We start from the raw sequence: 72,089 nt of genomic DNA on the forward strand, positions 1-72,089 counted from the left end.
AAACAACACTCAAAGAAGTCAGAATAACTCAGAAAAGGGAAAGAATTAACTTTTCTGATTTGGGTCAACTTTGGACTATGTTTAGTTTGCTTATTCTGTGGTTCTTCTGTCAAACTAAAAATTGTCATTATTTTCAATGGCATTAATTCTGTACTCCAGTCTGAACTGAAACCAGTTGGCATAAAATCCTGGGACCGTGTGCTTTTCAAAGATTGGTGTTAAAATGCAAACTAGAATGGGAGAAGAGAAATTATGAAATGCTAAGGTGTCCTAACAAGGGTATTGTAATTCTGTCCTCCAAACATATCACCTCCAGATCAGTGTGACCAGCAATTCTCTGCACACAGACTGCAGATGCATTCAGCCCAGAGAGTGTTTAAAAAAAAAGAAAAAATGGGCACTGGGTGGTTGACAGATTGCAATGCACATTTCTGTCAAGGGAGATGAGGCCATGGAGAATGACTTTGCTGACATGTTCATGGCCTCTTATTTTTCTCCTCTCCATTTCACCACTCCCTTATAGTGCTTACTGTGAGCCAGGGGATGAGATTTAAAATTAATTTAATACTTAATACCTAATGGCAAACATTATTATTTTTTTTTAAATTATATGATTCTACATTACTGGCACAAGATTTGGAGCTGTAACATAAAACACCTCTATCTTTGGTTTTTCTGTCATTACCTCTTTTATATATGGATGACTGATGATCTTTATAGCATCTGTGCTCACTGTCACAGGAATGCTAGAGATCATGGCACTGAATGCCATAGCCAGCCAGGATGAAAAGAGACTGAAAAATTAGGGAAGGTGAGCCAGTGCCATTTTGTATCTTCAGGATTTAAAGGTGCTGCAGTCTTGGCTGTGGCCTCATTAAGATGTGTTTTCTGTACAGCACTGTTCCTTTCCACCTTTACCAGGCTTCTCCCAGTGGGGTCCTATAACTGAGGGTGGAGGGGCTCCCACAGTGATGCATACACAGTATCAGCACTGTTACACAGTATCAACACAGTAACACAATTAAACCAATAACGGTCATATTTTATATATACGTTATCATACAAACTTGATAATATCCCCACCCATTCAGGAAGGGGGGAACATTTTACTCTGTAAAGATCACATTAAAACTCACAAAAATCACAAGGATTTATTACAGAGAATTAAAAGAGACAAGCTAAACACTGTCAGCAAACATAGAGATTACTTGCGTAACTCTTGGGGGTTGACCAGGCGGTGGATTTCCTCCTGACACACATCAAAGATAAAGATAGAGCTGATGTTTTATGGAGTGAGACAAAAGCCATGGCGCATTGCTTGTGTGCTCTGCAAAGAGGTACATACCCTTCCTTCCCAGTCACATAACCTTTAAGACCTGATTTTTTTTCCCTTGTGCCTTGTATAGCATCTACCAAGGTACTCTAAACCCTTGCTAAGAAAACTCCAGAGCAAGATATTGGAAAGAATGACTGTCATTTTTTCCATCTTGTTTGGGGTAATTTTTTGTTTGTTTGTTTTCCTGTTTGACTAAAAGTAGCAACTAAAGCTATGAAGAACTTCCATTTCATTAACAAAAAGAATATTTTGGAAAAAAAAAGAGGGGGGGGGGCATTAAAAAAGTAAGCAGGCTTTATATGTGTCAGAAATGTCAGGCAATCAGCTCATATTAACCTGAATGATCTCAGTCATTACTGGGAGTACTGAAGTGGTACGTATTGTCTTTCACCTTTTTGCAATCATCCCTTTCGGTGTTTTTTTAACTTCATTGACCGATTTAAAATGAAATCAATCAATAAAGTCCACAGGAGGGAAAAGCTAGCAAAAAGCTGTATTAGTATCGGTGAACACAGAGGCTTATTAAGGAGATTAAGGAGGAAACAGTCTCAGTAGCAACTTGAGAGGAAAAAAGAAATGTAGAAGGAACAGAGATAGAACAGCATCATACGTTGTTCTTTGTTATTCCTTTTCACCTAGTTATAATATTTGCTGTGATCATCATTTCTCATACTTAGGTACTTCTTATATGGGAAAGTTATTACATTTGTCTGACTAGAGATTAATTTCTTGAAGAAAAAAGTTGAAACCCGCACTTATTTTTGTGGTTTTCTGGCCTGCAAATACTTCTGCTCTGGTATATGAGAGAGAGGTATTGCTTACTTTGGGTGACCTACACAGAATAAGACCAAGTCCTGTTGATTTCTTGAAAAGAGAAGTGTTCAGATGAACTATCCTCTCACTAAAACTGGCAGGAACATATTGATATACAGGCTTCCAGCAAGTATTGTTGGAGCAATGTAGTATTGGCAAACACTGCCCAGATGCCTTACATAGAGGATGCTGCTCTTACTAGTTCCAGAAAGCTTTTTTAACACCTTTTCTTGTAGTGGGTGGCTTTGGCAATATAAGATCTGGGCAGGAACAGGTGTTTATCTGTAGTGATAAATGCTATATATTAAAAATAATAATAATAATAATATATTAACAAGTCTTCTCCAACCAGTCATTTGCCTGTAACTGCACCTGAATGATAACTCATCATTTATACAGATCCCCTGGTGGGAACCTAGGGAAAGGTGTAGCATTAGGCAATGTTATGTGTATTTCCACTTACACATGCACTCTGTGTGTGGAGCAGCTCACTGTGCCCACTGTCTTTCCACATATATTGAGCACATCTGTGAAGCTATCCCTTTTGCAGAACCCTCTGACTCTCCAAATGTAGATGATACTGAGTTGTTACAATTGACTTATGTTTATTATGTGGATATTGCAGAAAAGCTCTAAATATAAATGTGATAGGTGGCTGCTGTTCAGGATTCAGTTAGGATTTTCTGTATTTCCCCCATACTTCAGGATTCCCATTCAAGGTGTATCTGATTGTTCCTGTGAACATCCTTTGAAGGGTGTTTTCATGTAAGTCTAATAAATTAATAAACATAAATATGTTTATTAAGAGTGTGCAGATTTACACTTCCCTTCATATCCTGTAGAATATCTCTCTGTCACTAAAATAAATCATCTTCTGGGTAGAAGGAAATAAACTCTATTTTACATCTGTATTCTTTAAAAAACACCAGAGACTCTCAAAACTTTTCAGCAACAGTCTTTTGTGACAAATGTGGAGGCTTGCAGTGGAGGACAGAGACATGTAGAGCTGTTCTTGGGACTTTTCCTCTCCTTTTTAATTGGACCCAGAGGTCTGTTTGTGCCGGATCTGTGAGGTTTTGCATAGGATCTAATCCAAATTGTATTACAAGATTGATGTCCTGGAAAATGGCTGTATATCTGATATCTGATTGCTGCCTGTGTCTGGTGGTGTGAATAAGAGGAGTTTGATCAGGAGAAAGGAGTCTTCAAATCTGACCAAGATGCTGCTGCTGACCCCAAGGACGTGCACATCCCCACACACTTGGCAAATAAAACAGATGTAGAAGAAGCACGTCAATGCCTGACAATCCTTGCAGTGTGGAGTCTGGCTAGCACACTTACACTCGCCATAACCACGTGCCTGATATTTCTGTGCACCCAAAACACAAGATATGTCGAGGAGCATTCTGAGAGATCACAGCATATAACACATGAGTAAATCAGAGCCTGGAGGAAAGGATTTGAACCTTTTTCAGGACATTATGAAACTTGCTAAGAATTTCACAGTTAAATTGAAACCACCTAAAAAAGTTTCTCAGCTTGTCAGGGTTTATTTATACCCTCTTCAGGCATCTCTTCTGTCCCCTTACTAATAGACTTTGTTTAACTGGAAAATGAAAAGTCTAGGCATATTCTGCATTTTGATCCAAAACTCCTCTGATGATGACACATTTTTGGATCCTGTCTGATTCTTTTGTCATACTTTTGGCAATAAACTGTGTTTACTCTTGTTGTGCCTAATCATATATGCTAGTAATATCTGGGAAGATATTGGCAATGTAAGTGAGACAGATCTGAAGGGCAGATGATCAAAAATTTTAAATAGCTCCCCAAGAGGGGGAGTGCCTGGCAAAGAGTTTTGCCATATTAAAAAATGTTTAAGTGCTAAAAGTAGTTATTCCAGACAGAGATGTATGTAATATGACCACCCAGAGCCAGAGAAGAGAATTACATCCACGGACAGAGTACAAGAGATAGGCACAAAGTGAGAGAGAGGCCACTAGTGAAGAGGGATGCATTTTTAATAGCTGACTATTAAAATGAAAGCCTATGAAACTCACTTTTTGTCCCCATCTGCACTGGGAATAAGTCCACTGGTATTGGCAATGGTGCATAAAGGGAGAATTGGGCTAAGAAGTAACTTTGTTCCTTCTCTTCTCCACTAAAGAATAATGACAAAAAAACCTCATCAAGATCCAGGATGGTGTAAATGTAACAGTGCCTATGGATTAGTCACCAATAACATTTATTACCCCCTGCCACAGCAAGGAGGGCACCACTGGGCCTCCCCTCCCATGGAAAGCAGCTTCCCCTCAGCAGTCACCTTGCTCCTCACAGTCACCTTGGACCCTCTTGGGAGCACTGTGCAGGGGGCTGTGCTGGTGGCCACCCACAGAGCCATGCCCCAGGCCCCAGTGAGCTATATCCACTGCTCTGGAGGGGGTTTCAGAGACAATCACTGTGCCAAGTCTGGAGCCTGGATATAATAAATATTTTTTTTAAAAAAAGAAGAATATTAATAATAAATAACAATAAAGAATAAAGAATAATAAAGAATTTTGATTAAATTATTCTAGCCCATGTTTCGTAGACTTCACAGTTGTTGTCTTTTTATAAGCTAGCAGTAATTCACCAGCCTATCTTAATAAACTCTTTCACTAATAATTAAAAGGTAGCAGAAGGAGCCACCAATGACACTGCCACAGAAAGCATTTCCAAAAGATAACTGTTGGCAATGGTAATCATGAGAATTGCAAGTTATATTAGCTTCAAAGACAAGATAGTCAGCAGATGTACAAGAAGCTGGCCCAATTTCAGTTTCTCTCTATAAGTTGACTTGTATTGCGCCACATTATTTTCTAATGTAGATGTAACCAGCAGAGCTACCAGGTAACATGATCTGGAGTGGCTGCTTCAAGAGAAATCTGCATGCTATAAGTGAAGTAGGTTTCAGCTTGATTAACAGTAGCATATTATAACCAAAGCCTCCACACTATGTGCCAGGACAGTGTCACATAAAAATTCAAGCATGGGATTCAATGGTGAGGCACACTGCAGTTACAAAAGCAGTAAGTGTGCCTATCTTGAGCTTCCAAAATTCTGACACAAAATCTTCTTTTCCATGAGAGAAGGCACTGTTTTCCACAACAGCAGTTAGATTAAACTTATACCTGGAAAATGGAAAAAGATGCATTAAGAGCGTTCTAAAGTGTAAATCTGACTACTGTATACTGACTTGTAAGTTATACATTCAAATAGCATTACTTATAATGTTCTCAAACAGCACAGTACGCTGTGGTTGCTGGAAAGCTGGAGTTAAGGCAATAGGTTGATTTAGTACATCTCCTGAATGAGCCTCATATAACTCAGGGCATACATGAAGAAGGGCTACATGGTATTGTTGCTTTCTTCTGACTGCTGTAGGAGGACAGCCACATACACAATATCTCCAATGACTTTAGTCTATTTAAGCCTACACACTGCCAGTTTCCATACTGGCTGGCAGTAAGGCAAAATTAGCCGTTTGTTTGATAGGTGAAGTTGTCTTTCTGAATGATGTTTGAAAAAGCAAAATAATGCTTTTGCCTCCTAAACCTTCAAAAACACAAGCAAGACAAAGAAAGAAAATTTTAAAATATCTGCTTTCTGAATTCTCTTTGAAGGCATGTTTTAGCAATATCCTTTCATGCTTCCTTTTTAGAACTGTAGCAGTGTTTTTTGCTAAAATATGTTTTTCTGTCAAAAAGTGTCAGTTTCCATTAAACTTTTATCAGAATCTGAAAGGAATTGGTGACACTTTAGCAGGAAAATAAGGAAACTGCTTAGATTGTAGAAGACTTTTAATCCCTGCTTTGCTAGATTTAAAAATGGCAGAGAATAAAAAAAAGCACTTGGTTCTTTTTTGTTTGTTTGTTTGTTTGTTAGTTTTCCAGTCCTATCTGCTCAGTATTCTTGTGGAACAGGCTCATTTTGTGTTTTACACAGTCTAAAAATTAGGTTTGTTCTGAAACTTCACTCTCTGTCACAAAAAAACAGCTGTTCTGCCAGCCCACTTTAGGGCCCAGTGTCTCAGAGACTGGACTCGATACTTTCTTCTAGCTTCATAAGAGGAGCAGGCTCTCGTTGTTTGTCACTGACAAGAGGCAGAATCTGCAGAGAAGTTGTTTGAGAGAAAAAATATTTGATACACAGAAACCACACAAGGGAGCTTCTGTTATGGCAGCCTGTGCAGTACCTTGCTTACTTCTCTCTTCCTGTCTCTCTCTCTTTTTTCTTTTTTTTTTTATTAAATTCCCCCCAAAGTACTACACATTTTACTGTGTTTGTCTCCTCTTATTGAAATTTTTTGTTTTTCACGTCAATTCTTTAACTATAGAAAATCGGAGGAGATAAGGACTAATCCAAGATCTACTATCAGGAAGGAATAAAATATCCAGCTTTTTAGGGATGTCATGAACTTTCCTATTATATTAACAGTCTGGTGGAGAAAATAGTGGTTTTCAAGTTTAGTTTTTATCACGATGTAAAATGTTCTCTCTGTTGTTGAAATTATCAACTGACAGATCTACAGAGATCTAGAAACAGAATACGTCTTCATGGCACCATGCAAGATACCCCTGCAGGACACTTGACTATGCTCTGTAGGTACAAACCTGTGTTTGTGGTACCCTTAATTTAAAAGACTCCCAGCTGAAGCCCTGCAGGTCTAGTTACATTTCTACTGCACTCAGGCAACATGTGGGGAAAGTAAAGAGCTCCTCCAATACCTTTTGTATTACCCAAAAATGTATTAGACCAACCAAAATATGTGTAGGGCATCTGCATATGTTGCAGTCTTGAAAAAGAGTAAGGAATTTCACCAAAGCCCAATGCAATTCTTTAAAATCCTTGTTATATCTAAAGAACATAAACTGCTTGTTCTCTTACAATGAATGTTAGGAAAGGTGTCTTAGTTTAATTCTTAAATGTATGTTGCATATCACATCTTTTCAGGCACAAGGGGTTGTAGTAGAAGCAGTATTTCTATTGAGATTAACTAGGAATTACTATACTTGGAGTGTTTTCTTACCTGGTGAGTTTTTATTTCAATTACCAACAGCATTGTAGCACTTTAAGTGATATTGGCCTTTGTGCCTGGGTATGGCAGAGCCAAATCTGGTATTCCTCTTTGGTCTGTTTGAAATTGTACTGGGAGCTGACAACAGCAAGAAGTTAACCAGTGATCATACCTCTGATTCTAAATAAAATGTGCATGTCCTTATTTCTAACTTTTACCTCCCCTTGTTGAAGACTTCCCTTACAATGAAGGAAATGGAGGCCTGGAAGAGAGTTTTCCATGATGTGGGATATGGGGCCATTCGTCACACAGTATAAGGCTGCAATTGCTTCCTTTACCACTGGGCTCAGAGCATGCTGACACCTAGTAACAGGAGCTGCACAAGTCATTCTATTAGTGGGTGATTATAACCTCTTAGCAAACATGTGTGACAATTCCTGATCCTGCACTTTTTATTTTTGTGTTCCGGTGCTGTGTTCCCCTTTCACCTGCTCTGTGTCCTCCCATTAGGCTCCAGTCCATACATTTTTTCCACGGAGGAGGAGCCTCAGCCTAGTGGCCCTACCAAGCAAAGAACTATTTGTGCAGAATAAACTACAGAATTAGAGCTCCAAGAGAGTGAACTTTTATGGCAAGGAAAATATTTTCACTATAGAACAGCCTAGCATAAAGAAAAAAAAAAAAAAGGAAAGGAAAGGAAAAAAAAACACACATCTGTATCCCATTATGGCCTTTGATAACCATAAAACATGATCTTTTCACAGTAAGTTCACAACCTATGAAAACAAAGTTCAGAACAAGCATGACTGAACTGAAGTGGAGGCTTTAATTATACACTAAACACCACCCTCCCTCATTCTGCAGTTTTACTGGTGACTAGAAGATAACAAATCTTATAAAGAGATAACAGTGTCACCATGTCTTTGTATGATTTTCAAGAGATCGCAGAGGATGGGCACTCAGACCACAAGTGAGTCATGTGGTATTTAAATTTTAAGAGTTTCAGAGCCCAACGGCTGATGTAATTATATAATTGTATTCTATCTGAGTGTTTTAAAATTGTTCGGCTCCAGAAGGACATCTCACATTCCCCTGCATGGAAGCATATGAAGTCAACTTTAGCCATTATTTTCCATGCAAACATTGAGCAAATTCTTTTCCTGGAAGTGTTGAGAATGTAGATTCAGAACTAAAATTAAAGACTGATTATAGTAGAATAAAACTGGAGAACAGCTAATAAGGGTTATTCAGAACAGTTAGTCACCATTACACCCACACCAGCATTTCAAGGACTTCAGGGCATCTGAGCATAACAGAACTATGCAGGTGTGCAGTAGATTCTTAATCTGACATAAGAATTTTAAGGTGAATGTCTAAATGGATTTGCTAGGTTTTAGAACCTATGCAGCATGTAAGCATTGTTGATCACATCACATTTGATGAGAGTTTACAGCTCTATGACATTTCTTTTGTGCATCCATCTCACTCAAATGTCTCCATCCTACAAGGCTTGTCCCTTAAAAACAAAATTGGACAACTTAGCGTTTGTCAACAGCTGTGGACGAGGGAAACACAGTTCTCCTTAGTCACCCTGTGGAAGAGCAAGACTATAATGAGCTGCACTGGAGATTTCATTATGATTTACAGGGAAGTACTGTGAAATCTTGAGGGGTTTACGGTGATTCTGCCCCTACATGCCAACTACAGACGGAGTTAATAAACAGCAGAAAAGTTCCCTATCAACAATTTCCATGTTACTTGTAGCAGCACTTCTCGAGGTGACTCTGAAACACCACATGTAATTTTCACAATTGATTCACTGTGATTACTAGTGGTACTTATTACTAACCTACTGAAGTTGAACGCTGCTGATCTGTTGTGGTGGTTTTACTCAGGTGGTTAGCCAATCTTCATCACAACTGCTCTCTCACTCCCCCTCCTCATAGGGAAAGGAGGAGAATATACAATGAAAAGGGCTCAAGGGTTGAGATAAGGGCAGGGAGATCACTCAACAATTATCATGATGGGCAAAACAAACTGTAGGGAGATTAGTAAACTGTAGGGAGATTAGTAAAATTTATTGCGTATTATTAACAAGCTAGAGAAGTGAGAAACACAGGAAAGAAACTAAAAACACCTTCCCCCATCCACCCTCTTCCACCTCCTGCCCCCGAATGGTGCAGGGGAATGCAGAAATAGGGGCTGCGGTCGGCCCCTAACACTTCGTCTCCGCCGCTCCTTCACAGTCACTCTCTGCCCCTGCTCCATGTGGGGTCCCTCCCACGGGATGCCGTCTTTCCCACAGGCAGCAGCTCTTCAAGAACAGCTCCCACATGGCTCCGTACCATGGGGTCCATCCCCCAGGAGCAAACTGCTCCAGCACGGGTCCCCCACGGGCAGCAGCTCCCCCCAGAGCCCCTGCTCCTGCGTGGGCTCCTCTCCACGGGCTGCAGCTCCGGCCCGGGGCCTGCTCCTGCGGGGGCTCTCCATGGGCCGCAGCCTCCTCCAGGCCACATCCACCTGCTCCACTGGGGGCTCCTCCACGGGCTGCAGCATGGAGATCTGCTCCGTGTGGGACCCATGGGCTGCAGGGGGACAGCCTGCTCCACCAGGGGCCTCTCCACAGGCCGCAGGGGAACTTCTGCTGCATGCTTGGAGCACCTCCTGTCCTCCTGCTGCACTGACCTTGGTGTCTGCAGGGCTGGTTCTCCTCCTTGCTCTGCCAGCTGCTGTGGTGCAGCAATTTCTTTTCCCTTTCTTAAATCTGCTCTCACAGAGGTACAAATAACATCACTTAATGGCTCGGCTCTGGCCAGTGGTGGGTCCCTTTGGAGCTGGCTGAAACTGGCTTTTATCTAACAAGGGATAGCTTTTGGATTCATCTCACAGAGGCCACCCCTGCAGCCCCCCACTTCCAAAACCTTGCCACAGAAACCCACTACATCTGTAATAAAACAAGATGCAGTTTTCCTTGTTCAGCTTAAAAACGATCATGAACAAGTTGCAGACCAAGAGCAGGAAAGCTGTTATTTTGCTTTTCTTCAGCATGAATCCATTGAGACCCATAAACTTCTACCAGTTTACAGCAGATAAGACACATAAACTATCATCAGCTCATGCCAGGCCAATTTTACCGGCAAATAATTCCAGTTGATTTAAGTAGAATGAAATGCTAATTTCAGCCTCTGTATCAAGGAGTTGGAGACAGTAAAGGGTGGTTCAACTTCAGCAACTGACAGAGTTTAGGGTTTTAGAAACCTTCTTTAACCCCATGGTTTGGTCACGTCCCTTCGGCCAGTGTCACCTTCTGTCCTTGTCACTGTCCTCTTCACTGGGGGATGTACCAGGACTGTGATGGTGTTAACTATTGCTGCTACCCAGCAAGGTAAATCAATTATCATACTAGGTCCATGTGGCAACCACAGAGACAGCTGCCGTTCAATATCCACCTTTCCCTGTCTTCTTCAAGGAAAGGAGCACCTGTGATATTTTGTTGCAAAACCCTCAGAAAAGATAAAGCTTGTACAAAAATGCAGAGCTCCTTAGTGATGTACAAGGAAACAGGGAGAAAATAGGACCAAAGGGAATGATTTGATCCAGTGTGGATACTCCAAGTGGAACCACAAACTTGTGTCCTTGCCCCAATGAAAATGTAAAATGGGTAACAACTGGTCAAGTTTCTTATGTTATTCCACTATGCACTGCTAGATTGGGTTATTACCTTGGCTACTTGCACAGAAAAATGTTAATCTAATAATCTGTAGGGCAAATGTAGGAAAGTGGGGCAAGTTCTATGCTTATTTCAGTTTAAAAATAGTCTTCTGAATTTATTTGTACTTCCCTTCCAGTTTTTACATGTTCAGGTTTCAAAATTCTGAACTTTGTTATAATCCTTAGTTCCTTTATTTCTATTTTGTGTGGTTAACTTTGCTAAGCACCTTTTTTGTCTAATACAGCTACGAAAATTTTCCCAAACTGATAATTTTTTACAGTCTTTTCACCCCTCTACCAATTTCCTTAAATGAAGATAAATTGCAGCCATCCTCATAAAAAAAAAAAAAAAAAAGCCCAAGATGTTGTTAAGATCTGATGAAACTAAGTGTTCAGGAATTTTTTGAAGCCACTGTAGACTTTGTTGAAGCCTGCTAACTGCCATTTTAATGCAAGCAGCTATTTCTCTACCTTCTTTCACCGTAGCATTTTTTGACTTATTAGAGTTTTTCAGGACGCATCCACTATGCACTGGCATTGCAATTGTTCAAATAAGTACTCTGTACAAATCAAATTGTACAAGCTTGTTTTTCAGAATGTGTGGCAGGGAAACTTGGGATTTTGGAGGCTTTGGGGGTATTTTGGTTTTATATGTTTGAATGAAATTAGATATTAAAATCTTAAAAGCATAGTTAGACTGGTGCATGCCAAAAGCCTTTACAGTTCAGCAAAAAACAGTATAACTGACACAAGGGGATGGATGGTCATCACTTTCCTTAGCACCAGGGAAGACCTAGAAAGTGATTTCAGAACTTAACACCTTGACAGCCAGATAAAGCCTTCAATTGCTGGCATCTGGACAAGGATTTATGATCTTCATATGAGCAGTTGAATCAGAGCAAGGTATGCATTAGTGTGTGACCCTAGTGTGATATTTGAAAGACTATTCCTGTGTGGACTGCACTGTTCTAGTCAAGATACTGATTACCTAAGACCACATTGAGTAGCATTTTATTCATAGTTTCAGATGACATATAGGACCATGTGTACTTTGTATACCTAGTTGTATTTTAAAAGAGAGTCTAATTTAAAAGTTCCTGTGGACTTCAATGAGATCATAAATCGCCCCTGAGAGTATGCTGAAACATAAGGGCGGTATAGAAAGTAATTTTAATATATCTTCTACTGTTAGTCTAATGTTACCCTTTCAGTACTTTTTTAGTATAAAAGAAAACCAAACCAAACCAACCAAACAACCAACCAAACAAAAAACAAACAAACAAACAAACAAAAACTATTTCTTCAATGCCCATCTAAGCTACAAAAACAGCAGCATGGGATCACCACCACCAAACTCTAATCTTACTCCTCAGAAGAGGCAAAATATCTCTCAATAGTTAACTATTGATATTTTTACCCTGCATTTTTGACAACGTTGCTGTAATTTTCCCAAGATAGACTTTGGTTTTCTGGGAGCAAAAAGAACTGTAGCCATTCCTCTACTGGATTTTCACCTCACAAAATTGGGCCCAGGGTCACAGACAGCCAAGATGCTCAAAGCTGGGCTATGATTTACAGGATGAATGAGATTTGACAGTATATGGCAGGAAAAAATAGTTTAAAAAGCACCCTTGTAACATAATGGCAGGTAGCTGTGTTTTAAACTTGTTTGTTGTGGGTGTTGGTATGACCGAAAACTGAAGTATGTGTCTATACTGCTCCCTTAGGAGAAGTATTTAATTTAGCAGTGTTTCTTGAAATGTCTGGGCTTGTCTGAATAGGAAAATTTACCAGCTCAACTGTACCACTGTAATTCCCTATGGGGATGGAAGGAGTAAGTGTGTCCAGAAAGACAGTTATAATTCTGGCAGAAAATTCCCGCAGATAGACAAACCCTTCAGTTTTTGCCTGGAACAGGAAAATTCAGACCTGATATTCATAACACATAATTGATGAAGTTGCAGGACAGTGATGACACAACTGCTTTACCTAAGGGGAAAGACTGAGGGAGTTTGTTCATTAATTTACATTAAGTCCTAACATATGCAGGACTATAACCACCTATTTTTGTATTGTTTTGTGCCCTCTCGATGCTCCGTGTACCTCAGTTTTGTTTGGATTGGACTGATAGTCCAATCAGTCAAACTGATAGTTTGAACCAAACTCATAACTAATTTATCTCATTAGAATCAACTTCAGAAAGAAACCTGTGCCAGTGTGTACTGTCGACAAAGTACTACCAAAGACTTACCATGTGCAAGAGGCCTTGTACTAAGATCCCCAGTGGATGCAACCCATCTTGGTGAAGCAGACCTACAAAAGCACATTATCATTATCTAGTCAATGGTAGAGGCGTCACCTATAGATGCCTTGCAGACTTGCAGAAATAGATCCTATCAACCTAATTTGCCAACATTTGCATATATAGTGTTGCCTTTTAGAGACTTTCATTTATTTTCTTGGCTGAATGAGTAGACACATTATAACTTTTCTTACTTTTCTTCAGGTGCTAGGACAAGTTCTTGTGAGTGCCCAGAACGGAAGGACCTATGTTACGATCACTTGCTGACCATTGCCAGCACAGTTATTCTTATATTTAGCAATGGAAAAATAATAGAAATTCACCAGCAGTGAAGGCAAACTATGAAGCATATTTTAATTTAGTAAATGCATAAACACTGCCATAAAACATCAGTAGCTTGAGGTCTTCTCTAGAAATAGCTGTCAGGAAGAAGAAAATAAAAATACATATATATAAAAAAAAATTAAAGGGCAGTTGTTATCAAAATGGTGATGTCTGACCTGGTGGTTTTACAGTTGATCAGCATTCTTGCCTTCAGAGAATAAATCCACACTTCTTATATTGAGCTGAATATGAATGTGGGCTGCAGATAATTTTTCAGCTTTTCACTCAAGTGCTTTCCTCCTTTTCTCCTACTCCATAAAATATTCAACTGAGCAGACTCCCTTGGAGCTAACAATGACAGATATAATTAATTAGCTGTATAATCTTAAACTGTTGTTCTAGTTTTTATGTTAATTTTTGTAAGAGGTAGTTTAAATCATTAAACCAAGCTCTTGGTGCGACTTACTATAGTGATGGACCTGGTCTGGAAGCTCAGATTAAGCAAATTGAAATTTGCAAAATATTTTGTTCTGGTTTCAGAATAAAATTTGCTCAGCTCAAATTTAATTTAATATTCAGTCTTTTAACCATTTCCAATTCCAACTTAACTTGCTACAGATCCCTTATAAAGATTTGTATTGTATTCCTAAATATTTTCTTCCCATGCTTCTCTTTCCCTTTGTGTAAATATGAATTACTGTTAGTTGCCTGTATCTGTAAAGTACCTTAAGTCCAACTGATAGAAAAGTGCTGATTAGCACTTTTAAAATATGATAAAATACGATGAGAAATATTTCTCACAAGGCTTACACTTTGCAGAGAAACTTCAGCTTTATGACTAATTAAATATATTTTTCCTTTCACATTTGTGTGTAACTGGCAATATGGTTGGCACAGTTTGTGGTAACATGATTCCATGTAGGTGCGCAACCTCAAGGCTAAACTGGGCTTCTTTAAAAGAGAATTGAAAAAGAAAAATGGGAATTTTTAAATTGTTTTTATCAGTCATTCCTTAGGGTGCAACAACATCAGAGTTTCATGCTTTTAAAAAAAGATTTTCCTTTGGTTTCTTTCTAGAAGAAATCTCAGTTCACTTCCAGTGAAGTACCCTGCACTGAACTGGAAATCTCAACCCATAGTAGAAGACTACTGACTCCCTCACAGATGTATATTGTCCCACAGTGCCAGCTGTATACCAAGAAAATGAGAAATGTTAATAAAGCACATATTCTTGACAAACTGGATGAAGTGTCTGAAAAAAATGGACTGCATAAGTGCTTAGTTTTCAATCTTTTTTAATGTTGAACTCGAGTGCACTAAGAGATTCATCACCATTTCTATAAAAATCATGACTTTACCAATGGTTTGGAAAATGGTAGGACTTTTGTTTTTCATTTATTGTCTGACCCACAGTATTATTGAAGTTACTTCTGAGTATATATACATATATATATTAGTAAATGCCTGACTACTAATCAGGCTACTTATGACTATATTAGAGGTTTAGGAAATTAGAACTCATTTAAAAATAAATAAATAAATTTGGCAAAGCATTTGAAATTCGTATGGCTAAACAATCTGTGCATCTTTTTAAATAAAGAATAAACTTGGCTGAAATACATAGGTAATGGTACGTGAGATGCTTCTAAACAGCATATGTCAAACATGACCACTTGTGAGTTTAGGGCAGATAGATCTAAAAGCGTTTACTGAAGCTTAACTAATTCACACTATGGTATGCAAAGATGAGAATAAACACAGGCCCATCTTATTTGAAAGATTTATTAAACCTGCAGGTGGACAGCCTAAAGCAGACCTTCAGCTTTCTCACGTAGGGATAGATTTACAGTATATCAAAATATAATGCATGCAATAGAATGAAGAGCTCTTGATCCATATTGGTTTAAAATAGAATAGTGAAGATATTCACATGATATTAAGATCTGAAATTAATAAAGAATACAGAAACTTTTCAAGATGATTTTCCGTATGCCAGAAATTGTTCAGGCAGCCTAAGCCAAACACATTATATCAAAATCTTATATATTTTTTCTTAGATACAAAGAAAAGCTACTGAATAATATTTTCCTGAATTTATCCTGAAATACATAAGAATTTGAGACAGCCTCTGACAGTGTTTCTCAAGACTAACGTTTATCTCAATCTTCAAAAATAATCTGAAAAAGAATTGCTGAACATAATGAGCTTGCTTTTTTCCATTACAGTCATGAAACTGCAGCACTGAGCAGGGACTTTACTTTCATCCAGTACACACTGTTTTATGCAGAGCTCTTCTCCATTAAGACAATTCAATATATTATTATTAATATCATATTATTGCAATTTAAATATGTTCTGTAGTTATATATTATTATAAATATTATAATGTTATGCAAATGTATTATGTGTATAGTATGAAATGAAATAATATTAAATAATATTTAAATATTATATATATATTATAATATACAGAGATTTGCACAGTTATTATATAAACATTTTTATGTCCTACTTTTTTACTGTAAAGTTACCCAAGATAATGGGAATGTAAACAAATAAGCTAATGCCATTTTGCACAAAGAGGGAGTTCACTGCAATTTTAACTTTCATTTACTCTTTATATACTGTATGATACCAGATCAAAAGAAATCAACTCTTAAGCTCAAAACAGGGCACCTACTGCAGTCATGGACTGAGTGAAACCTGCAAATATGTATAAAGGTTGCAAATATGTGTAACTCTGACCAGTGGAGTTGCAGTGTTCTTAAATTAATAATAATAATAATAAACTGCAACAATTTTTGAGAAGTGTGAAGCCTTCCAGAAAGTGGCAACAAAGCAAGCACTAAAGGCTGGCTTTTAAGGCAAGCACTTAAAGCAGGCCAACCCTTACACTGGGGGAAGAACACAGCAGGCAGGCTTTCTGCATAAAAACAAGTCCATGGATTCAAGTTGTGAAATGTCCTCATTTTGAAGTGAGCTCAGACGAATCTAAAACCATTCACTAACTCAAAGTTGTAAGGTGACTTCTTCCAGAGCCAGTCACCCAGCCTAAGCATTCCTGAACCAGAAGGCTGGAAGACACCTAAGGAGGTCACCCGGATTGCCTTCAGCCCCAAGATGAGGTCAGCCACACCAGTATCATTCATGAAAGACATCAGTTCAAATAGTTCTTTAAGATTTCCAGTGCTGAAAATGCCTAACCATCAGCAATCTTGTCTTCACTCTCCTTGAAGTTGAAAGGTTTTTTTTTTTTTTCCTTTTACCTAGCCTGAATAATCTTTCTGATCATTGTCACCATTTTCTGCAGTGGACTTTCCAGCTAGCACAGCACACATCCTTCTGGAAATCTGTTCTCCAAAGCCAGGTAGCAGACTCTAGCTAAGGCACTATCAGTGCTGAGTAGAGCAGAAGGGTTATTTGTCACATCTTGTATCCTATACTCCTACTTAGTGTACCTCAGGAGGGTGTTTTGCAACAGCATGGTATTGTTGATTTGTGTCAAGATTTCATTCAACTGTAAACTCATATCTTTTTTCCCATAAAAATGTCACCTAGTCAGTTATCACAGTTATCCCCCAACCTGTGCTTGTGCAACTGGTTATTCCCTGCTGAGGTTAGTTCCTCTTGAATAGGAACCTCCTATTTTTTTCAGACAATTTATCATGTTGGTCAAGATCATTTTGAACTAGAAACCTGTTCTCCAGCATCCAGTCTTTCTCAAAACTGAATGATGTTGTCTGCAAATTTAATAGGTGTATTTTGTTTTCCCCTCAAGGTCATTAATGAATATATTGAATGTTACCACAACCAGGATAAACTTGCAAAATTCCATGTGTATCTGCTAGCAGGAGAGATTCATAGAGAAGCAATTAATAAAAGTTAGGAGGTAGATGCATTTAATTGTTACAATTACCTCTTATAAGTCATCACACTTTCACATGAATGTAAACAATTCAAATTCAAGCTCTGGTTTTAAAAATCCAAAGATGATTGCATCTGCTCTCATCTGAACAGTCCATTTCACAAGGGACCCATTCCAAAGCCCGTTATAGTTAATGAATGGCTCCTATAAATTTCAGTGAGCAATGAATCAGGTTTAGAAAGAAGGCTAAATGTGATCCTTCACCAACAGTAAAACAAAGTTCTGCAGAAGTCAGCATTTTATTTTATTTTTAAGATTTTCATTAATTAAATTAATTAATTAGCAAAATTGTCCTAAACAATTTTTTTTCTCAAACCATAGTTTTTCACCTAATAATCAAGGAATAAGTTAAACAAATGTTGATTTTATTATGCAAACATGGAAGGGTAAATGAATAACCCACTCAACCCTAAATATTCAACTAGTATCTCAGCCTGTTCTGATGGTGGGACTTACCAGGACAGAACCAAGAGTTCAGGATCAGATTAGTCCATCTCTCACAGAATGTGAAACGGTGCATATACAGTAGATATCCTACAGCCTCCAGCAGTCACATAATTTTGCAGTTATGAGGCTAATCACTTGACAGCATATCTCCATAGTTTCAGAGATAGTAAACTCCTTGTAGAGGACTGCTGTTATTATCTCTATAATACTTACCAGGGACTTCCCTAAACTATTTCCTGCATGCACTTTATCTTATTTCTTTCAGGGAAAAAAAAAATCAAACAAAAAGTGTTTAAAGAATTACTATTAACAAAAGTTTTACTGTAGCCTTTGATGGTGATTACAATAATTAATTACTTTAATTCCAATGGCCATTTGTCATCACAGTTAAAAATTTGCAACCTGGAGTTTAAAGAACGTACAAAAGTTTTTCGTACAAATACTTCAGGTGTAACTACTTATTCTTGCCTTTCACAAATTAGAAATAAGTGTTCTTTCAGGCTTTTTTATGTTGTATCCAGTTGTTCAGTTGTTCCTGTGGATTTTCACTGCTTATTTTTTTCTGCATCTTCCTTCAGTTACACCCCCACTAAATAGCAAACTAAGAGGAACAATCTGTGTCTTTTCACAAGGCAGTTTGGTTTTTTGTTTGGTTGTTTTTTCTGTTTTATTTTGTTTTTGTTTTTTTCCAAATATGATCATTTAAATTACCACTTGATATCTGCAACATTCATGACTGTCTTTACATACTGGAGGCAAACATCACCAAAATTTCTTGTTCTGACTCATTTCTACTGTTTGGACCATCTTTACAGATTCTTCTTCTTTTCTCCTTCTTTTCTCCTTCTTTTCCTCTTCTTCCTTGCTGCATTCCAACACCTAATTCTGCATCCAACTTTCTGAGTTTAATGACAAGTACCTGTTACTTTCTTTTTGTGTAAACTCATTCACACTAGGATATGAACAAGAGAGCAGTCACTGCTGGGAGTAGGGCATCCCAGCAGTAATGCTGGGCAGGAGACTGTGTCCTAAAAGCTTTAGGTGACAATACACACAAGTGCAAACATGACTGGTCTTTTGAGAGGGAAATGGCAGAGAGGATGGAAGGAAGGAAGAGGAAGACCGTTGAGAGGCAGGCTGGAGTCCCATCTCTGAATTTTTGCATTTCTTAAAGATAAGCTTCTCTTTCACCATTGTTTTTCTTAGCGCTAAGCTCATAAATATTTTACCATATTTTTTTTGACAATAAGATTTGTCATTTTCTGAATTTCAGTTGCCATGTTTGTCTCCTTTGGGATGCCTTACAAGTTAGGTCTTCTTTTCATCTGTCACTTTGCTCTGGGAAGCATTCTTTCTCTCCAGGGTGCAAGATGAGATTTTCAGAAGAGTTTGGCTGCCTGATTGCATAGTGTTGAATACTTGTTCTTATGTATGACAGCCCAGTGAATTGGAGGTCTACCTGGAAATATCTGATTTACATTATAAAATCTGGAAAAGAAAAAAACAAACCAGGCAGCAGTTGGGAACCTTTGTCTGAGACAGTGACTTACCCTGCTCGTTTGGGCCCTCTGCCCTCTTCTCCTACTCGCTCGTTTCAACTTGTTTCAGATACTTCAGGAAACAAACTGTGGCTATGCCTGTATGGAAAGCGTTTGTTTTTTTACAGAACCTCAAGTAGACAGTTTGTGTGATAGTGGTAGTTTCACCTGAGCTTTGCCAGAGGGAGGTAGTCTAGCCTATGGTCCTATAAAAATAAACTTTTTATCTTACAGTAGGCAGGACAAGTATTGACCTGAGCACCCAGCACAAGACCTTCAATGTTGACTGAAGTCTTCAGGCACTCTCCCCATGCTAATAATAGTATATCTATTGTTGTTAAAAAGGGTCTTATTGTGTGAAAAACGTGGGAAAGAGACAGAGAAATTCAGCACAGGAAAGAGACAGAGAAAGTTGGTATATTATTACAGAGATCACTTGTGATTTTACCTAGCTGCACCAGCATCTTTGATTTAATTATACTCCCATAACGTAAGTTTTGAAACTTCTGACTGGAAATTACTGTAAAAGTGTGAAAATATTCTCAGAAAAGTTTACAAATAAAGCAAATTAAGACTTCTCATTTCATAGAAATTACCAGGCTATTTAATAAATTAATATTTATTGTGATGGTCACATCTCCCGTGTAGATAGGAAAAATGATCTATTTATATATACTACTTCCCTGTTAAATTTTGAAAGTACTCCAGGTATTGTATTTCTTTGAACTGCAGCATAACTCAGGCACATTTCCACTATTCTTCCCCTTTAATGTGTGCTTAACTATTACAGCTGCTGCAGTTTGGCTTTGTGTTTCTTGGAAGGAAGATCAGAGCCTCACCTTACTCACTGGGAAGAAGCTACTTTTAAACAGCCCTGAATCCATCCTAAATATGCTGCTTTCCACATTGCTATTGCCTTGTCATACAGAATATCCCCATGGTACGAGTTTTATACTACAAGCTTCCCAACGGAAGGAATGCAACTGGTACTGGGAGTAAAACTTGCAGAATGTAAGGTGCCCTCCCATCTGACAGAAGTGAAATCTAGGGTTCTGTCTGCTCAGGGAAATCTGCTGACTTAACTTGATCAAACAAAAACTATTCCAGAAGAAATCCCCTTGTGGAACTAGGTTGTAATGCAATACTTTCTAGTACAACTGATGTGCAGTTTAGTGACTGCAATTTGCAAGCCTTTTGTATGAGGTTCTGTGTTGAACACTCTTTTGTTAATAAACTAGTTTATGTTTCTGGGATAAGTGTACTACAATTCTTTTCTGAATATCTTTTCTTAGAATACTGCACCCATTACCTCAGTTCCATATACCAGCTTTGTGTAACAGGAAAGTGAGTTGCGGTCAATGACACTTGACACTTGTAAATGCAACCTCAAGCAATCAAGCAGTGTCTAGTCATAGCAGGACAAATTCCTGTACTAACCGAAAAGTGTACAGATTACTGTGAGATCATGAGATTCTGGTTGCCTCTGTTGCATATGCCTGGTTAAGTTTGTCTTTGTTTTGAAGCCATGTCTTATGGGGGAAAAAAAATAAAAAAAAAAATCTCACCTGATCAAACTGCCAGTCTGCCTATGTACATCTCCTCACGGGATCTCTTGTATCCGTTGGCTGGTTCAAGGGGCAATCAGCTTTCTAAAACTTAAATTGGCAGCTCACAAGTGGAGATTATTACTGTACCCCAATTAAAGAGAAGGCCAAGTTGACATCTCTTTACACATCAGATTATCTGTACAGCATGGCAGTTTTTGTAAATGTTCCCATTGCAGAAGGTTTCATCACAGTTCACATCTCTCCAGAGATACAGATCTCTTTGTGGATTAGCATGAATCCAGGAGAAATGAAACATCATTTGATCTCTGGAGTAAACACTTAGCTCTACCCATGTACATTTACCATTTAGATAAAGCTTGGGTGCAACATAACTGAAATTCTGCTCTCTTCTTGACTTGGGCACCTCTTCTCCAACTGCTCTTAAGTCCTACCCTGCACATATCCTCCAAGTAGGGTCTCAGACAAGTGGTGATCTCACAGGAAATAGATACACAGCTGATACCTATAACGTCTTCCCTGCATGTTATGTGGGGACTTAAACGGGGAATCCTCAAAGCATATCATCAGGATAAAGCCCATAAGAGACCTGGCAGGATAAGACACCAGACTGGTCAGCTCTACTGAGCCCAAGGGCGCGTGAGGAGATGCACGTCTAGGCATACAGGGGCCTGTCAAGTAAGGGGTCTATCAGTGCTTGCTGGCAGCAGCCAAGCGCCCATGTTGCTTTTCCTGTTTCTTTTCTCTTTACTGGGTCTTATCTTGCATCTTTTGGCAGCAGCGGGAAGGGGAAAGAAAAAAAAAACAACAACAAAAAAAAACTTGTCAACATTCTCTACCGGTATTATGCTCTCTGGAAATACAGGTTATGCCTCACAAAGCATTGAAATGCCAACCTAGAGAAACCCCTGCTGACAGGGGAAGCAGCATAGCAAAAACAGCCTGGAGATCTAGCTGTAATCAAGATCCCTGCTTCTCCCACCTGTCTTAAGTACCTTACCATGGAGGCACAGCATGAATTTTCAGATCAGTCTTCACCCTGGCAAGGTCTCCATAAAATCTGTGTTTCAGTGGGAATGAAAAAATATCCAGTAAAGACTACACATAAGCTATGTCAGAGAAGTTATTACAGTCAGTTTAGGGGTGGCAGCTAACAACAACAACAAAAACAAAAAGCAAGGGAAGGATACCAGCTTCAGACAGACCATGATTCCTACTAATAGAGGAGGTGTGGCTAAATTATGTGCCAAAAATGTATATAGTAGATGCAGCTATTGCCTTCCGACCCCTTCTGTGCCTGTAGAAACACGATAAATTATATGAAAGTATTTGTAACATAACTTTCTTGAATTAAGCCTGATTTCACAAATGCATTTTTCTCGTCTACCAAATGAAAAAAGTAATAATAATAAAAATAAATAAATCACATATCTTATTATAAATATATTTCAGAAAGTAAAATGTGTGCTCAGCCCAAAATCAGGAAGTGCAATTCACTGAGATTTTTACAAAAGACTGAACATAATTTTCTTTCATACTTGGTTCCTTGGTCATTCTCTCGTACTATTTCATCACCATGTACATGATGGGAAGTGCCAACGAGAATATTGTTTTGAGCTTCTGTATTTTTTGAACTCCTGTTAATTCTGCTATTAGCATCTTGGTAGCAAGCCAACAATCACATTATGAAACAAACTTGAATTTTTGCTTCCAAATTGCAAAATCAAAACGAAACTGAGAAATACTACCTTAAAAAAGTCTTATTAACTAAGACAATTAGTCATATTTTAGTCTTGATTTTTATCTTTTATTGAAGTTTAAAGATATTGAAAGCAATTTGTCTGTCCTGTACAGACAATTTTGTCAGTTTCTCCTGCTGTCTATAACTGTGTAATATGTAATATGTTACTGGAAATAGGAATTATCTTTGCCTACTCTACAGTTAAAAACAGAAAATATTGAAGCAAAAGGAGGAAGATCTTTTGTTCTGCTTATCTTTATTTCAGCTTGGACATATTTGTAATGGATGTTGTACATCCACTCTCTGACATGTCATGATGCTGTATAAAATGTACTCTGGAATATTTAACTGCCAAGAGGCTAGAAGGAAGAGATGTGGAAACTTAGCACCTTGGCTAATAATTAGAAGTCCATCATCCTTCTTGCCTGACTCATACAGCCAGAAAAATACTGATGTCTGCCACAGTGAGTGAAAATTAGCAGGGCCTGACATGAATATAAATGCTAGCCAGGTTGTGATTTAATGTCTATAAAATATTATAAATCCTCACATACCATGTGTTTTGTAACTGGGTACACAGTAGTTATTCAGAACAGAGGCCAGATTCACATCGTGGTTTTGAAGTCAAGTGCATTTTTTCATTTATGAGTAGAAACAGGTAAGACTGAATTTTTTCTTTTCTGTGTCATTAAGGGAGAAGACAGAAAGGATTAGGCAGAACTACAAACAAATACATTGCACCTACTTTTTCAAGGATCTCCTCGGCAAGTGCAAACTTTTCAGGATCCAATTCTTTCAGAATTCACAGAGCTTTGAGAACTTTTTTCCTAGTAAAGATAGGCTGTTTGCTGTGTTTTCAACTCATTCATTCTTCTAAAAATTCTGTGCTTGGCAAAATGGTAGGTAAATTTACCCTGCAGCTGTTTCCACAGGTGTGGCTCTGTTGACCACATAGAGTAGATGTGTAGTAGATGTGACCTAGTGTCAAAGTGGGCATTAGGGCAGAAGACTGTTTGTTGGAAACCCTAGGCTTGATGCATGAGACTGGCAAGCCATGCTGGGTGCTGAGCAAGGGATGCATCACTGCACATGAGTGACACCTGTGCTCTGCAGAGAAGTCCTGCTGTGGAGACCTCTATAAGATGAGACCTGTGTTTGTCCTAACACAGAAAAAGTCTGTAAAGAGTTAGCAGTGTGTTTCTGTATTCGGCACAAGAAACAATTTAAAACTGCATTTGGCAAGTGTTTTCCCTGTTCAGCTTTGTTCTTTCATGTGTGTATGGCTAAGTAAATCTCCATTCTTACAGCGGTAGTTGTTGGACTATTCAAACCAAAGCAAACACATAGACAGCGATACCAGTTCTTTCTGACATTTTAGGTACAAATTTCTTACCCGTTAGGGATTTCCTTCTTGAGATAGCCTGTTGCCCATATAAATTCCTAATCCAGCCTCAGCACTCCCAGTTTTTCATCGATTTCATTTTGTAAGTCCTTTATCTATTTGGAGAAACACAACAATGACTATGGGCAAAGAGCAGAGGCTCGCCTGCTTTCCTCTGCGGGAGCACAGGACTCACCAGGATTTTGTGCAATTGGCAAGGTGTGCAGGCAACACCTTCACACCAGTTGGATTACTTTAGTGGAGAAGAAAATCCTCATACCTGTTTCCAGACATTCATATCTGATCTTAAATTATGAAGATTAAAAATGAAAATAAAAAATCTGAAGGCTAGAAGGGAGGAGGCGACTGAGGGGTTAAAAGCTTGCAAGGACTGTGTGAGAAGGGACAGCAGCGCAGAGGGGAAGTTCCCTGCACTTCTGAGCGTTAAAACTTCCTCCCAGAGGTAGTTCAAAATCTGACCATCGGTTCCTTGAGACTGGAGGCAGCAAAGGAAGCGCTGTAAGCACTTTGACACCTCGCTTAGCATTCCTGGCGGCATTTTCTTCGGCGGCCACCTTTCCTTTGAAAGCACACCTTTGCTCAGCGTGCCCATTCCGCTGCACTCTTCCCCCCTGGGGAAAACCTCAGGAGCATCTGGGGGAAAATCTGCCGTCTCCTGGGGAAATCTCAGGGGCAGGCACCGCCGGGAGCCCCGGCGGGGTGCGGGGGGAGCCCGCCCGGCTCCCGCTCAGCCCTTTCCCCATCAGCTGCCAGCGGATCTGGAGGAATATCGCACAGCGCGAAGTGTTCAAACAAAACAAAACAAAAGGAAAAAAAAAAAAAACTTCGAAGAAGATTGCGGAGCTCGGGAGCAGCGTTAATTAAGTGTTAATTCGGGTCCCACGACGCGAAGGAGCTCAGGGACAGGGCGAGAAGGGCCGGACCCCCGGGAACCCCGACGAGTGCCGTCGAGGGCGCGGGGCAAGGACGGGAGGGGAGGAGTGCTCCTCGTCGGGGGGAGGGAGGGAAGGAGGGAGGAAAGGATGGAAGGAGGGAAGGAAGGAGCTGGCCGTGATCTAGAGAGAAACACGACTTCTAAAGACACTAGTGGCTGGTCGCTTTGCCTGCCGGGTTGCAGGGGTGCCGCTTTTCGGGGCTGGGGGTGACGGCCCGTCGGCAGTCCCCAGGGCAGCCCAGCCCACACGCACAGCCCGAAGGTGTCGGCGAGGAAAAAGGTTCGGTGCCAGCTCCGGTGACGCCGAGGCACAGCGGGGTCGCTCCTCTCCTTCTTCTCTTCCTCCCTCCTGCGCTCCCCCGCCAAATCTGCGGTGGCTTTGGCGATCCCACGGTATTTGCCGGCTCGACGGCAGCCCCGAGGCCGTGTCCTCGCGTCCCGGGGAGCCGCTGCTCCCGCCGACCGGAGCGGGAGGTGCTCGGCCTCCCCGCGGGCAGCCCTGGGGGCAGCGGGGCCGGCACACACCGGGGGGCGCTGCGAGCCCACGGCAGGGCGCGTGTCCGTGCGTGTGTCCCGGACAGGCGGGCAGCCGGGGAAGAGGGGCAGGAAAAGGGGAGGGGAGGGATGGGGGGCAGCTCCCTCTCGAAAGAAGGAGACGCGGAGAAAGCCCAGGCAAGGTGCAACGCCTGCCGCCTGCCCCACAGTTTTGCTGGGAAAAAAAAAAAAAAGTAAAGAAAAAATAAAATCGAAAGGCTTCTCACCCCTCTCCCTAACAGAGGAGGAAGTTTCTCTCTCACTCTTGCTCCGGGAGGAGTTACAGCATGACAAGCCCACAACACCCCCTTCTCCTGCCCCGACCTGAAGAGAAGCTTGACTCTTCACCTGCAAATGTTCCGTGGCTGCTTTTTGCACTTTGTAGACTGAAAACCAGAAATCTCCCAATGCCAAGCCCGAGATCGGTCCCCACGAGAGGTGTCCATCAGCCACCCTCTCACGGGGACCTACAGCAGTACAAGTACACCTTTGCCACTGCAGGAGTAAGGCAGAATCCTAGTTTGTTTCAAATCCAAAAGTGTAAAATGGAGTTACTCTATTTAGAGTGCCCCAGTAAAGCTCCTAGGTGGTATTCCTTACGTTATCCTCTAGTTCCCTAATCCCTTTCTGAAAAATTCCAAGCAGCACTTAGAAAGCCATAGAACTGGAAACGCAGTAATTGTCCTAAATGGCACGGTTTTTCTCAAGGTACACTTTCCAGAGGCATAACAATTTCCCCATACGCTTCCACACATGATGGCCAGCTAGCTTGAAAAGATGTCGCATAAGCGATAGTTGAAAACTTGGGGTTCTGCGTTTTAAAGCAGATATGTGATTTCCTCTGCAGAAACGTTGAGGATTTAAAAAAATACCTTTAGTACCATAAGGTGCAATGGGGCAAGCTCAAAAAGCAGACCTTGATCTATGCTGAGAAACACAAGGCTATTCTGATACAGCAAAAGTTCTGTCCTTTTATCCTATCTGCTGAAAGCATGAGCAAGCACACACCTCATTTGTTCACACCTTTTCCTGGCTCTTTCTTCCCAAAGCTAAAGCAGAGGTCCCTTCACAGAACATAACTGAAGCGTGTCAGGTTTGGGTTAGTGCATATTTATAACCATTTGTACTGAAAGATTTGTTGTACTGCATCGCCTACTCCACCGCCCCTATAGCTGTGAAGGTGTTGACGGCCGGATTAGCCATCACATCCACAAATAAACCATTTGGGATTTCACTTCTTACTTTCTACTTCTGCATTCCTAGACTGGAAGCAGGCGAGAAGCCAACGCCCCTGGGTCATAGTTTAGCCTCGGTAGGCACAGGCCGCGGGTGGTGGGAAAGGCACAAAAGCAGGCAGAAGCGAAGTGGTAGTTTGAATAATTTCAGCTGCACACATCTCCCATCACCAGTCTATTGAAAATTTAAACTGGAAAATGACAATGAAAAGCTGGAATAATGGGAAAAACAGGACACAAAATTCGATAGACATTGCTACGAGCTTGAAGGGGAGAGACTTAAAAGGTCAGAGAGCAAATGGGAATGGCCACAATCATCTGAAGGCAGTTGGAAGGTAAGTTGATGGACACTGGTTTGACCTGTGGGTCAGCAAACTAGTTTAACTCTACCTTGATCTGCACAACGCGAGACAAGTTCCCGGCTCCTATCAAACAACTCAATGCCCTTATCTGGAAGGGTTTAGTAAAAGTAAATCAACTACTAAAAGGAGCTATTCAGCCTTCAAGTGCTGGGTTTTGCTGCTAAAAGAAACAAAAAATACGTGTGTCCTTGCACGGCCCGGAACCAAAAAGGCAGCTCTTCCCTGGGAGAAGGAAGAGTTTTGTCACCAGCTCTGTCCCACTGTCAGACAGCCCTAAGACAGAGCAAACAGCGCCCTACACACACCTGCAGGCACCTGGCTGGTGGTTATTTGGTAGCCTTCTCTTTTCAAGGGCATGTTGGAGAAACAGTACTAGATATTACCTACGACTACATTTCCCTTTCCTTGTCACTTGGTGCTCATCCCATTCCATCAGGACTAAAACCCCCAGGTAACACAAACACTGTCTCTCGCTCCCACTGTGGAAATCTGGTGCTGCTACATGGCTCCACTTCCATGGTATTAAAATAAGAATAATTATTATTATTATTAAGGAAGAAAAAAAAATAAAAGCGGAGCAAACTGTTGCTTTGTTTCTGCAGAAAACTTTGCAAGCCTCCGATGACTGCAATTGTAAAGCCACAAATTCAGAACACAGCTCAGAGAAACTCAACAGGAGCAACTCCTGTTCCCGGTGCTCTTTTAAATCCACTTCTAACCCTATACCATGCACAGAACCGAAACCCTGAACACATCTGGAGTAACTCCTCTGCACTTTTTCACTCCGCATTTTAACGCCTGCTCCTCAGGCTGTCGCCAGGAATGTGCTTTCCGTGTCTGCACGGAAAATCAAATCCCTCTCCTATGCAAATCCCATACTTCAGTCCCGATTTCTCGGTGCTCCGACAGCGTGCTTCGCCTCCCCGTGTAATGCAGGAGGCCGCGGTTCCCAACAGGAGCAACACCTCCCCCCAAAAAGGTGTCCACGGAGTGGTCCCGGTACTTCTTGCCCAAACGCCAAGCAACCTCCCTAGCCGCTTTTCTACCGAGCAAAAGGCTCTAGGATTTTTTTATAACCCCCCTGCGATTGCTACAGGGCCAGCGGCTAAACGGGAGCGCTGGCCCGGCCGGTGGGCAACCCGCTGCGACCCTGGGGAGCCCTCGGCCCCCTGGTCCTGGGGGGGGAAGCGCCCCCAGCCCAAGCTGGGACTTTTCGCACACACCCGCCAAGTTTCCCACCCCCCGAGACCTGCAGAAGTCCCCGCTCGCCACGGCAATTGCCATCGCCCAGCCGCAAATCGGTTGTCTCAAAATAAAAAGCCGCAGTCCGCTTTTTATTTTGTCCTCTGAAGAAATAATTATCGTCAGGATTTCCACCTTCAGTCGCCTTTCGCAAGGGAGCCGTGGCTCGCTGGGAAAAATAAAGGCAAACGAGGAGGTACGCGCAGAGCTGTCCTTCACAGTCATCTCAGCGAGAGGCACCGCATCGTTAGTTTGATTTAAAAAATAAAATAAACCGAACATAAAGAGTGTTAACGCCTTTCCTTTAGTTTCCTCTACCAGTACATCACGAAAACATCCCGCAGGGTGCCAGCAAGTTGGTTGGAATACCTCAAAGCCGCTCGCATTGGGTGCTACGGTTTACAAACGGGGTTGAATTCGTTGCATTTTCCCTCTTAGGTGAAACTCTAGAGAACTCCTCGAGTCACAGGAGTTCAAAGTAAATCATTGCCTGCAGTGGTGGAATTAAAAAGAAGAAGAAAAACAATTAGCTGACCGAAGGTAGAATGTTTTATCTGGAGTTTATTAATACCATTTAAAATATTACAGATAAAAATCAATTACATTTCATGCATTTAAAATGCAAATCTAAAATGTTCCAGCGAAGGGCTTTCCATTTCAATGTGAAATATCCAAATTATTTCAACATTACAATGAGACAATTAGTTTGCAGCAGTGCAAACCGCTAATGTAGTGTCAAGAGTGTTTATTACCATTTATCAATATTATTTTCAGGAAATACACATAGGCCAACGTTAGTTCAGTTTCACTTGGACAGTTTATTTAATACATGGGTCGTGGCAAACCCACTTTATGAAATATAGGAGAACTCTCACTGTAACTATACCTGAACTGCCAGCAAATGCAAATAAGTACATGCTCCATTAAATTAAATGTCATTCAACATTTATCAAATATTGTTTGCTTAATTACAGTTGTATGCCTACCTAAATTAATATTCAAGCAAAACCTATATCCTGAAGTGCGATTTGATGTACACTTCAGGAAATGAGTCCAGAAAAAAAAAAATGCAGTTAACTAGGACTGCAACAATAACGCTTTCTCGTGACAGGAAAAGAAATAAAAATTTTAAAATTAAAAATTAAAAAAAAAAAGCTCAAGTGTACTTCAATATATTTTCAAATATTTACTGGAAGTAATTTACAAGAAAAATACTATACAAAATCGTCTCCTGGACAACTGCTGCTCACACCGATACATTGGTGGAGTTATAATTAATTGTTAGCTAATCTAGAACGATTCCCCAGTTGTACAAACCTATAGGTTCGGATGTAATTTACAAATATTTTATTTTCCTATCCCCCTCCCCCGGCCTCCCTCTTTTTGGCATTCGGACCACAGCTTCGCTTGAAACCAACGGTGCTTCTTCATTTGTTTGGAGTTTAAAAATATATGCCTTTCAACGTAATTAATCTCAGCGTATTTCGCGATTCCTACTCAAACGGGAATTAGAACAAATGCGCTGGCAAACGGAATAAAAGTTTGGACTCGGGGAGGTAAAAGACGTGTTTAAAAAAATAAAAATAAAGCGAGGGTGGGGGTGGCGGGGAGAGGAAGGGGGACGAATACGCTCCGGTGTCCGGGAGCAGGAGGGATTTCGTGGGTAAGGAGATGGGGGAGCCCCGACGGCGCTGCGGGCGATGCCGTCGGAGCCCGTCGGGGGCAGCCCGGGCTCCGGGGCGCCTCTGGAGGGAGGGATGGAGGGACGGAGGGACGGAGGGATGGAGGGACGGAGGGACAGACGGATGGACGGACAGATGGAGGGATGGATGGACGGATGGAAGGAGGGGGGCTGCGGGCCGCTTTCTAGCAGGAAAATGAGAGAGAACGTGGGGGTTTTTGTTGGGTTGGGGTCTTTGTTGGTGGTGGCGGTGTTTTTTTTTTTTTCTTTTTCGACGCAGCCCGAGCTGGGTCGCTCGGGTCTCTGCCGTCCCCGGAGCCCACCCGGCTGCGGGGGCTGAGGCTACTTACGTGTCCGCGTCCCCGCCGCGGGGCTGCGCGCCCGGGGGGGCGCCGGGCCGGGCCGAGCCGTGCCTGACCGAGCTGTGCCGGACCGTGCCGGGCCGCGGCGGCTCCGCGCCTCCCCCAGTCACTCGAGGCCGTTGCGGTGGCCGGGCTCGGGGGGCGGCAGCAGCTCCGGGGAGTGGCAGGGCGGGCTGCCGGCCGCGCTGTGCTCGCTGTCGGTGTCGCTGCCCTTCTTGCCTCCGGGGCCGGGGCCGGGGCCGCCGGGGCCGGGGCCGCCGGCGCCGCCAGGGCCGCTGTGGGTCTTGACGTGCTTGCTGAGGTGGTCGCTGCGCATGAAGCGCTTGTTGCAGACGGGGCAGGCGAAGCGCTTCTCGCCCGTGTGGGTCCGCAGGTGCCGCTGCAGCTCGTCGGAGCGGGTGAAGCGCTTGCCGCAGAAGAGCCAGTTGCAGACGAAGGGCCGCTCGCCCGTGTGCCAGCGCAGGTGCGCCTTCAGGTGCGACGTCTTGCCGTACACCTTGCCGCAGCCGGGGATGTGGCAGCTGTGCAGCCCCTTGCGGCGCAGGCTGGCCCCCGCCGGCCCCAGCCGCTCGGCCTCCTGGCAGTTGGGGCAGTCGCAGGTGGCCCGGCCCGAGTAGCGGCGGGCAGAGGAGCGCGGCGAGGCGGCCAGCGGCGCGGCGGGGCCGCCGGCCAGCATGGAGCCCCCGGCGCCGGCCAGCGGCGAGGGGGCCGAGTCCGGGTAGGAGCCGGGCAGCACCGGCTTAAATCCGTCCATGAGGTGCTGCCCGGCGGGGCTGAGGAGGTGCGAGGAGGCGCCGCTGCTGAAGGCCGAGTGGCCCAGGCCCGAGTAATCCGAGTTGTAGCCGCCCAGCGGCGAGTGGAGCGACGTCTGCAGCCCGCCGGCCGCCGGGTGCAGCGAGCCGGGCAGCGCGGCCGCCCCGTTGGGGCTCTGCACGTCGAGCCAGCCGGCGCCCACGTCCCACCAGCTGGAGGCGCCCGCCGAGCCCACCTCGCCGGCGCCCAGCCCCGGGTGCGAGGGCTTGAACCACGACTCGTAGGGGTGCGCCATGCCCACCCGCGGGTAGATGCCCTGCAGCCCCTCCACCGACGTGTGCACCTTGGAGATGAAGACGGGCTGGTGCGCCTCCTGCCCCGCCGCCCCGCCGCCGCCGCCGCCGCCTCCGCCGCCTCCCCCGCCGCCGCCGCCGCCGCCGGGCGCCTGGAAGACGGCGTAGTCGTTGGCGAAGGGCGAGCCGGCGGCCGCCGCGCCGCTGGAGGTGAGCGAGAAGGCGCTGGAGCCCGGCGAGCCGCCGCAGCTGAACGAGTCCGAGACGAGCGCGGCCGCCGCCGCCGCCGCCGCTGCCGCCGCCGCCGCCGCCGAGGAGCCGTTCCGCGCCGCGCCCGGCACGCCGAAGCCCGGCAGGCCGGAGCCCACGGCGCCGCAGCTGCCCGCCGCCGCCGCCGAGGAGGAGGAGGAGGCCGAGGAAGAGGAGGAGCGTTTCCACGGGTGGAAGCCTTTGCCGAAGGACGCCGCGCTGTCCGAGAGGGCGGACGGCGACGGGCTGGGGCTGCCGATCTTGTTGCAGGTCGCGGCGAGCATGGCCAGCGGCGTGGAGCCTACCCGCGGTTCCTCCTGCGGGCACAGAGGGGAGAGGGGCGCCCCGACGCCGTCAGGGACGGAGCGGCCCCGCCGCCGCCCGCCGCCCCCCGCCGCCCCGCTCCGCCGCCCGGCCCCGGGCACGGAGCTGCCGGCACCGCGCCTCTGCCTCCGGGCACCCTCCCGGCCTCTCCTCGCCTCCCCCGAAAGAGGGGAAGGGCCGAAGGGGAGGGAGAAGAGAGGGGGAAAAAAGTTGCTCCTGTTACCGCGGCTTAAAAGACGCCCCCGGCACGGCGGCAGCCGCGTCTCTGGCCGGTCCCTTTTGCCGGGACCCGGCCGGTCCCCGCTCCGCGGGCAATTGTTAAACAGAGAATTGCAGGCTTAGCAAAGTGCTCCCTTCCAAAAACGGAAAGAAAAAAAAACAAATGAAAAGGCTTCCTCAAAGAGCCTCGCTCGCGTACCGAAGGTAATTAAATACAGACATCAATTTCGCGTATGCACACATGGATGGATGCACGAGTTCAACGTACCTGCTGCACACGGCGGGCTGTGCTATTTTAAAGGGAAATAAAAAGCCACAAATCTGTTGCAAATTAGAAATTGCACAGAAAAAAAAAAAAAAGGACTGCTTTTTTTTTTTTTTTCCCTTCCAGCAGTCACATGGAAAGAAGAAAGGCCACTTCTCCGGGGGCACAGGAGCAGCACAGCCCAGGCGCTGTAGGTTGTCTCTACAAATGCCCTTCAAAACCTTTTCCTGCTCGCTGAAAAGTGACTCTGCCCCCTTTTCCCCCGCTCGCTCTTTCTTTTCTCCTAAACTCGCTTGTACTTAAGTTAAAAAAAAAAAAAAAAAGGAAAAAAGAAAAAAGGCTCAATAGAGGAGACTGATAGCCCCGGTCAAGACAGGGGTTATTTTAACCCCCTCCAATCGCCACTAAAAAGAAACTAATTAAACCAGCAAGAGAAAAAAAAACCTTAGACTCACCCCTAGAAGTGAAGTTGCCATCACACAAAAGTGCCCTCCTCTCAGAGGATCTTTTTTATATTGATAAATCGGAGGCAGTGTTTTTTTTAGAGGTGTGCAATACAATGATCAGTTCCGCCCATTCCACCACAATTGTAGCTCCCTCGCCGCCTTTGAAGTGCCGCTGAGCCGCCGCCAGCCAATCCCCGGCCCCGCCGCGCCGCTCGCCGACGTGACCGCGTGAGGTCAGCGGCGCCGTCGAGCACGGCACGGCACGGCTCGGCACGGCACGGCTCGGCACGGCACGGCACGGCACGGCACGGCACGGCACGGCACGGCACGGCTCGGCACGGCACGGCATGGCACGGCTTGGACCCGGCACGGCTCGGCACGGCTCGTTCCCGGCACGGCTCGGCACGGCTCAGCCCCGGCACGGCTCGGTCGCGGCACGGCGCAGCCCCCTCGCGGGGTGGGGGCCGGCCGCTTCCCGTGCCGTGCCTCCCGGTCCTTCCCGTCCCGGTGCCGTTCTCACCCGGTCCCGGCCGCCCCTCCGCACACAACCGGGCTGGCCGGGTCCTGTTGCCTTTCCCCGTCATCTTCTCAGCGACGTTGTCACCGTTTCGCCCCGTCCTCCCTCCCCGTTCCCGGTGCCTCCCCGAGCAATTTATTCCCCGAGGCCGGCCCCGGGGAATAACCCCCGCCTCGCTGCCCACCGGTCCCCATAACTCAGGTGCTCTCACCCCTCGGATTTGGGCTGCCAAGGGCCGTTCTCCCTTCCCCTCGCCCCGTTTCCGTGCGGTGGGGATATTGACTGTACATCATATCTATTGATCAAGGGGGTAAGGGACATTATCATACTTCGAAGCAAGAGGGGAGTAAATTAATGAACTGCTTTCTTTCTCTGAAGGCTGACGGTTACCATAAATGTCGCGTTTCTCTCCGCGAGCTGCTCTGAATGATTTTAGCCTGTTGAGAAGGCGTGACAGGCCAGCCCAGAAGGAGGAAGGGGTGGGGGAAGGAGGGAACTCCGTTTAACAAATAAAAAAGAATTAACTTCATTGCTTTGGTCTCCTTCTATAATGATATTCATTTTACAGACCTAATGCACACTTGTTTAAATTTCGGGTTTAATTTAATCAATACTATCACCCGCAAAGAGGGGAAGAACATTTCCCAGAGATACTCCCTTGTATGAATGCTTATTAACTTTTTATCTCCACTTCCTTTATCTGCTGGAGGTGGGGAGTAACTATTAAGACATAGATCAGAAAGCGTAAGAGCAAAACAGGCGTCGGGAGCCTTCTATTTTAGAGGAACAGAAAATCGCATTTTGTGGTGTGCCAGGTTGCGTAAAAAGATCGACACGCATTCCTTTCAGCCCCAGAAAGTCCCAGAGACCTTGCCATCCACCAGGCAAGGGGAAGGCGGCAGTGATATATCTTTTTAGAAGAGCCTCGCCGGGTGGGTCTTCCTTTCGGATCCGTATTTTGTCTGCACACGTCTGGCCAGAGGAAACGTGTCCTTTCTTGATCCTTTTTTTCGCGTTTGCTTGTTTCGGTGCTCGCCCTGGCTCTTTTCATTTGGGGCTAAAGGTTTCTAATTTTCAGCGCGCTTTTCCTTTAAAAGCACGGTGTTGGAAATGGTGAAAAACTCGTTGTAAAAATAGTCGTAGGAGTCCTTACAAGGGAGCTCGAAAGAGAGGGGGAAAAAGAGCAAATACATCAGAACTGAACAGAAAGCACAAAAGTACTGTCAGTGGCATCCTCCTGCTACTCTGATAGTTTCACTGAAACTGGAAAAACAGCAGCTCCTGAACTTTGAGAGCGGTGAGCTGATCTTTTCAGAATTCACCACGGAAGCATCTGTAACCTTCCCCCTTTGTATACATTGCCTGCTGGGCAAAGGATTTAAGGAAGCTTACAATTTTGTTTGCATTTGCGTTATTGACCACTGCACTTAAGGGTGCAGTACATCAACATAATATGCAGGTTTGGGGGGGGGGGGGGGAGCCAACAAGGAGAGGTTTTCCCGAAATTAATTAAAACTTTTTTTTTTCCCCCATTTGAAGTTTAATGTACGGGAGTAGATAAATGTTCGTGCTGTTTCTTGAAAACCTGTGGGATCCACTCTCAATAAAGCTAAAATCTATTAGCATTCTGTATGCATCTGCAGCATAAATTTCATTTGAATTTCAAATTTAATAAACCAGGAGGTTTTTAATCATCCCTGGTTTTATTTGTTTGATATTAACATGCTTATTGACCGGGTCTGTTGACCAGTTTGATCATTACAGGACAGCAAAAAGTTAATTAAAACGACCACAGCTCCTTAATCATATCATCTGTCTCATCCATGTCGCTCCCTTTATTACAGGCTATGATGGATAGTCTCCCAGATTAATTTCTCTGTTTCTTCGATTTGGACAACAGCTTTTGGGACCTAATTTACATCCTGGGAACAACTTGCTCAAGTCTACCTAACATCTTGTGTCTACAATATACATTAGCAATCTCAGAACTTGAGCCACGACGACAGCTTTCGCTAACCTTTATGGGGTGGGTGGTTGGGTAGGTGGGGGGGACTTTCCTCGGAGAAATCCCCGGCCCTCCACGCCGCGGCCGGCAAGCAGACAGAGAGATGGATAGAGCCCTCTTCCAGGGGTCGTCGTCTGCCTGCACACAGCTCTCGAGGGCTGGGAGAGAGGTTGCTCTTGGGGGAAACCGAGGTCTCGCTGGCTGTTTGAAAAGGCACAGCCGGAAAGATTAAACCGACCGCTGCCCACGCCGTATGTTGAATGTCAACAGGGGCGAGGGAGCGCATTTGGTGCCCTGGCTTTGCGGTGTGCTCTCTGCAGGTCTGTGCCACCCTTGCGCCGGTTTAGGCGCACTCCCGTTACAGCCGGGAGTACCTAAAGCCTTCCCCCTTCCACCGCCGCCCTCCAAGCGCCCAGCCGGGACGAAACCTTGGCTGGTGCATGCCGAGCGGCCCCCAGCCCCGCTCCCGTGGGAAAAGCCCCCTGGGCGAGGGTCTTCCCCCGCCCTCCCCCGGCTCCGTGCCCTGGAAGCCGCCCGCTCCCCCCGGGAGCCCCGCTGCGCTGCGCCCGCCGCCCCCCGGGGACGTGGGGGCCGGCGGGGTCCCCTGCACCTGCAAGGTGTCACCTGGGGGATTCGCCCAGGGGTGACAACAAACTCTCCAGGAGCAGCAGGGCTCGGCTTGGACGGAGAGAGGAAAAAGGGGAACACCCCGTAAATGAAAGAAACCAGCCACCAGGCAGCCCGTGCGCTGCCGGGCGGCCAGCGAGCAATGGTGATGCTGAGCTTCGCGATTTAGCGTCCATTCCCACCGCCGCGTTGCTGTGCTTTACCTGGGACGTTCGTCCCACTGCCTGACAGGGGCATTTCTTTCATTGCGACGGGCGACCGGGCACCCGGTGCAGAGGGGTGTGAGCGGGTGCCGCATCCATCGCCCCGTCGCTTTCCGACGTGAATTTCTCCAGCCATGCAACAGTGCCGGGGGCAGGTACCCGCAAACCCCTCCCGGCTCCCCATCCCTCGTGTCCCAATTCTGCCACGGAGCAGAGATGCGAGGCCTGGCTGCTCCCCCCGGCAGAACCCGGGGCTCCTCGCCGAGCCCCCTTTTGGCGAGGGCACACGCCGACCTGCCCGCTGGCAGCCGCCGGAGGGGATTCACCTCGCGAGGCGTTCGGGCGCTTGTTTATTTATTCGTCTGGGCCTGTGTCAACACGAGTAAATAAATAAATAAACGCGAGGCAAGCTGGCCGTGCTTCTGAAACGTCCCCGTAATTAGATTAAGCCCGGGGAGCCGCCGTGCACATGTCGGTGTGTGCGCTCCCGGGGAGGAAGAAGCACCTTCGCACCCGCCCTATTTACACTGCCGGGGTGCGCCTAGATGCGATCCGCATCTCCTCCTTCTTCCCCCCGGTATTATTATTTTTTTTTTCTTCATCTCCCACCCCCCCTCCCCACCCCTCCACCCGCCCCCAGCCCCTCTATTTTCTCGCCGTGCTCGGTTCCTAGGCGGTCATGTAAGTACCGGGAGGCGCCGGGGGGATGAGCGAGCCCCCCGGGCTGGGCGCAGGGCGCAGCGCGGGTGCGGAGCCCCGCTTCGGTCCTTCGGTCCTTCCTCGAATAGATTTGTTTAAGCTGCCTTTTTTTTTTTTTTTTTTTTCCTCTTATACATCACTTTCTCCCGGGCACCGCTTCCAGTTAAAAACTACTAAATTCTTCTCCTCGGCGATATTGATTTCTTTTCATTCTGCTCCGTTAGGAGAGGAGGTAATGCTTCCAGATTACCCCGCGTCTCCTCCAGACGGTTGACAATTGCAATCGCAGTTTCGGGAAGATAAATGTTACTTTGGGAATTGTGTTTAATTACAAATAATCTAGGAGCTGCTCTGGGTCCGATGGTTTAACCACACGTGTTCAAATCACTGTAGAAGCTTTACAAACGGGTGACAAGATACAGTAAACGTTTGAAAAATCGGTGTGCAAGGCAGGACGTTCCCAGCTGACAGGCTGCCTGAAGCCGGGTCATGCCCCGAAATACATGCTGCTTATATATAAACGTATATATCTACCTAAATATACATGCTTTCCTGTGTATGTGTGTGTATACATATGTGTGGTTTGTCCAGACACTTGTATATACAAATCCTACAGCACCCAAAATCACAGCCTGCAGAGAACACAGAGGAAAAGGAAAGCTTTCCACGTATGTACTTATTTATTTATTTACGTGTTCTGCCAAGTGCAGAGAAGTGACAACCTGGGAAAAATTACAAAGAGAAAATAAACAACACATCTTTTCTTGCTGCCGTTTACGAAGTGCAAGAATCCCTGGCGCTCCGAGCAAGACGTACCTTCGGAGTAAGCAGCCAGGAAGGTTTTGTCCGTGCCGGTTCACGCACTCAGTGTGCATCGCAGCCTTCTCTTGTTGTGCAGCTCTCCTGCGATTTGACTCGAGAGACCCTAATATTGATATATTTACTGTTCCTTTTACAATGTAGCTGCCACCTTTCCCTGTCGTTATTTGCCTATATGGCAGAGCAATTAGGTCGCCCCCCCGCTCCCCCCACCCCCTTTCCCCACCCCAGCAGCCTTATTAACTTGATGGGAGAGGGAGGGGAGGCAGGAGAGCAGCGGGAAGGAGGCAAGGTGGCGAGCAGGTTATTCCCTTAACCTGACCTGGCTGTAGGAGCGAGATGAGCAACACTGAACAGATGTCCCCATTTAAGCCATTCTTTTCCCACATGCCTGCTGGATGCTGCCACGGCGCAGGAAGCTTGCTGCAGACCTGGCCCATTCCCGGCCATTATGGCCAAGTTATTCTGGACCAGTGAGCACGAACAAAATGGGCTTCAGATCGCGTGCTTTAGAATAATTCGACTCCGAGCCCTGGCAAAGCCCCCTCCCCCCATTTTTTTAAGTGCTGGGGGGGGACGGGGACGTGTTTCGGCTCTGATCGCAGGAGAAGAACTTCTCAAAAGATCGTTAGCCCCTTCCCCCTCCCTCTCTTCGGCAAATATGGTATAATTTACAGAGCAACTTAATAATCCGAGGGGCACCGCAAAAGCCCTTTGCGTTGTAAACCGCTTCTAATTACCTGCCAGAGCAATTAGCTGACTATCACGAAGAAATTAGATCGCTCAATGTAGCATAAATAATGCGAATAATTTTGTAAGGAGAATGGAAAGCGAGACCTGGTGTTTCTTTATAAGGAAATAACACCTCGTACTGTACGAACCCTACATGAACACATATTAATGTCTAGGCATGCACGGAAATGAATCCGAACATGAACCCTCTGGCTTAGATTCAGCACTTTCTTCATTTACATATGCGGGGTGAAAGTCGGCTTCCAGGCGTTTAGATACAGAGCTCTTCCAGATCACAGTAATTAACACATAGCGACTTCAATAGGAAAACCTGTTTTCCAGATGATTTTTACAATGCGGCTTTATGTCTCATTTGGCAGTTTAAATAGCTGGAGTTGTTTTCTGGCTGCATCTCCACTATCATCTGTTGAGCATATTTTGCCTAGAATACTGACCAAAACTTACAAGCAGATTTGTTTTTTAAAAAAATATGGCTATGCCTAGAGGTTTCGGGCGTTGTCTCTTCTCATATGGGCTAGTTCTTCGAGAAGATTTTAGGGGATTACCTTAAAAGTTGATGCTATCTAACAACCACATTTATTTTTTCTTCCTGCATTTCGCCTCGAAGGACAGAAAGCCTTCGTACGATTCTCGTTGGTTGAATATTTTATCTCGGGAGGAAAAATGTTGTTTTCCAAATTACAATGTATAGGTAATAGACAGTCTGCAGGGATTGCAATGAACGTTTTTAAGCACCTAAGAATTAGGGTTTTAAGTTACAATCTTTGCGAGGTGTTTCTGCGCGGTGCTGGATCTACAGCTACGGATTTCGGGAAGGAAAGTGTGTCCACAAGCGGCAGGCGCGTCGTGCCATGAAAGTGCACGAATTCAGCGCCAGCGGATTGCGATTTTCTGCCGCGGTTCCCCTTCCACCCCCTGGACTGAGGCAGCTGCTGGGCAGAAATCTAGACGTGAATGAAGGTGCCAGACCGCAGTGCAAGTCAGCCCATCCCAAACTACAGCTCGGAAGCACTGTGGGATTCGGCATAACTCGTGAGGAGTGAGCCGGGTTATGGATAAACAAAACTAATTAGGCTGATCTTTGATAAATAGAAGAAGCTGCAGAACCCACGAGTCGTTTTCAAGCATCTTCCAAGGGGGAAAAATCTCAGCGTGTGATCAACTCTTCCATAACTTTTCAGTGCTTTCTTTGCTCCTGCTCCTGCGCTAGCACAGCAGAAATGAAACCAGAAAGGGCTCGTCTAACACCCCGTCCCCGAGCAGACTCCGCAAAAGTTGCAGTGACATCCCAATAGGGTTTCTGAGCCTCTCCAGGTCTGAACGGGACCGCTCAGCTCTTCCGCAGCCCCGCGTAGCTCACAAGGAATTGTACAGCGTGTTTAACGATTCTTGCTCACCGGCTAATTAGAGACGGCTTTGAAGCTCCATTACCGGCAGCAAAATTATTGCGGTCAGTTTAGGCCAAATTCTGCAGTCCTTAATGGAGCGAAACTCCCATTGAAGTCAATGAGATAGAAGTCAACGGGCGTCGTGCTCTATTAAGGAACACAGAATGCGTCCCTTTGTGATTTAGAGATTAAAAATCGCTATCGAGAAGAGGGACGTTTAAGACGGGCACGCTCTCCGGGCGGGATCTGACCCGCGACACCTGAAGGGCCCGATCCGGCTCCATCCACCCCGCGGGCTGAGCCCCGGGGCTCCCCGGCAGGATGAGTGCCGCAGTGGCATCGCTCACCAGCCCGACAAAGGGGCTTTAGGGGGGGCTGAACGAGGCAAAACTTCAGCCTCCGGAGGGCTTCTGGCCCCCCTGGGGTCAGGGGACTGTCATCACCGTGGGTCCCCAGCCTCGGGAACCACATCCCTCTCGCTCCCTGCGCGGCGATGTCTCTGGTCCCTAATCCCACAGTATCGAGGGTATCGAGGTGGGCGTGAGGATGCAGTAGCTGAGCCCCTCGCAGCCTGCATGCAAGCACATGATTTGGCTACTGGTGCCGGGGCTGGGAAGTCTTGTTTGTAACCGTGACCACCCACTGCTCTCAACGTGATTCGGCAGTCAAATCGGGAGCGCGGGCTTAAGCTGCTGGTTTTGCCTGACTCTTGAACTCCGAAATGGGTTTTGATTGAGCATTATCAAATATTTCCTTACTACAGGTGCGAAATAGCACTGAAAGTGCGAGAGGAAAAGTCCGTTTTACTTAACTGAAGGAAACGTTGCAGGTTGCTTAGATAGGACTTTAGTTCAATATTCTTTCACTTGGAAAAAGAATGGGGGAGAACTGGGGGGTGGGAAGGGGAGGGGAAGAGAATAACCTGAAATATGGAGATCTTCCTTTCTTCTTTTTCCTGCTCTAGTGGAAAGTAAAAGCCCTTGGGAAAACTTCGCAGCCTTTTACCCTGAGCGCGGAGGGGCATCCACAGCTGATTCTCTAGGAGAATGTGCACAATTACCACTCGTTTTCTTTCTCCTGGAACAACTAATTGTACAAATGAAAGGTCAGACATGTGCTTTTCCTATGTTTATCAGCCACAACAACGAGCCCCTTCTATTTTTTCCCCTAGTGCATTATATTGCAATAAAGTGCTGCCGTAGTGCCGTCTCTTTGGGTAAACATCTTCAAAGGCGATTTTGCAAAGCCGAGCGGTGCGTATATATTCTCAAAGCTCTCAGTGGCCGGGGAGAAGCCGGAAGAGAGGTGCGGGTGGTGGGGCAGTCCGCAGCCCCCCCGCAGCCGCAGAGGCACACATTTTCCCCGCTGCCCCCGGCCGGCTCTGCCCCGGCGGAGGGCCCGATCCTGCCGCCCGCAGCCCGGCGTTTCTTTGTCCCTCGTGGCTTGTGTCGCTTTGTACGGGGCGGGACGGATCGTGCCCCTCTCCCCCGGGGATCCAGACCACCTTGGCATGTTCTCCCCGCTTGCCTCCGCAGCGTAAACCCGGTAGTCCCGAAGGAAAGCCTGCCAACGCCTCCTAATCCGTGGCAGGTTTTTCTTTCCATCTAACGAGGAGACCTCTGATCACATCTTCAGGAACAAACCATGAGCCCGCCAAGTCCTAAAAAGGTTTCAAATACGGGACACAACTTCTCTGTGCCAGCTCGGTGCGGAGAGTTCATTGGATCTAGTCCCTGTGGTGTAGACGTATAATATTCAATATTTCCATCAACAGGTTCACTTCCCTTCACCTGTTACGTGGGGAACAGGTATCCACTGGGACTGTGCCTGGGGGGAACATACCTGGTGCTGATAAAGCAGTTTTATCCCATCCCGTTAACTACTCTGAGGGCATCTTTCCGGGATATTTACCGACGTGTGCTGTTCTCCTTAACCAAAATTTGCTCACTGCTCACAGTCCTAGTGGATGTATTTTTCCACTAATTTGTCCTTGCTGAACAGAAACATCTCTGCACTCCTTACACCTGTGAACTGAAGGAGCAGAATAGCTCTATAGACCTGTTGGGAGCTGGAAGGAAATTTCAGGAGCCATGAAGCGAGCAGGAGAAGATCTTGATTTCTCGTGTGAAACTGTCTATTATGTTGTGCCTGTTCAGGTAAAAGTTCATTTTTATTTATTTTTTTAATTGTGCTGGCTTGTGATGCCCAGAAAATTTCTCAGAGGAGTCTGTCTCCACCGAGATCCAAAACATGGGGCTGTTTCTCTCCTTTTGGATAGGGATCACTGCCCTATTCCTTGCAGTATCTGTCAAGAGGGTGTCAGGGTATACCCGACAACCGTGGAAAAACAGGTGTCGTTTAAACCAGCACTAAGCTCCGAATGACTTTGGATCCAGCATTTCTGTCATAACTAAGTGGAAAAAAAACAACACACACACACAAAAAAAAAAAACATAATCGGTCCAGCAGTGAAGGGGAAGAGGTCTCTGATGGACACCAGGCGCAGTGCGGCCTCTGGAAATGGCAGAAGCGGTCAGAGCGGTGCAAAGCCCGGGCGCTCAGCTCCCAAACGAACACATGGGCTGACATCTTAGATCCGGCAGGCTCCGAGCACTTAGGCCTGAACAAGGAGAGGCCAATGCCATTGCTCCCGGTATGTTTAGCTAATTGTCTAACAACTGCGCCGCACAAGAGCTACAAGATAAAAGGCCGCAGCGACCCTCAGCAAGGCGGATGCGGCTGGCAGTAAAACTTGTCGCTCCTCTGAAAGGCCGCTCATTGTGCTGATGGAAAATCGTTCTTCAGACACGGAGCAAAGTCTCAGCCCGGCTTCACTGAAGTTGCCTGTTTTACAGAAAGGGCACATAAACAGGTGAAATAACTTTTTTTTCCACAGTGGGAGACGGGGTTGTCACTGGGTGGGGAAAAAATAACAGTTAGATAGACACTCAGGCCAAGGTGGAGGTGGCGCAGCGTGTGCAGAAGCAGCAACCTCACACCTGCCCGGCCCGGGCCGTCTGCGGGGCGGCAGCCGTGATGCTGATGCTGCCACTCCTCAGGGTGGCTGAGCCCCTCAGCCGCCCCTCGGCGCCCTGCCCGCTCCCGGAGCTCCCTCACACGCCCTCCCCACCGGCCGGCCGCGACCCTCCCTCTCAATCACGCTCGCCCCCCGCGCTGACAGGCGGGGAGGGCGCAGCACAAAAGGCCGAGGCGAGCGCGGCCCTCCCCGGCCGGCCCCCCTCCGCCCCCCGCCGCCCGCTCCCGCCCCGCTCCGCCCTCTCGGCGGGAGCGGCGCCCTCACAGGCGGCCGCGGAGCGGGGAGTGGGGCGGGGGAGGCCGGGCCTCCGCCGCAAGCCCCGGCCGAGTCTGGTCCCGATGACGGGGGGCGGTTGGGGCGGGCGGGGTGAGGGTCCCGGCCCGCCCCGCGCACACGCGGCCCTCCCCGGGTCCCCCCGCGGGGCCGAGGCCTCCTCCGGGAGGCGCGGAAAGCCCAAAAGGCTGGAAAAGGCCGCTCGCCCTGCGTGGGGCTGGGGGCTCGCCCCGCTCCGTGGGCTCCCGGCTGCACCAGGGCTTCTCCGGGGCTCTCTGCGTTAATCCTAGTTCCAGAGCTGCACACACAGCCCGGGCCTACCTTCCGTACCTCCTCCCCCACGCCGCCTTGGTGCGATGTTGACTGCAGAGCACAAGAGTTCTTAACATTGTCATTGTCAACACGCAAATCTTACTTTTCTTCCCTTCTTCTTCCCTTCTTCCCTTCTTTCCTTCTTTTTCCACACAAGCAAAGCCTATGCTGACAGATAATAGCAAAATTATTTCATATGCTTCCCCATGCTCGGATCTGAATATGTAGGCTTCAGTATGATGATCGTCAATTAAAGGAATCTGCAGTTTTAATGACTGCTAAATGTTCGTAATTGGGACATAATTCGTCTGTATGCTGACTCGGTATTTTTCAACTACCGCCATTCAAAATTGACGTCTGCATTTTATGGAATGAACTATTTGTTCCTTCGACGTTCTTGGCTAATGAAAAATTGGATGGTGCTGTGAAGAAGTACCCTTTAAATATCACCTTGTATCACACTATATTAAAAGTAGATAAAAGAGATATTGAATAGCTAAATGGATTTTCTGAAGTGGTTAAAGTCCATTCATTGGTAAATTAGAAATCTGTTTACATTGAAAAAACTTGTCCTCTAGGCAAAAAGTTTAAAATTATTTCTTTATATAGAAGGCAGTCAGTCAGGTTTTCATGTACAATAGCAGTAAGTACTAATAAGATATCACACAAAACTTGAGGATGGCATTAAATACAAATTTAGGAACCTGGTATGTTCAGCAGTAATGACACATTTCACTCTGTGAGGGAAACTGACATTAAGTCTATGCTATTTTTTTTTTTTGGTGGAATTACTGTTTCCACAGAATCATTCAACAGATAACATCATGTTCGTAGTTATTAATGTATTCATCTACTTTCTGCTATGCTAGGGATACCGCCTGCAACTGTTACAGAAGCAGCTGGCTTTTTTATACAAATAAACTGGGCTCTGAGACTGTCAATCTTCTTTGTTTGACAGAGAGGAGTTCCCGCCTGCACTGAAAGAATAGCTCAACATCTGTCATCCCATTCTCTGCGATGGCCCAAAATCAGGAAGACTACAGCTGTCCTGTTCCTTTCAGATACTTCTGGGATAGAGAGGTAGGAGGACTGAGTGTTTGGTCAGCGTGTTCATCATGCATTAAGCAAGTCTCTACAAGCTCTTGCATGTAATTGTATTGTTTTCCCACTGCTTGAATAGCAGAATTTGCAGTTTAAACGGTCTTTGGAAATTCAATCCTCCTATGTGTTTTTTTTTTTTTAATGTCTAATTCATTCTGAACTTGCATTTGTTAATAGAATGCATTTTAATTGTATTTAAAGTGGTTAGCAATAATTTATACATAGTTGTGTGGCATATGGACATGGAAATGCAGATTTATACATGAGTGTAAAGCAGAAAATATTTATTCTTACAGGCTGGGAGTTATGCTACAACTGCTGAGTGCTGGATGAAGATGAAAACAAGGGATGTAAATTAATGTATTCCTTGCAAGCTCAAAAATGACATCTATTGAGATATGTCTGTATGGAGAAGAAGAGAGAGGGAAAGGAAGGGGGAGGAGGGGAAGAGGCTGGGAAGAATATGCTACCACACACACACAAAAAAAAAGTTTCAACACATACCCTCACCAGTTCATTGGTTTAATATCTAGCAAATAGGTCAAAAGCAAAAAATATAATAGAATTTCAAGTCATTTATTGAGTGAATAATACTATTCTTTTCCAATAACAGACTAGTAGTCAATAGTAGATTTATGTTACTTTTCTTATAACAACAATTAAGAGCTACTGCGGTAATACTCAGAGTCCCAACCAGTGGCAATTGTTTTAGGTATGCAGCTCTCTCACTTGCAATTTAAATTTCACAGTCCCAAGATTTGGGGAAAGCATCACAAAGTTCAGAATGCTCAGAGGGCTTTAGGCATTGTGAGACCCAGCTCTGCTGTCCAGGGTAATCTACAGTCTGATGTTAGGCCTTCAGGCTCCCTATCACACCTATGGTGACGGTTAGCCTGTGGTTACGGGTGATTTTGATTTGGCTTGCATCCATGGCTGCTGCTGAAAGAACAGCTCAGCTGCACAGTCATGCTGTTACCTCCTACTTAGATTCAAGCGTGTTACTTAATGTTTACCTGCTGATCATAGGCACGGAAGAATGACAGCAAAAAGGAAGCAGTTTCTCAACAAAGTTGGTCTTGATCCATTTAGGATTTTCTAATCAAAAATAAATGAGTTACATTTTCTGCAGATGCACCAGTCTAACTCCAAGGAATTTACTGTTAGCAAGTGCTAGAACGATGAGTACTGCTGGACCATGGCTATATACCATATCAGATTGTACTTGTGGAAGATTTTAACGTGGCATCACCAACTGCAAAAATGATGTCCAAGCTTGCGTAAAAAGATCAAGTAAAAATCATTATTGGTATTTGCTGTTTATGGATAGAAAAACAGGCTTAGGTCCACAGGCACTATTGCAGAATTCAGAAAAAAAAACAAAAACAGAAATAGGAAATCTACGCTGAAGAAGAGAGTCATGCATTATGAACTCCTCCTTTCCTCCTCAGTATGTCTGGATCTGGAACTGAAACAGATGCCTTCTGTTTCCTCTCTTTACGCACACCAGCCAAACTTGTCTCTGTGCTGTGTGGAGTGACGTACTTGTCTTCATCTAGCCCCCCATTTTTTGGAGCCAGCAATTGATTTGGTGTTTTTTGTTTAGGTGTACAGGTTTCTGCTCTTCTGTCTCCATAGTGTTGGAATCTGATATCCAGAAGTAAGTTTTTAATCAAAAGGACAGTCACTTAAAGGAAGGACAGTCACTAGACTACCCAAAGATGGGACATCTTTCTACTTGTGTTTGCTGGGGGAACCAACAAGTAGCTGAATTAGCTGTTGTCTTTTTCTCATTGCTCAGAAAAGACAGCCCTGTTAGCATCATAAAGTAAGTCAACTCTGGCCTGTAAATTTCATTTTCCAGTGGTAATATCCCAGTAAGTTTTCTCCAGATCACTGTGTATAGAAATTTTCCTGGGCTTTAGAACAGAAGGCAAACAAACCATTGCCAGTTTTGCACAGCCTTTTCATGAGATGATACAAATTAAATATTTTGCATTTTCCTTCTGGTTTATGAGTTTGGGGAGTGCACTCATGTTAAGCCTTTTTTATTTTTTTATTTTTTTGGTGAGACTGCACAGTAGAATTTTGTTTTGTTGTTATGCCTTTTTAATGAGAGATGAGCTTTTTGCAAGAGCATTTTGTTCTCAGATCTGGAGCTTGGGACAAACACCAAATATTATGACACTCACAATAAAATTGCAAGATTTATCAATATTGTAACCAGCCCTGGGGTATTGTGACTGAGTACCACCCCTAAATCTTTCCAGGGAGGCAGGTCCTGAAAGTTAATAAGCTTAGGAAGAGTTTAATGAGTATAAAGAAACTGAAGTAACTCAGAGCATCTGTCTTTGTCCTATGAAAAGGAATCACATTTAAATTCCTTATTAATTATGACATGTAGTTTGTGCTTTGGATTGGCAACCTTCAAAGGTGTGTTTTCTTGATTGATTAAATTAAGTGAAGTAGACAGAGAAAAATTTGCAGTCTTTAATGACCTGACTAAGATTATATTGTCAGACAGCTTCCAGGAAAACTTCTTACCACTATCAATTACATTAGGATCCTTTAAAACAACATTTAAATTTACATTATCACTTAGAAATTATAAAAAAATAATGTAACAAGGCAAATAGGGCTATTAACATAGTTACCCTGATCTACATACAAGTAAAAAACTTTGAAATGCCTATTACTGAGGCAGCGGTCTCACATCAATCTCCAGCTTGGATCACAGTTGGATCACTGGTTTCTCAGTCTTTTGCATCCATGCCATCCCACAGCTGGACAACTACCATATGGAAGTTATTCCAGTAGATGACCTTTTGCTGTCTCAGTGATACCAATGAAACTGTATCGTACCAAAGACTGCATAATTTACCAACTGAATTGTTTCAATCTTACTCCAATCCCTTTTGATCTGTACTTAAATGCAGACAGGAGTCTACCTTAGGCTGTGAATCACTCTTTCCAGCTCCCTCAAGCAATTTTGCTGCTTGGGTGAACTCCCTCTGTCTGAGGTGAAGGAGTTGTGATTACCCCTGATTTCTAGACTGCATTTGTACTTTTTGCACAATGTAATTTAGCTAATGGTTAAACTGTGGTCTGAACAGGGTGAAAATATATCTGTTAAGAAAAGAGGAGCCCTTGAGTCCAAAGATTATTTGTGGGTCTAGACCTTTTAAGGAAAAAAAAAAAAAAAGTTGAATGAATGCCAACTGTATTGTTAACCCTCAACTTCACAGAAAGCATTTCTACATGAAGCAGTGAACAGGCAGGGACCACCTTTAGGGACGTGTGTCATGGGTGGTTGCACAGGTCACCAAAACGCAGGGTCACTACTCACACAATGCGAGAATGTTGCGGTGTCATGCCTGTGCTGCTGATTCAGCTCCTTATCAGCCCCTTGCTTGGAGCTTTGATAGCTGATGTGACAAACCATAAATAATGGAAGGTCAAACTGAGCAATGTTGTTCACTCTGACCTTCTAATACTTCTGGCTTATTAGATCCGTCATTAGAGTTTCAACAGGCTGCTAAGAAGCAGAGTACAGTGGCTATAGCTGCCAAATCCTTGCCTAGTCACAGGCTGCCTCTCTGGGTAAGTATTAAATGCATCCTAATGCAAAGCTTGTATGTTCCTTACGACATAATCAGGCTACAAAATAGGGTGGAAATCACCAAGTAGACAAATATAAAACAAGGCTAGATGTAAAGCAATCTCTCTTTCTCTCTCTCTCTCTCTCTGTCTTTCGCAAAACACACACAAAGGTTGTAGCTATCAAGGTATAAATCATTTTGTCTTTGATTGTGAAAAGGATATGAGTAGCAAAGTAAAAAAAAAAAAAAAATACAATGAGAACAGTCATAATTTGACCAGGAAGAAAAATATTGTTGTTGTCCACCCCCCCCCCCCCCCCCCCCCCCCCCCCCGTATTCTGGTGTTAAGAGAGTTCAGGAGTTTCTATTCTAAGTCTGTCTTCTTGGGCTTCTTATAATGTCGATAAATTTTCCATTAAATTGGGAAATTTTACATACTAGGGATCTGCCAAATCTTAAAACTTTCAAAAATGTAAAGAAAAAAATGCTTCAGAATTTACAATTCTCTCAGTTTCATTTAGCTATTTTTAAGAATGTTAAAATTGTTTGGTTGAATAGGGCTAGATGGACACTAAAATATGAAAGGTAGGAGTGCAAGGGCTATATTAGGAGAAAGACACTGCTAGCACACACTCCTCTCAAGATTGTCTCAAAATTTCACAGCTGCAAAACAAACAGATGTAAAATCTACTGGCAAGATGTTGTGTGCACTCCTGTGGTGGCTTCATATGGAGCTCAGTAGCTACCATTGTTGTTGCCCCTAAGTTTTCTTGACTTGTAGAAGGTGGTGTTGTGAACCAGTCCTGTGAAAGAGTCACCCTGGCGGCAGTGTGGATCTACAGAGCAGAAATCATGTTTACTCAGGAAGTTAAAGAAAGGCAGCTAAAAAAACCCTGTATACTAAAAATCTAAACTGTAAAAAGTTTCAAGGCCATGCATTCAACTGAGAGGTTAGAAAATGGCACATTGAAGTTTTCCTTGGTGGCCTTAATTATCCCCCTTAATATTATGAATCAATCTTAAATACACAGTCACTCTCAGCTTTTTCTACAGCATTTCCACTTTGTTGAAGGCACAGGCACGGGGTTTCTCAGGGAATGAGCTAGTGTGATTTAACATAAGAGGCTCTTACCTGCTGGAATATTGTAAAAAATAAGAAGCTGTCATAAGTGAAACCAGAATATATATAGAGAGAAAGCAAGCTCTCTGGGTGAGAACAGCTGAATGTTACAGTGGATGGAAGGATTCTCCTAGAGTCGTAATGCTAGAAGTGACCTCTTGTCTTTCTGGATTTTGTTCCTGTTGTAGTCTTGGGATCCTCATGTGACTAAAGCAGACATTTCATAGGTGGCCACTTGATATGTATTCCATATTTTGAGTGCACAACTTACTCAGGACTGATTCACAGAAGTGCTGAGTATTCACAGATGCTACTGAAATCAATGGGACTTGTGCTTCAAATGTATGAAGTACCATAAAAATTCTAAGCATCTTGGAAATCTGGCTCTAAGCACATCGTACTGAGGGTCCAAAATTAGTGGACATGTTCATCAATCTTGACCATAACGGCTCAGCACTTCAGTTCCCCATCTGTAAAGTGGGTCTAATAGTACAGTCTCACTTTGCAGGTTTAAAGATAAATTAATTAGTGTTTGGGAAGCACTCAGATACCCTAGCAGAGAATGCTGTAGAAACACCCATAAAGATATTAATAATTCAGTATTCTACACAGGGCTTGAATGATGTGCAGTAAGGAAGGCATGGAGCCACATATTGAGTGATAAGAATAAAAAGAATATTGAACAGCTGCTCACTCAGGGAGCATCGTCCATCCTATGCACTGAATGATGTATGTGTCTGTGCAGTTAAAGACTTATTATCATGCATATGTGCAATGAGCTCAAATTAAAGTTGCAAAGGCAAGCTTAACTCTGGTTGTTCGGAAGTTTAGAGGGCTTAGATCTGCAATAAGAACATACTTTCAACATAAATATTTTGTGTGATCATCTCTGTGTTTCCATGTTCCCTTCCTGAAGATGCAAAAGGTTTCTGTGCCCGTGAACCCAGTGACCAATTACACATCACAGCCCTGTGGCCCAGTTCACCCTGGGAAAAAATGTATTGATTTCCAGGGGTGAATTTGGTTCAAACCATCTTCTTTGTCTCATTGCGTAGTTTCATAGTGGCTGCTGGGTAGAAGTGAGACATTAAATGTGTTCCAGGGACAGAGTAACAGGCTTGTCTTTTGGCTCTATTTTGTGTCAGGGTGTTTGGTGGTTAATGTAGCATTTGGAGAATCACGTAAACTTTCATCCCAGAAACGAAGTTATTGCCAAAGCAAAAATTCCTATATTTACATATAAATATCCCCATTCAGAATGACTGAATACCTTTCTCATTTATAATGAAATGGCAACAACCACAACAATCAAATTCTAAAACACAGATGTTAGATTAAACTGTCTGTACATATCTTTGGATGCAAAACCAATCTTTCAGAAATTCTACCTGATCCAAATGTCTAATCTGTGTTAAACCTATTCTAAATTATGAGCAGATTTCTTGATTCCAGGCATATAATTTGTGAGATCTTCACAATACAAATAAGACTGCTGGACCCTTCTGTCTCATGCAAGAGTGTAGGTCTGTTTTTAGTGTCATCTATCTTTAGATCAAAGACCAAAAGCTTGGATTTTCATAGTGACCTAGAGCAGTCAATGAACACTGTGGTCTTCTATTATCTGTGAGCAGACCACAATCTGGTCATTTCAATCCTGTCACCTACTTAACACTTCAAGTGCTGGGAAGAATTGGAATGAAAATTTTATTGTTTTTTGGCTGGTCATTTAATACCGCTAAATATATCTGCTTTCCCTTTTCTTTAGTCTCACTTTATCTCAGATTTCATAACAGAAGTGATGGGTTCCAAACTCGATGTGGTCCTGTTCCTGGTGAGATTTTTGTATTAAGCTAATTTAAAGATCATTTCAGAGAAAACAGTACAGGAGAGAATTAAAAATATTAAATTGCATTGATTTAAGTAAACCCTTAATTGTATTTACATTTCTAAATGCTTTCCTGAACACAGAGACTTTTCTAAGGAGAATGCCTCACTGTTTATTTACATAACTCTCCTTTTTACTTTTTCTTTTTTTTTTTTTTTCTTCCAGAAACATAACTTATTATCTACTCCAAGATTAAAAGCATTCTAAACCAGATAAGCTGCAAGAAATAGCTATCTGGTTGATTTTCAGAAAGTCTACAATACTCCATATAATATATTCAATGAATTATTTATTTCTTAAAGAGATACAATAAATCTTTACCTACTGTATTTGATGATTTTCATAGTAGGAATAATAAGTAACATGATTTGAGTGTGACTGGAACCAGGTACAAGGAGGGGGGGAAGGGAGGTCAATTTAGACTATTTACCAAGCATGTTGGAAGAGAATACATCTGTAAACAGGACATTGCTATTCACTTAAAATTTTCAGGTGAAGAGAAAACGTGTATTTTCATTGAAACTAAAGAGCAGGAATGTCTTTAAATACTTGATTTGAAGGAGCAGCTTAGGTGCAAAAGCACAATAGTGATGTTCAGTGCCATTGTTCTCCGTTACATTGGAGTGAATCCAAAGTAATTCCATTGATTTCAGTGGACTTTCATTGGGCTAACTGAGAATAGAATCTGACTCCATGTTAGCTAGGGGTGGGGGAGTGACAAGAATATAAATAACCCAAGATAAGTATTTGAAATACAAATACTCTGCAAGATGGTCTCTATCCTTTAAGGCTGATCCTGTACTGCGTCAGAAAAGTTCTTAATAAATCCTCTCCCCTTTAGTTCTCACAGTTTGAAAAAATATATCAAAACAGTTGTCTTTTTGTGTCTTTTGGGGAGGGGAGGAAAGGGGGGAAGCTGCTATATTTTGTTAATGTCGTGCACTGAGACATCCATCAGAAGATCTCAAGAATACCTCAGAAATACTCTGTCTCACAGCACACCTTGAATCAAGCAAAAGTTTTAAGTTAGCCTAACTTTCTTTGACAGTGAGGGGAGTTGGTGACTCATTGGTGATACTGCTGCACTTGCTGTGGATACGAAAGATGAATAAACAGTTAGGAACATGAACACCAAGCCTTTTTATGTTGCTGTTTTCCAAGCTTCTCAAAGACATCTTGCAGAACATTTATGTACAATACAAGCATTTCAGAATTTACAATTTCATTTCTCTTCTTTTCTGAATTCTCACTCTGTCCCATATAGACACTGCCATTTTCTGTGCATTAGCATTTATTGATGGGATGGAGACTCTAGTTGAAGCAGAGCTTCAATTTTTAATATAATACGTTCCTCTTCTTGCCTGCTTCTGCATTAAGATGTATTTGGTGTGGATTACCTGCAGTATGATCTTGCTCTAGCTAGAATCAGCAGCAAAAGCACAAACTCGTTCCAGCTATCTCTATATTTATACTTCTGTATGCTTCATCCATTCTCTTCGGAGGCTTCAGGGATATAGTCAGACCTACAATCTTTAAATCACCTTGAGGTCTGGTTCTTCCAGATCACTGGTGCTATGCAAATGTATATTATCAATATTTTAGTCATCAGAATACCTGATCTTCAGAGTATGATGTTAAATAGCAAACAGATTGACTTAAGTAATTTCAGTGTATACACTTCCCTACTTAAATATGTCTCCTGTAAAAAGCTATTCCAAATATCTGTTTGCAAAAATGACTTAGTAATTTGCATCTGTTGACTGGATTGCAGATTCTGTTTTCATTTTCAGGAACAGTTTGCCTTAATATTCCTGTTAGTCAATGACTTTTGACTGGTAATAAGACACAGTGCTAGCATACCTAAGTAGATGAATTCTTGTTTCACTTTTTTTCTTTAAAGCAATTTTATCTTTCTCCTCTCTTTTGCATTAGAGTTTTGTGCAACCACCTAGTTAATACTTAGACTGCTGCTGCTTGAAAAGCTTTTCTCTAACAGCACAAATGAACTCAGCGTAAATGTAATTCTAAACTTTGTTTGACATAGCTCAATAAATCAAAACCTTTATCTACCAATCATACACTTAGGTTCATTATGTATGTAAGAGTAACTGGTAATAGCATTAACATGGTAAAACAAATAGCATGCCTATCTTTTGGAAATTCCCCTAAAATACCGCTAAATAGATACTGATGCCATGAAACCAGCTTATTTTAGGGCTGAATATGTCCTTATCAGATGCAGATTTACACTGCACTTCTTTTACCGGCCATGATGGGGAGGGGTAGTTCTGCATTATGGACATCTCTGGCAGCATGGTTGCTTGTTTCTCTCTGCAAAAAAGGACCATTCTGGAAGCAAATAGTACCCACCTGTTCCGTCTGTCTGGAGTAAAGAATTGGGGGCTGTGGAGATTCTGGGACTAATTGGGGGAAGACCTGTAGCCAGCACAGGTGAGGAGGAACCCTGTGTGTCCTTCCTCGTACACCCATGTCCACACCAGAGGAAACTGTTCCCTTGTGGGTAAGCATTGATCTTAGCTGTGTTCAAGAGACACAACTAATTCAGCTGAAGAGTGTTGTGGTTCCATAACCAAGCCCCTACTAAACTGCAATGAATCAGCAACCACTGCTGGGGTGGCTCAACTACAAACCAAGGCATGGGCTGGTGATAGTAACCCTCATTTACTGGCCTCATAGTACTAACCCCCCCCCCCCCCCCCCCCCTTCATCCTAACCACAAAGAATGGAAGGAGCTCCCATTCAGCTTCATGCTGCCACCGGTGGCTGGATGCTATGGGTACTCAGCCCAGCAGAGAAGGGAGGGAAGGGCAAAAAGGTGAGCGTAAGCTGCCACTCACCTACCTGTGGTTAGTAGATGGCCTCTTTATGGAAGCATTTAGAAGAAGATAGCGCAAAATAGACTAGGGGTTTTAGATCTATAATCTCAGCCAAATCAATTGGAAAACTTAGGCAAAGCCAAAGGTCACAAAATCTGTCCCAAAATAACCCTTATCTTTGACAAGAAACATGTTCCTATAGCCTTACAGCTATTGCATTCAGTATTTATAGTAGACCCCTAGATTTGTCAAGGGACATAGAATGTATTTTGAGTTTTATAAAGGAGGTGGAAAAGCCCCCTCTTTTTGCAGCATAGCTTACACAGGTGCTACACAGTGTAACTGTGAGTCTGTTATCTGTGTTAAGCTGACTCTACAGAGAATCATGCTGAAATAAACCTTCTAAGTTTTCTTGCTCATTGCTCGCTGTTTTGGCTTAATTCTTTTCCACATTGATTTATCAAATATGGTATAGGTTAGGGACCAGGAATCTTACTCTGTTCAATATATAGAAAATCTAACAGCATTAGTTCCACCCTAGTTTGGTAGCCAACACTGTTTCCTCATGGCATCATGGAAATGTTTTCCAGCTTAATATCAGGTGATTAAACTTGGCAATATCTGTTAAATCAGCCTTCAAGCTTCATGCTGTTCTTTCTAAATTAAAACTTTTACATATTTATTCCTGGCTTTACTGTAGTGTGACGGGCTGCTAAATTGCCAGTAAAAGATTCATTTAGTATTAAATGAAAGAAACTCTTTCTGAGTCAGCTTCACATGTATTTTTGTCTTAGATTAAATTATGTTCTTTGATATTAGTGAGGTACCTGAGGTTTGGCTATCATTAATAAATAGCGTCTACGCATCAGCATTGCTATAGGAATGTTGTGTCCCATTACGATATTAACTTTTTAAAGGGATGATAGAAAATTGGAGCAGGTTCAGAAGAAATCTGCAGGAATGATTGGAAGCCCTTCTTGCAGTGACAGCCTGAAGGAACTTAATCTACTTAGTTTATTTAAAAGGTAAAGAAGCAACTTAGCTGTGGTCTATAGCCCTCTGCATATTGAAGTATTAGCTAAGGCAAGAAAACTTTTTTTTTTAAAAAAAAAAAAAGAAAAAGAAAAAAAAAAGAAAAAAGCCACATATAACTAGATTAAATGGCAGAAGCCAAAGTCAGCAGTTTTCAAACTGGAAACTTTTGAGTAGAGAGAGCAATTAACCGGTGGAAAAGATTGCCAAAGGATGCAATCAATTTTATATATGTTAAATCATAACTGCATGTTTTTCTGAAGGTACACTGCAGTTCTACCACAAGCTGTGGCTTGAGGCAGAAATTGTTGGGAGAACTCCTGTAGTGTGTGCTGTGCGGGAAGGCAGAGTACATGATCGTAACTGTCTGGCTGAAAATGTGTGATTCATGTTCAAGTGCAAGCACGAGGCATTCTTTCAGCAGTCTCTCTAAATTTATACTAGGTGCTGTCCAGGTCATTACAATCCCTTAAAAGAGAATAACAAGTCTCTAGTTATTCACAGACTGCCTTTTTTTTTTTTTTATGCATATCAAATCAAATTACCACTACTTTTTCTTGGTGGGAGGGGTAGACTTTAATCATAACTCATGGAGCAACTGTGAAGGAAAAAAAAATAAAAAAGCCTGTATAACATCAGTTTTCTCAATGCCTTCCAGCAACTACAGGAACATATCTTGCTTGATGCATTTAGGGCAGCTTCAGTAGAGAAAAGGCAATGGAGTATGGAAGTCTGCAGTAAGAGCACTGTCCTTTTCCCCAGCCCTGTCTTCTCTAACTCAGCATGAAGTTTAAGCTTTTAGTCACAACTTACCAAGAATGTGTGACCTAGATATGTGGGGTATTGCCAGAACTACAGTTTTGCATCTTATACAAGGCTTGTTTCAACCCCAAACCAATATACCACAGGTAAGAGTTTTCAATTTCCTAGAGAGGTGCTGAAGTCTGAAAGCAAAAATCTGAGCTACTGCCGGGTCAAGCCAAACAGTTAACTAAACAAACAGTATGTATATCTATTCTTGGAGGGCATGACTATGCTGAAGATTGCATTTTGGAGGTGTGGCTGGATTGCCTACAATACCACAAACAACTCTGTTACCTCTGCCTCATTTCAGTCTCCAGTGTAGACATACCTTGAGAAATGAGTGGTGGAAATGATAAAGCAATTTTTGTGCAAACTGTTTGACCTTTTGCAATAAACTTCAATACTGATAACTAAGTTATGAACTGATTTATTATTATTATTATTATTATTTATTTATAGTTGTACTACATCAGGTCAGTCTCAAGCTAAGTTTAAAAAATACTTTGTCCACATTTATAACACTAATGAACCTTTTTAAGTTTCATTTTTAAGGTAAATTAAGGTTCATTTTTAAGGTTCATTTTAAGGTAAAGAGAACAGATTTCTCTGCTGCTACCTCATGGTTAGAGTCTTTTGGTGTGTTAACTTTACCTATTTGCTAATGGGTAGCTCTGACAACTTCCTGGGCACCTCATGGGTTTGCGTCAGAGCTGCTGTGTGAAGTGCCCCAGGCTTCCCAAGCCCCGCTGAGCTACATTCCATTTTGTGGCAGAGACCTGTTGAAATAGCCTTCTTAGTGACACAGAAGTATTTGATCCGTTGTCATCAATCACCAGTAGTAACTGTCACTTCATAGGTGTATCACCAGTTCGATAACAACAAATTGTTATTTGGTATTCTGGCCTGTGAGTTAGCACCAGTATGGCCGATGATTTAATATGGTTTGAGGAGTCTGAGCTGTGATTCAGTCTGTTTATATCCTGCTTGAATCAGGACAGGTACTTGAAAACCTGTATGTGTTCCAGACATCAATCCTGTCAACCTGTTTCCAGTGCTGCCTTACCGTCTAGGTTTCCTCTGTCTTTGCTGAAAAGCAGGATCTTTTTTGCTTTCCTTCTCACCCAAGGATTTTCACATTCCCAATTGCAAATGAGCTAGCTTGCACAAATGGAAATTCTCTAAGACTGTATTTTAGCCTGACGGTTATGATCCTCTCTTAGAGGTTTTGGAAACCTTACCTACCCCACCTTCACATGTGCAGTTTAAGAATGTCTGCTCTTAGATGATGTGCTTATGTTCACCCCATTCCCGGTTTCTCTTTCTCTCTCTACTCTTAGCCCATGCTTGAGCTTGATGGAGTCATTCTTTGTCTCTGGTTTACTTCCTGTCCTTTCCCTGTTTTGTTTGTACATTTGTACAGCACCTGGCATGACCAGACACTGAAACACAAACAATAATATGTTCTTAGAGAGAGAACAGGAACACCATTTCTCACCAATGGCATGCCATCAGCCTCTCGGACCTCAGAGGGATTAGAGCAGCTAGGTTTCATCTATTACCAGGATCATGCAATCAGTCAATCAAACGTAAAGAGGTCTTAATTAACTTATAGCTGCATTTTGTCTTCTGTGGAAAATTTTGCCTTAATGGTGAGATGTACGTTTCTAGAAGTCCCAGACCATGCTGATCCTGCCTGGGTGATAAAGCTAGGACTAGGACAAGAGAATTTTAGAGACTGAAAGATGTTCAGGGTGTTACTGCTCTGCCAGCTGATTTCGCAGAGAGCATTTGCTTCTAAAACTCCTACAGCAGTCAACACCAATTCAGTTTAGCTCGTGCTGTTGCATATATTTTGCTATTGGTACTGCAAATAGGGCTTTTCACTGATACCAATGCAGTCTTGTGAAAGCGGAGAATGTATTTTTTCTTATTAAGATAAATTAGGTTTTGTGGAAAAGAAAACAGAAAAAAATGACAAAACCAAATGATGATGCCTAAATAGTTCCCGTAATTGTAGTCCATACCTAAAATCAAGATTTTTATGAATTCATAATAACAAATTTTTAAGTTACTTGTGACCCAGCTTTGTTCTGTCATTGTCATTAGTGGCTACAAGCAAAAATAGCTTGTAAATGAACGTAGGGGGAAAGGACCTGTTTGTAGAACTCTGTTAGAACAGATTGCCTAGGAAAGGCACTGAATCTATATTTATCTTAATTTTTGTCTCCATTGCCATTCACCTGGGCCAGTAGCCTCTAGGCACCCAGACTGAGTAGATCTGTTTTTTCTGTGGTGCCTTTGAGGCAGGCAGACCCACCCCAGGGAGAAGCAAGACTCTAGCTTTAGAGAAGAAAAGCACCCAAAGGCCTCTATAGAAACTGCTGAAGTTGAGAAACAAAGCAATTCTCCATCTTTGCCAATCCCTTGGCCTCTAAGTGTTGCAGAAAGGCTAAAGAAGCGTGTAATGTTGTTAAATATCTGATGCATAATGAGCTAACTTAAGGACATACTGTCAGGCCTTTCTTTGAATTCTTGCCTTTTGTTGTCTTGTTTCCCAACCAGAAGGTTACTTGAAGCTCTCAATATGTTAATTAGTATGTTGTTAATTATTTTATTTAAAAAAAACCCTTTGTCTTGGTGCATTTCTATCTAAGGAACATGTAAACCTTTTACATATTTCCATATTTTCAGCATATTTTATGCAAATAGATATTAAAAATGAAAATTCTAATTTCAAATGAAGAAAATTCATGACATGCATCTTGTGTTGCAGTTTAATCACTGTATACCCAGGAAAGTATTGACAGTTGTCCCGTGGAAGCTATTAAAGTTCCTGTCCAAGGTTAAATGAAATTGCAGTTTATCAGAGCAGCATTGAGAAAATAAGGGAATCTGTTCATGGCTCTTGATTAATGCCAAGCATGATCAACACAAGGGGGTTCATTAAGCTATACATCATGTGGGTAATTTAACATGTCATTGTGCCTGCTGTCTGCTTTAACTCTCTGCATAACCCAGTGTTCTGAACTTGCATCAGCCCTACACCTGAAGTTTTGTCTCCCAGACTTTGTCACGCTTGGGTTGGCTCGACATTTTCATTTATACCAATCTTTTTTCTTTTTTTTTTTCTTAATGACTGTTCTGCTTTTTTTTTTTAAAAAAAAAACATTTACAATTTCCGCAGCTGCACAGTTTTCTGTCTTGTCTAAATACACTTGTAATCTGGTTATGTTTATGCAAGAGATGCAAGGAATGTGTCCTTCATTGTCCAGATTTTCCCTGAATTTTTTAGGTTTTTCTACTTTCTAGGCAGTTGGTTTTGTACAAGGCAGTTAGAATGCAAGGAGTCAGGTCCCAGTCTTGGGAGAGGGCAGCCACCTCAATTCCCAGTGAAGGACTACATCTCCTTACAAGATCAAGCCTGACAGCCTTCCACATAGCTGTTACACTGAAGGACAAAATAGAGGAGGCTTTCTACAAACAGCTAGTAAAAATCTCCTGATTACAGGCCCTTGTCCTCCCTGGGGGATTTCAACCACACAAACATCTGGTGTGAAGGCAGCATAGCAGTGTGTGAGCAATCCAGGAAACTTCCTGGCTTCTAAGGGGAATTTTCTAGCACAAATATTATCCAAGGTAATGCTGTGCTTGACCTGCTGCTCAAAGGCAGGGAAGATGCAGAAAATGGTGGGGAGTATAGCCACAGCTGACAGTTTGGGTTGCAATGTGTTGTGGCTTAGTCCTGGGCAGCTGAGCACCACCCAGCTGCTCACTCACTCTCCCCAGGTGGGATGGGGGAGAGAATTGGAAAGGTAAAAGTGCAAGAACTCATGGGTTGAAAGGAGGACATTTTACTAGGTGAAGCAAAAGCCACATGTGCAGGCAAAACAGAACAGGGGATCCATTCACTGCTACCCATCAGCAGGCAGGTGCTCAGCCAGAGTAGGATTGGGAAGCAGAGTAAGGTTTCTGGACTTAATAGATTTCAGCTTGTTTAAGGAAATGCTAGTTAGAGTGTCCTAAGAAGCTCTCAGGAGGAGGAATCAATCTGAGGATTGAGACAACATAAAATTCACGAAGTTCAATGGGATCCTGTACTTGTGGCAGAGCTACCTCATGTATTAATACAGGCTGCAAAGCCATTGCCTGAAAACCATCCTGTCTGAAAAGGTCCTGAAGACCACAGTGGACACCAGGCTGAGTATGAGCCAACAGTACAGTCTCATTGCAAATGTGACAAATCCTGTGCTGGGCCATGTTGCAAGGAATGAGGCCAGTAGATCTACTGAGGAGGTTGTACTGGAAATATCTGTAACCTTGGGTTCTTTGGTTCTAAAGGGATGTGTAGACACTGGAGAGGAGCCAGCAGATGGTTATGAAGGTCAGGAACCTAGACTATTTGCCTTTCAAAAAGAGGCTGAAGAAGATGATCTTGTTTAATCTGGAAAAAAAAATACACAGAAAAGATACATAGAAATGATGGAGCCAAGTTTTGGCATTTGGTAGGAAAGAGGCAATGGTCTAATACCCCACTATACTGTAGCTGAAACTGTAGGAATGTCCAGCTCTGCATCTGGATGCATGTCCAGGCTACTTCCAAGACCATGGTGGGATGGAAATGCCTGTGAATGCCCTGTCCCTCTCCCCCCATTTCCTTTCTGTATCCATCCTTCAGTCCATCTTCCCCGATCTCTGTGGGAGGGAATTCTGGACGCATGGTTTGGAAGGCAACTACAGCATCTGGGTGCAGTGCCATATATTGAATCCAAACAATTCGAAGGATGTTGCGCTTATTTTTCCAAGTGTAAGAAAGATGTCAAATAAAAGAGTCATAAGTACAAGTGATTTACAGGAGGAACATCTACAAATGCAAGTAGCACAATTCATATTATTTAATATGTTTTATTTGAGCAATTGGAATGATTTTCTCTTCTCCATCTATTCGCTTGTCCTCTTGCAGTTCTTTGGGATTAGATGAAGTTGTTGTATCTAGAAAGGACTGGCTGTGAAGGAACTTTCAAAGCATTCTCATTTGATAAGAATATTAACTTAGCTGTGCATTTCTTTTGCAGTAATAGGATTTGCTGCCTACATCTGAAAAAAAATTGTCTATTTTCCTCCAGTGGATGGACTGAGAATTAAATTTAAGTAAGATAGATTTTAGAAGCTAAAGTCAGATTGTAAATGTGTACAGTGGTTATAGTGAGTCACACTTTTTTTTTTTTTTAATATAACAGTAGTTATTGTAGCACTGCTTCTACTAAGTTGGCCGTTAGTTACAAGCTTGCTTCCTGCAACAGTGTGAATACCTTTTTACCTTGCAATCTAAAATAGCTTTCAAATATTCACAATTCCATACTGGAATACTTCTTAAAGATACTGTATTGTCTTCTGCTACCATTAATTAACAGGGGTTTATTTACAAGGCAATAATTAATTATACTTCTGGGATGCTCAAGAGTCTAACATAAATCAAAGCAGACTTGATAAGAAGCGATGAAAGTCTCACATAATTAAGCAGGGCACTAGAGACCAATTGTTTATAGAATGATTTTGCTGGGGCTAATTGACACTAATTATTTAATCTGATTTTCTTCTTCCCAGTAATGCTACTACCAACTCACTGTTCTCGGCTGATGACACAAGCATATTTGACTTTACCCAGGTGTTCTCACTGTATCAATACAAAGGACTTTCAGCTATTATCTCCACTAGAGGCTTTTTTTTTTTTTTTTCTTTTGTAGCAGCACAAGAGAAAAGGATGGAAAATTAAAATTGTGATCATTAGGTTTTGGTAATAATTTCCTAACTATGTGGAGCATTGAAGTGTAAAAAATAGGCAATTAGTTCATGATAAAAAAATAATTCTGCAGTAGAAGCAGCCTTAGGACTAAGGCAAACATGAAAGATATTTGCAATTCAACTGATAATTTATCTCACTTGGTAGAACTCTCCAGCTACTACAAAAATTTTAGTACACATTTATTTCTAGGTAACATTGGTAACATTTCCCTCATGCTTAACTGTCTCCTGTTTGATAAGTATCAACATTTGATAAAAGAAGCTGTTAGTGGAATTCTTTAATTTCTTGCAAAGAGCCAGATTCAAGGCCCAGAGATGCTACTGTATGTCTTCTGTTATTTTACTGGGTCATGACTCATATGCTGGACCAGAGCATCAGTATACAGCATACAGTATGACATACTCATTGTCATACAGTTCTGCCATGTACCTGTTTCTGTATCTGTATAGAAATAGTAGAATAAGACAGAAAGAAGTAAGTTAAATAGGGTAATCCTAACATACTATTACGTTATTTCAATACATGCTGTTTATTTTATAGACATAGCGTTACTTGGTCAGTAACATACTTGAAAGACATTTATATGTATTTTTAGCCTGCTTTCATAAGGTAAGGAGGCTAATGTGATACATCTATCAGCATGCCCAGACACTCTTCCTTCACCAAAATTTTAACTTGCTGAGCAATTTGAAACAGATAGGAATAGAGGGCCCAATTACCTGAATTTCCAGTGAAATTCATGTCAATAGGTGTTTAAGTGGAAAAAAAAAAGTATTAGAATGCCTGTGGAGATGCTTACACTTCAATGTAAGTTCATGTCATCAAACAACAGGGAATCCATGTAGGATATGAACTAAGATTAGTTATACAGATGAAGTTTCTTAAATAGTATTGAAGTAATTATAACAGTTTTGGTCCATGGTTTGCAAGCATTTGATTTCAAGTGGATGAGTTTGTCCTCTTCAGTGTTTAAAGTTAAATACTAGTGAGTGTTTTCAGCATGTAATTGTTTAATGTTCCAAGCCAGAAGGGACAGTATTTCATAGTGTCTTTTTTAAATAAATGAATCATTTTCAAAATTCTAAGTATGATCTGGCCCTCAGTCCTGCTCTGTTCCTACATATCTTCTCAGATTGGGAGTTAGTTTTGCATTCTAACACAAGTAATTCAGATATCCTGATTATGATTGCTACTGTTATTATTCTGACAGCATAGAGAATATCCTCTCTCAAAGGCCACTGGTTTTTCCTTCTTCAAATTATTCTCCAGTCTCTATTTTTCACTACAGAAAGAGTTTCAGCAAGTAATGCTGGGTCAAGATTTGCAAATTAACCCACCCAATACTTCACAAAGTGAACGACTCAATGAATACATATTGTCTAGGAATATTTGAACACTGCTCACTGGTGGTAGTAACTGCAGAAATGGTGGTTTATCCAAGGCAATGGTACTACAACTAGTATATCACCTTGTTATCTCCTGACTAGGAGAGTATAATAATCCATTACTAATTATTTATTACTAAACTCCTTCAAAAACAAAATTCTTACTTATGACCAGTGTTTTCCCATCTTGGGGTCTATACATATGAACTTATATCCCACAGAACCTCTGGTCCATGTTACTGCTGTGATTTTTATATAAACTTTTAAAATGCCTTAGGACACTTGGATAAAAGCTGCTGTAGTGTATAAAGCTGTATGCATGCAAATATTAGCATTAACAGCAAATTATTAATAGTAATTTTTAATAATAAACCATACACTAGTAAGTAATTTATGATGCTATTTTCTTCTTACCTCTTATAACAAGAAATCTGTTAATGTGCTTGTTAATAGAAATCTCACATATAAATAATGTTATGCATGAAACAGAAATGCTCGTAAGTGAACAAAACAAAAAAAAGAGAAACTTCACTTGTCTGAGGTGACAGCTAAATGTCTGTGTGTCTCTATGTCTCTCTATATACACATCCACAACTTTTGTGAATTTCTTTCTTATAGTAAGCTACAAGAAAGCAACAGAAGTCATTATTTTCTATCTCCTTGTTTTTTATCTCGATGCAGGTTTTAAACAAACTTAAATCAATTTCAATTGAGTTTGCTTGTATGCACCTTGTAGGGAAGATTTAATCAGTCTGTTATAAATTTATTTTTAACAGGCAAGGTAAAAGATGGTTTACTGTTAGGATCTAATTGTCTGTATATAAATGGATCTTGTATAGAGAGGCAATAGAATAGTATGGTTTTGAGGATATCTCGGAATTATAATTCAAAACTGAGAGAAGGATATTGCATTTTAAATAATGGCTTTCTAAATGGAGAAACTGAAGCTGTGAGGAAAAAATATGAAGATGTAAAATATAATATGAAAATACGAGTTTGTAAGCATTTTAAGCTGAAAGTAAAGGAAGAGTTTAAGGCTAAAATATGAAAAAAGGTGCCAGAAAGAGAGTACTTAAATCTATAATTTATTAATTTGGCTATGATACTCATATAAATTATGGATTTTTTAGATGGCTTTCCAAAAATGTCAAGCAAGTTCATATTTAGGCATTTAAAGGAAATTTCCTGACTTTTCAAAAGTACTGTACCATGATCAACCTCATTCTAAGCCAAAGTGCTCTTTATTTGCTCAGATTTTCAGTATATTCCTGGATGGAATTCAAGGAATGGGTTTTAATCTATAGACTTCTGTCTGGCTGGGGCACTGGGGACAGATCTCTCTTTCCCCACAGTACACTGCCCCAGCAGCAGACAATGCAGGAGGCTCTGCAAGGACGGCTCAGCCACAGCTTGCTCTGTCTCTGAGCCTAGGTGTGTGAGTATCTCCCACTCCTTGCTAAGACTGCTGAGGAAGGCATCTTTATAGAGAGATTTTTGTATTAGCTTTTTTATGATACAGGCCTCAAGAGCAATAAAACCGTAATGTCAAACTCAGTTGTAAGACAAAGAACATTTGGCATGAACTTTATATAAATGCTTATAACCATACAGTCAATGTATTGCACCTGGAGCACCTGGAATTAATTTTGTTTTAACGAATGACATTGAAAAAATAGGTGTTGCTCAAAGTGTTTTCTATGGTTAAAGTTCAGTATTAGTCTATAGCAAAGTTCTGTGTGTCAGCAAGTATGGTCCAACAAACATGGTGTAGACTTTGCTTCAAACTGCAGTGGCATGTACAACCAGTAGAGCTGGCAAAGAGTTGCAAAATTTCTCCCAAGAGTAACTTGGCAAATGTGATCCACACAAAGGCAACTTGTAGGTTTAGAGGTCCATAGCATAGGGATAATATTCATCAGTGGCTGTTGGGTGTTTAACAGCACAGTGGAAATGCTAGACATGGAGCGTTTATTGGTTGTTCATGTAACTGCAAGATCAAATTCAGAGATTTTCAACTTACATGAGAAGTTTCCCAGGCCAGAAACTCATCTGTTCTCACTGCTTTCAAGGAAAGCTGTAGGTTGTGACAGTTATCTTGTTGGTTATGACAGACATCACTGCATTGTCTTTGATAAACCACTATGGTTTTTGTGAACTTTTATGTTCTCTTATCCACTCATCTTGGGATTATGCCTCACTGTGTTAACTCATACATACATATTTTTAAAGCAACAGGTTTGTCACAAGTGTGCACAAAGTCACAAAAGTGCTGCTTAAAGGAGAAGGGAACATTGTTGAGTTTATTGCTGTTTTAAAAGAATGCACACCATTCCCATCTTCACATGTAAGTTTAATTTATCCTCAAAAAAAAACCAACAAGAAAAACAAACAAACAAACAAAAAACAACAACCAACAGACATATCCCCACAAACACCAGCCTTAGGTACAAATGATTCACTAACTCCAGTGTCTGAACTGATTGAGAATTTTTTGCCAGTAATATTCTGTTTCCTGTAGCCAAGGAGTTTGTTCTAATCATAGTCCAAATATCTGTGAACTATCAAAATTCAATCTGTGGTGCATATATAATGAATACATACTGTGAGTTTTTCAGTACAATCAGATTTGGAATGAAGATATCAAACCTTTGCTCATGTTCCTGTCAATAGGAATTTGTATCCTGTGCAGGTTTATAAAGAGCAGCCCATTGCTGTATGCAGCAATGCCACAATTCTACCTCAGGATCAATGATATAAGAGAGGAATTTCTTTTTCCTCTGTTACATTGAGCCTGTTAATCGATGTGAATCAAAGCAGAATCAATTGTAATTGATCAGTTAGGTTTTTAAATAATTGGCATTCAGTCCAGTCTCTTGACAAAATAACAACTCGTATTTGGTGTTTGGCATTTTCCAACCATATTTGTTTTGTTTTATTTTGTTTTGGTTTGTTTGTTTGTTTGTTTGCTTTCCAAGCTCATGTTATGGCTGCTGTGATGGCAGAAATGCTGCAGCCATTGGAGTATGCGGAACAGCTCCCACTCCTGTACTGGTGCTACAAATGAAACCCAAACATGTAGAGACAGTGTGGTACAGCATCTGGGCGTGTGCTTCTGTTCAATGTAGAGCAGCAGTCAGCCTCACCTTCAGATGCTGTAGGTTTTGTTCCTTTGATTCCTTCCTACTAATTCTAGCACTGCAATGAAGCCAGCATCACACAGAGCACATGTTGCCGAGTGAACCTCAGATGCTGAGATTTTGTAACTTTTACTTAGACAAAAATCTTTTTTGAGTTTTGTTTGGGAGTGTAAGAGCTGCAGCATCAGGCTCAGTATGAATGCAGGTGTTGGAAATACTGCCAGTGACACACTTGTTTACCTCACATCATCTTTGTACAATTCTTCAGAGCACACTGAAAGGCTAACTGACACCACTGGCAACAGCAACAAGTTTATAATTGTAGAATATACTCTGTTAGTGTAAAAATATGGACCAAGTTTCACTGCGTGTACACACGTTTTGCAAGGAGCAGGGGAGGCTTGGATGGCCTTTTGCACCCTATAAACCTCTCCTCAGGCTTCTGGGGATACTTTTGAACATGGATGTGGCTATCCCATTCTTGGCACTTCTGTGCCTGTTATTGCTATTGAGACATTCACTCAGCATTGAATCAGGAAGAATTGCTGGTACCTCTTTTCAAACAGTATCTCTTGTTAGGTGCCCTCAACGCCAACAGCAGGATGAATTGTGGTCTTCCAAATCTGGATTCTGAATTCTTTGGCTGCCGGTGCTACAGCCTTTCTGTAGATGTCTCTGTGTGGTTACCCTTAGGTTTATGTGACAGCCAAGCACAACTTCTAAAATGCTCTGCATAAGCTCTTTCTAGGATCTATTCCTTCATCTCCCCCTATTCTGATTTCCCAATTCTGAAAGAGTTAGGAAATCTTTACAACACAGAAGTGGTATGACAGAAAAATGTGAAAGTCTGTGAGGTGATCATGTTTATATGTTTCCAATGAGTTGCTGGCAGGATACTGTATGGGGACTCCTTTTACAGTTACCTCTCAGAGAAGAAAAAGAAGGTCACTGAGAACCTGAAATTTGCTCCTGCAATTCAGGAGTACACAGTGCTATTTTAAAGTTCAAATGTTTGCTGGCTGCCTATTTACCCAAAGGTATGGAAAAACATATACCTGAGGCATTTAGTGTTGGTAAGAAAACATTCCAAATCCTTAGCTGCAGAAAGTGGTTCTCAATTGACTTTCTGATATTGTGCCTGAATTTATGTTGTTTGGCACTTACTGTACATGCCAATTTTTTATTGTGTAAATATGACAGAAGCATATTGATCACCTATCCTAAGTGCTTAATCACAAACTCAATTATACTGCTAACTGTAAACCAGCTAACAGAAAGTTACTGCCTCAAAATGTTACTGACTACGGATCAGACTTGAATAAAGAAAGTAAGTAATCGTTCATGCTGTTTTTCTTGGGTGTGATAGAAGTCTCCGCTTCCTGGAACCAAAATGTTTTCACACTTTGCTATTAAGTTTCATTGTAGTTTTGTCTACTTCTATGTTAAGTATACTGATTTATTAGAAAGCTCACTCCACAGTAAACTGATAATTGGATGCTGTTGAAAGAATGAGTTTCATTGATCTAGTCAATGACCACAGGCATTACTGAAGTAAACCTCTTAACAGTGCTGAAGCGTATTTTGGCCACAATCAATTTTTGTGAATCTTCCCTTATAAGTTTTTTGTTGTTGTTGTTTTGTTTTGTTTTATTTGGCACTATCTGCATTGATCTAAACCTGGTGCAGATTTAATGTGTAGAATTTATCTTGACAGAAAGTTTCATTGCTTTTCAGTCAATGCAAACTTCTCTTTCTTTATTATAGATTAGAAATCTGCTGTGACAATCTGTGTAAGTAACATATGGGTACCTGTTGCATCAGTATGCATGTGCCGTCGATGGAAAGAGGATCATACTCGGAGAGTTGGGCTGCAAATAAATGAGGCACTGCACTTGCTGGCATTGGGTGGAATGTTTTTTAATACCTGGTGGGAGGAAGATGCCAAATGTAAAGACTCACTTCTTGTTGCTTAAAATTGTTTTAATTTATTGGGTAGATAAAACAGCATAGGACAGTTTAAAGAGAATTAACTATGTATACATCAATAAAGCTAGTTAAGGCCACAGTTTTACTGAGGAACATCAAACCTGTGACTAATCTCACTACAGGTAAAATCTGAAGTCCTACAACTCTGCTTTTGTTAAACAACAGGAGTTTCAAGCTATGTACATTCTTTAGGTGATTTCAAGAACAGAGCCTGCTTCTTCCCTCCTCTGCCAGCCTGTGTGTGGCTCAACACAAACGCAGCCATTTTAGCATTAAACTCCCTTGACTCACTGACAGAATGAACCAAAAGGCAAGAGCTGACCCACAGAAAGACAAGAACACTGGAAAAGGCTCTCATTTTCAAAGATGTTTGACAGATGTTATTTTAAAGTGGATCAACAGGTTATTTTAAACGTAGTTAATGCTTAGAAATCTAAGCAGAGAGTTGGTGTTTACTTTTAATCTAAAATATCATTGATCCTAGCATTTCTTGTAAAAGAATGAAAATCTGTGTGTTTCAGATGAGATGCTTCAATTAAAGCCACCTCCAGGGAAGTTTGCCCCACAGCAAATCAGAAGCACATGATTTGCAGGTGAGCTCTTAGGATTTTATTTAAATCATATATGAAATGCTGTTGGTAATGAACTAGATATATTATCTGAAAACCTTGATTTTACTTATGTTGCATTAGGTTATAAGCGGGAAGCAAAATAAATAAGTGGTGAATACGCCTCTAGTCATGCTGATAGAGAGCAGGTTCTAATTTTTTAATCAAATGCATACTGTCTAGTTTGTGTTTGTTTCACTTCTGGTGGTAACTTCTTCTCATTCTTGGCTGGTGTAGAAATACATTTTTTACAAATAGTTACATTTGCATGATGTTTATTCCTGGGGGAAAAAAAATCAATTGTCTTGAGGGAATTATGAACATTCATTCTTATGAAATGCAAATTCAGATATAACTTTGATTAGGCAGTCAGCACTGGATTTTTCCATTTTTAATATAGCAGCTAGAGGAAATATTTGCAGGGTAGACATTCCATGATTTAGTTAAAGGCACTAATAGCTAAAGACAGCTGCATTCAGCAACATGTAAAGTTTAAATACCTTTCCGAGTAGTGTGAATTACAGCCATTTCTGAAGAGAATTGCTGTCATCTAGTTCCTGCTGATTTGTGGACTGACTGAAGATGAATGTCAGTCTGGCAGGGTTGTTTGTTTTGTTTTTAAAAACAAAATAACTTTTATAAAGAACCTGCAGCCCTTTAAACAGAGATGTGGACTTTGCAATGAAGGTTGGAATGACTTCGGCTGATGCCGAAAATCTTTATGAGAAGATGTATTATATAGCTGGGAGTTTTTCTAAAGGGAAATGGAAGCCTCCCTACAGGTTAACAGTGCTTTGCATCACCAGGATCACTTTGAACCTGTCTGGATCCTTTCTGTGTTTCACCTGTCTGAGATGGAAGCAGTTAGATCTGCTGAACTGCTGGTTCTGAGTCCCCAGCCCTGACCATACTGGTACAAAAGGAGACACATTTGATTCTCTGTGCTTGGCAGTGGTGAAATGTATATGATTTTAAGTTCTTCTTCTGTGTAAAGGACAACTGAAAGTGAGCAAAAGGAATCAGTGCTCTACCTTTCGTATATTCCAAAAGCAGAATGATTAGAAAGGTCATTGAATGGTTGTTCTAGGTATGAATAGACAAGAGACAATCAAAGAATGGACAAGTGCTCATTCAGTGGGGCTGGACTTTACAAGAGATTTGATAGTGGAAGAGTTAATTTCGCTGGTGACCTAAGTGAGATAGCATAGTTTTATCTTTTTCAGAAAATTAAGGGTAAATTGGCTGGTTCAATAACTCTCACTGAGTACATTTATATAAGCATTTTGTGTGTTTATTAAGTTGTTTATTTGTTATAATAATACTATTGATTTAATAAAGATAAGAATTTAGATGGAAGTCAACAAACTTCCCATTATGCAGCTGGCTCATTTCAAGCAGTGAGAATAAATTAAATGATAAAATGCACTCTCTTGTTTGATTAAGAGACCAAAATTAGTCATTGTGGAAGAGAAATGTTTCAGATTGTAAGAAGCAGCTTTCATTCTCTTTGCAAAGAAATAGATGTACGTGTGCAGTGAATGGTCTAATATTTAGTTGCACGATTGTGTTATTTTTAAAGAAAGACAGGACTGAAAAGGGCACACGTTTCATAAACAAGATCATAAATGGCATGTAATGAAAGAAGCACAGTCCACTTTTGAGAAAGAATATTGCTTAGAATAGCTGCAGTGCTATATAGGGTACCAATTTATCTTACTGCAGCAAGATATCTGGAATTTCACACAGTAGAAATGGGAGATTTTCCACTCTGCTGTTGAATTCCATATAGAATAAATATCTGTTCATTACCCATCTTTATGCACACACAGCGAACTCTGAAGCCTGACTGTCAGAGAGGAAGAGATTAGTCTGAGTCTGTTAAACACTGAATACTCCTAAGTGCTTTTATTTTCTTGTATCTTAAAAGCTCAATCTGCACTTGTATATGCAAACTGCAACATGGTGTATCATCAAAAGAAAAGCTACTGCATTTGTGCATGCATGTGTGGTAATTGATTTTTTCCAAGGTAGTTGCCTGGGTGCAGCATTGCATATTTTGAGGGCAGGATCAAATAATAAAATAGTGTTGATGAATAACCTGCTGCAATACGGTAGTGATAATGGGAGCACAAGTGACAACCAGGTTTTGAATGCAGACATTTTAAATCAGTGCCCTTTCTGGGAAATCAAGATAAACTTTAGTGGTGGAAAGGTCTGCAAAAACAATTGTGCCAGAAAACAAAAAGGCATAGGTACTGGCTGATTAGAATTTTTCCTTTCTCTTAAACCAAACTGTGTGATAGCTATCAAGAGTGAAACCCTGGACACTGGCTTTCTTAGGGTCTTGCCAGAGGTCCTATTACCTACCTATTATCTCTGGCTGGATTACCCACTCTGTGATATCCACTGGGACCCTTAAGAGCAAGTAGTGAAAATATTCCATTAAGATTTGCCAGTTTTGCCCTGTTAGGAATATGCAAACATTTGGACTGAGCAGATGATATATGAGAAGAGGCTAAGAGAGCTGGGTTTCATCAGCCTGGAGAAGAGATGGCAAAGAAAGATCCATTTTCTGTCTTTAATTCCTAGAGCTAGTTATTGAGAAGATAAAGCCAGACTCTTCTTGGAGGGGCATAGCAAAAGAACAAGAGGAAGTGAACACGAGTTGAAATAAGGGAAATTCCTATGAATAACGGGGAGTCTTCATAAGGAACTTGATTTAGCACTGGAACAGGTTGCCCAGAAACATTGTGGTATCTCTATCCTTGGAGATATTAAAAACTCAGATTGACAAGACCCCAGGAAACCTGGTCTAGCCTTGAAATTAGCCCTGCTTTGAGCAGTGATTGGACCCAATAACATTTCAGGGTCTCTTCTAATCATAGAATTGTAGAATGATTTGGGTTGGAAGAGACAGTAAAGGTCATCTAACTCCTACCCCCTGCCATAGTCAGGGATATCACCCACTAGATCAGGTTGGCCAAAGTCCCATCCAGCCCGGCCTTGAACACCTCCAGGGATGGGGCATCCACAACCTCTCTGGGCAACCTGTTCCCATGCTTCACTACCCTTACAGTGAAGAATTCCTGCTAATGTCTAATCT

The 72,089-nt window shown here is 42.6% G+C and overlaps 1 protein-coding gene and 1 long non-coding RNA gene across 8 annotated transcripts; one reads left to right on the plus strand and one right to left on the minus strand.

Moving 5' to 3' along the window:
- Nucleotides 1-18,555: 18,555 nt before the first annotated feature.
- SP8 (Sp8 transcription factor) lies at nt 18,556-33,263 on the minus strand. Of its 7 annotated transcripts, none has more exons than XM_080580445.1 (4): nt 33,069-33,104; nt 30,499-32,122; nt 28,837-28,957; nt 18,556-24,255 (listed from the first exon to the last, which is right to left on the minus strand). In XM_080580445.1, the coding sequence occupies exons 1-2, from the start codon at nt 33,087-33,089 to the stop codon at nt 30,617-30,619; spliced, it is 1,527 nt and encodes a 508-aa protein (XP_080436571.1). In that variant the 5' UTR covers nt 33,090-33,104; the 3' UTR covers nt 18,556-24,255; nt 28,837-28,957; nt 30,499-30,616. The 7 variants fall into 7 exon arrangements, with proteins under 7 accessions (XP_080436571.1, XP_080436574.1, XP_080436573.1 ...); XM_080580448.1 differs by having other exon boundaries at nt 18,556-23,438; nt 24,152-28,957; XM_080580447.1 differs by having other exon boundaries at nt 18,556-22,077; nt 23,313-28,957.
- A 3,608-nt stretch (nt 33,264-36,871) lies between these two features.
- On the plus strand, nt 36,872-45,561 carry LOC308188629. Its single transcript, XR_013945656.1, has 3 exons — nt 36,872-36,988; nt 44,651-44,772; nt 45,090-45,561. It is a non-coding gene; the product is annotated as an uncharacterized lncRNA (long non-coding RNA).
- The last annotated feature ends 26,528 nt before the right edge of the window (nt 45,562-72,089 follow it).

Source organism: Anser brachyrhynchus (assembly GCF_964034855.1).
Source record: "Anser brachyrhynchus genome assembly, chromosome: 2".
NCBI lineage: Eukaryota > Metazoa > Chordata > Aves > Anseriformes > Anatidae > Anser > Anser brachyrhynchus.

Excerpts from the sequence above, each read along its gene's own strand:
- SP8 (XM_080580450.1), bottom strand. The coding sequence starts at position 33,089 with ATGGCAACTTCACTTCTAGGG. Across the intron at positions 32,123-33,068 it reads TGGCAACTTCACTTCTAGGG|GAGGAACCGCGGGTAGGCTC; the intron begins GTGAGTCTAAGG and ends CTGTGCCCGCAG.